The 72089-nt window shown below is 38.4% G+C and overlaps 2 protein-coding genes and 1 pseudogene across 2 annotated transcripts; 2 read left to right on the top strand and 1 right to left on the bottom strand.

Annotated features, from left to right (window-relative positions):
* Positions 1 to 931: 931 nt before the first annotated feature.
* Positions 932 to 1876, bottom strand: LOC122748419 (vomeronasal type-1 receptor 4-like). The gene has a single exon (XM_043994056.1). The coding sequence runs from the start codon at positions 1874 to 1876 to the stop codon at positions 932 to 934; it is 945 nt and encodes a 314-aa protein (XP_043849991.1).
* Positions 1877 to 45463: 43587 nt separating this feature from the next.
* LOC122748418 (vomeronasal type-1 receptor 1-like) lies at positions 45464 to 46426 on the top strand. The gene has a single exon (XM_043994055.1). The coding sequence runs from the start codon at positions 45464 to 45466 to the stop codon at positions 46424 to 46426; it is 963 nt and encodes a 320-aa protein (XP_043849990.1).
* Positions 46427 to 46547: 121 nt separating this feature from the next.
* On the top strand, positions 46548 to 47490 carry LOC122748417 (annotated as a pseudogene).
* Positions 47491 to 72089: the final 24599 nt, after the last annotated feature.

Raw genomic sequence — 72089 nt, 5'->3', positions numbered from 1 at the left:
AATTCTTACTCACTCTAGGACCAGTGATAAGTGCAAATCTTTTTATTGGGATTAAACTATTAAGCCAAATCACCAAGAGAAAATTGGAATTGGAATCAATCCCACTTTAGAATCAACTGCAGGAATGCAGGAAGTTTACCCTTGGCAACAGAAGGTTTAGGGAAATGGGCAAATTCTAAAATTCTTGAAGAGAATTTTCATATGGAAGGAAATTAAGCTTTTCTTTAGCCTCAAAAGGCAACATTGAGAGAAATAGGCACATGTTACAGTGAAAGCAAGAGAGATATGATCTGGGAACAAATAAAGACAAAAGAAAGCCAAACATGTTCATCACATTCATATCTGTCCCAAAGTAGAATGTATCAGTGGATTCCCAGCCCTGGAAATATATTTTTTTTAATTTTTAATTTTTTTTTGGTGAGGCAATTGGGGTTAAGTGACTTGCCTAGGGTCACACAGCTAGTAAGTGTTAAGTGTCTGAGGCCGGATTTGAACTCAGGCCCTCCTGACTCCAGGGCCGGTGCTCTATCCACTGCACCACCTAGCTGCCCCCAGCCCTGGAAATCTTAAGGAGAGGTTGGCTGATTTTTTTTTTTCAGGTGTGTTACGGAAAGAACTTCTCAAGAATGTATAGGAATGGACCCCTTCTTAGGTTCCTACACCTCTCCTGTTCTGTGATATTGGCATTGCCATGCAGAACAAGAAATATGAGAACCATCCCCCTGAGTTCAATCACAAAAGTTATTTGCAAAGACCTCTATATATCTCCACTTATCCTTCACAATGGGAAATGAATTCTTGGATTGATATCCTCAAAGGGAAGCTGTGACAAATTCATACAGAAGAAATACTGCAATAGGGACCTGATCAATTATTCAAGCAATCAGGAGTTTATTAATTGATTAATATGGGCCAGACTCTCTGCTGATCACTATAGATAGAGAGAAGGGCCCCCAAAATGTAGCTTGTTCCTTCCCCAGAGAGCAGAATAGTACTTTAGAACTTGAGAGTCAGCGCTGATAAGCACAAATGGGCTAAAAGTTGGGAAACAAGTGGACAGGAAGGTAGAGCTGTGCACCAACCAGGGTCCTGCCTTTCTGAAATGTGCATATGCTGCCAAAATGGAATTGAGTGAGTAAAAGGCCACAAAGGTGCTCGCGAGAAGCAGGATGGACTGGGTGGCTCTGCTCTCAGGGGAGGCTCTGGCGGAGAGGCTGGTCATGTGGATATGCTGTATTTGCTGGTGGTGCTTGCACAGAAGCAACACCATGTAGCCACTGGTAAAGACCATCAGACCCACACACACAACATCAGGGAGGGAGACCATGACTACAAAGAGCGAAGCATTTACTGTGGTGGCCACTGGAGTAGAACAATATCCGTAAGGCAGGATGTTTGAGATGTTTCCAGCCATCCTTGGTCCTTCAATTTTCTCAAGAACAAGGATGTTTAGGAGGAGATGGAAGATCCAGCAGAGGGAACAGGTGGGGATGAGGTGCTCTGGGGCTCTGCCTTTAAGTTCTGCCCACCTGGAGTTTCTGGGACTGATGGTGATAGCCTGAAAACTACTCAGGAGGCAGGTCATGCTTAAGGAAAGACCACGAGACACCCTGGGAAGGTAGAAGAAAAATTTACAGCCATGATCATTCAGGAAAATCTTCAGGTTCACAGCTGCCATTGTCTGTGGGATGCTCTTGGAGATAATCATTAAGAAGTTGGCCCAGGCCAGCTGGACAAGAATCCTATCTATGATCCTCATTCTCTGTCCAGTGAAGATCATGATGGTGAAGAGATAAATTAGGAACGAGTTCCCCAGGGCCCCAATTGCAATCTGAGTGCCAAAGACAATAGTCAGAATTATTTCATAGGGACTCATGTTCTTAGTATCTTGGGAGATGACTTGTATTCAGAGCCTTTAGGATCTGATAAAGGATCTGAATGTTGTTGGTTGTCCTTTGTTTTCAAAGAAGAGCAATGAGCTCATGATGTTGGGGTCAGGGTAAGGTGTGTTTAACTGTGGCTCATCTGTCCAGTTAGACCATTTAGGGTGGAGGTGGCTCTGTATTTGCACAGCTCATGTTTCCTTTGTGCTTCTATAATTCTACTTTGCTCATGGAGTACAGTACATTCTTTGACATGGGCTCACCATACTGGATGGCCCAGTGTCACTGTTTCCCATGTCTCATAATCAACACTAAAGTTCTTCAGAGATAACTTGAGAGTCTCCTTATACAACTTCTGACCTCCATATGAATGCTTACCTGAAGAGAAATACAATGGATTCATGATATTCCTGCACATGTCCTACTCATTCACATTCCAAAGGACATTTCTACATTTAGTATTGCCCTTTTGTGATAGGGTAAGACCTTTTGTTGTTATACAATTAGATCTTTTCTTGTTTGAAATAGGCTTTGGCAAATATGCACATTTATCCTAAAAATTGAGTCACTGACAATGAAAAAGTCTAGTTGAGACTGATTGCCTTCTTAGGGAAACACAGAAGGAAGTTATCTGGTAGATGTCAAGATTATGAAGCTCACCCCAAAAGAGCATCAAAAACATTTGAAGTATCTTTTCTAAGCTTATATCTGAAGCCTTAGCCTGTGACTCTACAATAGAATTGACCAGTTTATCTCAATTTTGTTCTCAGGCTCACCTAGAGGGTAAGGATGACAGGGGTCCCATCTTCAGTGACAATGCAAATGAAATGAACATGCAGCAGAGAGAAAAAATAAAACAGATTGTTTTTGGTTTTGTTCAGTCATGTCCAACTCTTTACAACCCTATTTGGGGTGTGAAGTAATAATTATGAATAGTTAATTTCTTGGGGGGCAGCTAGGTGGCGCAGTGGACAGCTAGATGGTGCAGTGGATAAACCACCGGCCCTGGATTCAGGAGGACCTGAGTTCAAATTTGGCCTCAGACACTTGGCACTTATTAGCTGTGTGACCCTGGGCAAGTCACTTAACACTCACTTCCCCACCCAAAAAAAAGAAAAAGATTTCTTGGGGGACCCAGAGATGACTTTCTCATTCCTTTCTCCCTCCTACCCCAACTCCAGAAAGTCCAGTTCTCCTTGAGAAACTTCATCAAATCTCATATGGGACAAACCCAAGGAAACAAAAGGAATGGAGATAGAGTCTTTTGTCTAGATAGGTGAAGGACTGATGGGATTAAACCACACCTAAGTATGGACTTTGCCTTGAGCACCTTGAGTGGAAGGGTCTTTTGCATTCCTTTCTCTGATGCCATCTTTAGAATTCATTTTAATGTAGACCACCTTCAAATCATATCAACCAATGGAGTTGAATGATGCTAACCAATTAGCTTTGATCAATGTATAATGACCATCTCAATCAAAAGAGAATAAAAACCCTAGGAAAACACCATGTGAAGGCTTCCAGAGCCTCTTCAGGGCTTCTCTTGACCCTTGAGGAACATGTGGTCTCTGTCTCTCTCACTGTCTCTCTTGTGTCTCTTTGAGACCATGTGCTGTCTCTCTGGGAAACAGCATGGGTCTTTTGGGGGTTTTCTCCTGCTCAAGCTAACTGACATGCTTCCTGCCTCCACTACCATGCTGCCTGGAATCATGAGAAATTAGGGAGATATGGTTAATCCTTTACTGGTATAATATTGATAAATTGATACATGCTTACCCTGAACTGGTGCCAATAATAATTAATTTTTTAAAAAGTACATGGCTTTGGTGCAGCTAGGTGGCACAGTGGATAAAGCACTGGCTCTGGATTCAGGAGGACCAGAGTTCAAATCTGGCCTCAGACACTTGATAATTACTAGCTCTGTGCCCCTGGGCAAGTCACTTAACCCTCATTGCCCCGCCAAAAAAAATAAACAAATAAATGGGTTTTCTTGGAAAAGGTAATGGAGTGATTTCCCATTTCCTTCTCCAGCTCATTTTACAGATAAGGAAACTAAGGCAAACAAGGTTAACTGATTTGCTCAGGGTCACACAGCTAGTAAGTATGAGACTGGATTTGAACTCAGGTCTTTCGGACTCCAGGACTGGCACTCTATTCACTGTACCACCTAGCTGCCAGGAGTAGCAGCAATTCACAAATGTATCAATGATCACATGTACTTCCAGATAAAGTATCCATTATAACAGTGAGCATTTGCAGTATCGGTGCTGCCCATCACTATTATAATATCTTCTTCTGAGATATTATAAGTCAGTCTGGTCACTGGTTAGAGAACACTTACTTCTCTGTGACCTAGTGACCTACCTGCCCCAGACCAGTGCTACTTTATGATTTGGCTGATCAGAATGCTAATCTTCAACACTATAGCCCTGCCTCCCTAGATGAGCTTGTAAAGGGACCAGGCCCTCAACAGTGTTCTCAGTTCCTGAGGTACAGAATGCAAGGTCTTATTTATTAAAATAATGCTAATGAGCTACTCGGTGGATCAGATAGACTTTATGTGACTGACAGGCAGTCTAGGTGGCTTAGAATCTGTTGAAATGAATAAATGTTCATCATTCTCAATGTTCTCAACGGGGAGTCCAAATAACTCATTTATTGATAATACATGATTATAGTGGATTATCTTTGTATATTACTATTGTTTATTATTTTTATGGCTACCTTTGGATGTAGTTGTAGTTTGGTAGTAATCTTCCTTTACCTTCTCCTTCAGCTGAGAAATATAGGCATGGTGGGTGCCTGGGGTAGAGACCAATTTCCCTAATGAATATGGATGCAAAATATGGATGCAAAAATTTTAAGTAAAACACTAACAAAAAGATTACAGCAATACATCACAAGGATCATACATTATGACTAGATAGGATTTATACCAAGAATGCAGGGCTAGTTCAAAATTAGAAAAACTAGGGACAGCTAGATGGCACAGTGGATAAACCACTGGCCCTGAATTCAGGAGGACCTGAGTTCAAATCCGGCCTCAGACACTTGACACTTACTAGCTGTGTTACCCTGGGCAAGTCACTTAACCCTCATTGCCCTGCCCCCCCAAAATTTAAGAAAACTATCAGCATAATTGAGCATATCAATAACAAAACCAACAAAAATCATAAGATTATCTCAATAGATGCAGAAAAAGCCTTAGACAAAATATAGTACTCATTCCTATTAAAAAAACAAAAACAAAACACTAGAGAACATAGGAAGAAATGGAGCTTACCTTAAAATGAAAGGGAATACTTGTCTAAAACCATCAGTGAGCATTATCTGTAATGAGGATAAGGTAGAAGCCTTCCCAATACAATACAATCAGGTGAAGCAAGGATGTCCATTATCACCTCTATAATGTAGTGGTGTACTGGAAATGTTAGCTATAGTAATAAGAGAAGAAAAAAATTAAAGGAATTAGAATAGGCAATGAGGAAACAAAACTATCACTCTTTGCAGATGATATGATGTTATAGTTAGAAAATCCTACAGAATCAACTAAAAAACTACTTGAAATTATTAAGAACTTTAGAAAAAGTTGAAGGATAAAAAATAAACCCACACATAGCATTAGCATATGTTACCCACAAAGTCCAACCCTAGACCAAAGAAGATATAAAGAGCATTGCAAAATGTAAAATAGATAATTTTGATTATATAAAAATAAAAAGCTTTTGGACAAACAAAACCAATGCAACTAAAATTATAATGAAAGAAGAAAACTGGGAAAGTATTTTTGTAACAAGTAACACTGATAAAGGCCTCATGTCTCAAATATATAGAGAATTGAGTCAAATTTATAAAAGTACAAATAATTCCCCAATTGATAAATTGCCAAAGGATATGAACAGGTGGTTTTCAGATAAAGATATCAAAACTATCCACAGTCATATAAAAATGCTCTAAATCACTATGGATCAGAGAAATTAAAAGTAAAACAAATTTGAGGTACCACCTCACACCTAGCAGAGTGACAAATATAACAAAAAAAGGAAAATGTTGGATATTGGATTTTTTTGGTTTGTTTTTTTTTTTAACTGGGACACTAATCCACTGTTGGTGAAGCTGTGAAAAGATCCAACCATTATGGAAAGTAATTTGAAACTATGCCCAAAAGCTTATAAAACTGTGCATCCATTTTCATCCAGCAGCACCATAACTGGGTTTATATCCCAAAGACATCTCCAAAAAGTGAAAAAGACCTGTTTGTACAAAAATATTTATAGCAGCTCTTTTTGTTGTGGCTAAGAATTGGAAATCTTTTTTTTTTTTTTTTTTTTTTAGTGAGGCAATTGGGGTTAAGTGACTTGCCCAGGGTCACACAGCTAGTAAGTGTTAAGTGTCTGAGGCCGGCTTTGAACTCAGGTACTCCTGACTCCAGGGCCAGTGCTCTATCCACTGCACCACCTAGCTGCCCCTAAGAATTGGAAATCAAAGGAATACCCATCCATTGGGGAATAGGTAAACAAGCTGTGGTATATGATAATGTTGGGATATTATTCTGCTATTAGAAATGACAAGCAGTATGTTTTCAAAAAGGCCTGGAAAGACTTATATGAACTGATATATAGTGAAGTGAACAGAACCAAGAGAACATTGTACACAGTGACAACAATATTGTTTGATGAAGAACTGTGAATGATTTAACTATTCTCAGCAATACAATGATGCGAGAGAATCCCAAAGGACTAATGATGAAGCATACTTTCCACTTCCAAAGAAAGAACTAATATTGATTGAACACAGACTGAAGCATACTATTTTTCACTTTATTTCTTCCATTTTTTCCTTTTATTCAAGTTTTCTAATACAAAATTACTAATATGGTAATGTTTTTTACATAATTGCACATGTATAACCTATATCTCATTGCTTATTGCCTTGGGGAAGTGAGAGGAGGGAGGGAAGGTAAAATAGAATTTGGAACTCAAAACTTTAAATAAAAATGTTTATTAAAATAAAATTTCAAAAAGTCTTATAAGGAGAGATGATACATTTAGTCCCTCAGAACTCTATCATTATTGGAGATCACTGAGGGAGATGAATTAGGCAAAAGACCTGGGAATACCTGTTATGTATTGATGATCTCAAAAGAAGAATGTAAATCATAGGGTAGAGGAACCCCCTGGGAGAGGGAAGAAAGGAGAGGAAAAAGTGGTGACAAATATCTCACATAAATGGGGTGTGAAAAGATTTTTACCAAAAAAAAAAAAAAAAAAGAGGAAGCAGTGGGAACAGCAGGAAATACTTGGACATCACTTTCACATGGCCTAATTAAAAGAAAAAGAATACACATAGTTAGATTGAAAAATACGTGTTACCTGATAGAGAAATAATCAGGAAATGGATTAAGGGAAAGTAGGAAAATAAGAGGGAGAGTAGATTAAGGAAGGCATTAATCACAAGCAAAACATACTATGGAGGGGGGGGTAGAATGTGAGGAGTGAAAGAAAACATAAGAGAAAAGAATGGAGGAAAATACATAGAAAATAATTTAATGTAATAACTTAATGTAAAAGGGATTCACTCACCCATGAAATAGAAGAAAAAATGTATTAGAAAGCAGAATCAATAAATATATTCCATACAAGAAATACTCTTGAGAAAGAAAGAAACATATAGAGTTTAAATAAAGGGCTGGAGCAGAATCTATTCAGCCTCAGCTGAAGAAGAAAAAAATGGAAGGGGATAGCAATCATGATCTCAGACAAAGCAAAATTTAAAAATAGACATAACGAGCAAACTTGGAAACTACAATTTTGCTAAAAGGAAGAAAAAGGTACCATAGACAATGGATTAATTTGAATACTACAAATATGTACATCAAATGACATCTAAATTTGTAAAAGAAAAATTAAATGTTATCAAAAGAAATATATAGTAAAACTATAAAATGGAGGAACTAAAGTTACCCCCTGACAGCTAGGTTGAGCTAGCCAAAAAATAAACAAGTTAAGAACCTGAACAGAACTTTAGAAAAATTACATATGATAGACTTCTGGAGAATATAGAATGGGAACAGAAAGTAGTAGAGCAATTTCTCAGCTGGGCATAAATTTATAAAATTAACCATGTATTAAGTAATAAAAACTTCAAAAACAAATGTAAAAAATACAAACATTAAATAAATCATTTGCAGATCACAATGCAATAAAATATATCCTTCTTCTTTTTTTAGTGAGGCAATTGGGGTTAAGTGACTTGCCCAGGGTCACACAGCTAGTAAGTGTTAAGTGTCTGAGGCTGGATTTGAACTCAGGTACTCTTGACTCCAGGGCTGGTACTCTATCCACTGTGCCACCTAGCTGCCCCAATAAAATATACTCAATAAAGAATCTTTGAAGCAAAGATAAAAAGATAATTGGAAAACAAGTAACTAATTCCTAAAGAATGGGTGGATCAAAGAACAAATTGTAGAAACAATTAGTATTTCATTAAAGATAATGACCACAGTAAGACAACTGCGATGAAATAATGGGATTTAGCAGATACTCAAAGACCCACCTGGAGATTAATCTATACAGATTGAATCAAGTGAGAGTGATTGACTGCTGATTAAGCCTACTTCAAGGTAATTGGATTGTAATCACACCTGGCTATCCCTTAAGAAGGTATTGTTCTCAGAAACTAGACTGTGAACTCCACTTGAGAACACCTTCAAAGGCAATGGATTTGGATGACGCCAACCAATCACCTTGAAGCAGTGTGTAAGGACCCCCTCTGTTCCAGATCTATAAAAAAGCTTCCACAAACAGCTTGCAAGGGTGTTCCTGATTAAAGCAGGCTCATGGAGGAGGACTTCAGGAAGAACCCAACCAGGCTGGAACTCTAGGCTAGACTGGAGCTGAAGCTTCTGATTTAAGGCAACCAGAATTTAGATTTTAAACATCACACAACATTTCAAAATTTTGTGAGCTGCAGCTGAAATAGTACTTGGAGGAAAAGTCTATCTATATTCTTTCATCAGTAAAAGGGAGAACATCAGATCAACACATTGGGCATGTAATTAATATAACTAGAAAACCAACTAATTAAGATGAAAAAGATGAAATGATAATCAACAAAGGAGAAATAAAAGCTATCATTAGAAGACATTTCACCCAACTATAAACTAATAAAACTGACAATCTAGATGAAATGGGTAAATATTTATGAAAACAAATTGCTCAAATTGACAGAATAAAAAATAGAACACTTAAATAACTCAATCACAGGAAAACAAATAGAACAATGAACTGAAAGCGAATTTGGGTTTTGAGACAGCCTTTGATAGAGCCAGGGAGATTATCCATTTTCCTTTTCTCTATTTCCTTGTCATTGACTTTATTAATTTCACCTTTGCTGTGTATTTTATTCCCATTAAATAAAACCTGATTTGTTTGTGGAAAAGAGGCTGTTAAGCTGCTTTCTTATCAGCCTGGGAGAAATAACTAAAAAGGGCAGTTCAGAGGGGAGGAAACTTTGGATCTAGAGGTCCCTCATTATTTTCTGAACCCCAATATTATGGCAAGCCACCCAACTGACTCTCCCCATATTAAATTTGGCCCCTACAACAACATGTACCTGAAGTCCCAAAGGAAAAAGGAAAGGAAAAGATAGATTAAAAAGTGAATTCCATAAAACATTTAAGGAACAATTATTTCTAATGGTAGGTAAACTAGTTGGAAAAATATATTGTGAAAAGGTTTAAAAAGGTGGTTCTACCAAATTTCTTCTATGATGCTGTGAGATTTGAAATTGGATACTAGAGCATTAATCTCCCCTTTTTAACCTTTCCCTTCTTTATCTCCCAGACTAGTAAATGGAAGAAACCTCTGGTCTCCAGTTAGAGCTTTTATTGTTTGGAAATTACAAGGTGATGTTGATTAGAGGGATAGGAAAGTAGAAATACAAAACAAATAGTCTTAAGTCTAAGCTTAGTCTATATTCCGTATAAAACTCACCAAAAACCCAAGGCCACATTTGGGAGGGAGAGCTGTGTCAAGCACGTGCTGTTACGGTGAGCCGGCCGAGTCCAACCTCCATCAGCGTCTCTGTGTGTGCAGCGCAGTCATTGGACCAGGAGAGCAGGAAAAAAGACTCACTTCTGTTCTCTCCTTGCCTTTTAAGCTTGCACCCCAGAAGTGGAGTGCCTAGCAGGCAGAGGTGGAGTACACGGCATAGTCTCCTCCCTGAAAGGGTGGTCCTTCAAAAACTGGCGTCTTTCCATATTCCCTAACCAACTGTTAAAAACTTTTTTTTACCACAATGCAAATATAAGTATTGATACCTAAACCAGGGAGAAACAAAACAGGAAGAAAACTATTTTTAAAAATCTCTTTAATAAATACTGAAAAATAAATAAATAAAATATCAGTAAAGATACTACAGGTTTTCTATCATAAAAAATCATTCATTACAACTACATTGAATTTGTTTCAAGAATGCAAGCCTGAACAATATTTTAAAATATACAAATATAATTAAAAAGAATAAGAACAGCTAACATTTACATAGTGTTTACAATGTTGCAAGAACTATGTGAGCACTTTTTAATTATTATCTAATTTGGACCTCATAACAATCCTGGGAGGTAAGTGCTAGTATTATCCCGATTTTACAGATAAGGAAGCTGGGGCAAATGGGTTAAATGACTTGCCAAGGGTCACACAGCTAGTAAGTATCCATACTATTTTTTTTTTGCAGGGCAAAGGGGTTTAAGTGATTTGCCCAGGGTCACACAGCTAGTAAGTGTCTGAGGCTGGGTTTGAATTCAGGTCCTCCTGAATCCAATGCTGGTGCCTTATTCATTGCTCCACCTAGCTGCCCCCCATACTATTTTTTAAAAAGCAACAAATATTGGATAAAGCACCAGCCCTGGATTCAGGAGGACCTGAGAAAGCCAGCCTCAGACTCTTTACACTTACTGGCTGAGTGACCCTGGGCAAGTCACTTTAACCCTCATTGCCCCAGAAAAAAAAGCAATAAATATAATATGATTATTTTCAATTGATGCAGAAAAGTCCTTATGGGGATAGAAAGGATTATACCTTTTTCTCAGTGGTACATGTACATAAAACCTACACAAAAAGTGTAGTGACCATGTATGAGGGCATAAAAACATCACAGTCAAATGCAGAAAGGCACAAATAGTAGATGTATCCTTTTCAGATCATGATGCAATACAAATTACATGTAATAAAGAGTCATGCAAAGATAGACTAAAATTTAATTAGAAACTAAATGATATCATCCTAAAGAATGGGTGGGTCGGGGCAGCTAGATGGCGCAGTGGATAGAGCACTGGCCCTGGAGTCAGCAGTACTTGAGTTCAAATCCGGCCTCAGACATTTAACACTTACTAGCTGTGTGACCCTGGGCAAGTCACTTAACCCCAACTGCCTCACTAAAAAAAAAAAAAAAAATGGGTGGGTCAAATAAATCATACAAACAATCAATAATTTCAGCAATAATGAGACAACACAGCAAAACTTATGGGATACAGCCAAAGCAATCCTTAGGGGAAGTTTTATATCTCTAAATACCTACATAAATAACATAGAGAAAAAGGAGGTCAATGAATTGGGCATGCAACTAAAAAAGCTCGAAAAGAACAAATTAAAAATCAGTTAAATATGAAATTAGAAAATCTGGAAATCAAAGGAGAAATTAATAAAATTGAAAATAAGAAAATTAACAAATAAAATTAAGAGTTGATTCTTTGAAAAAACAATAAAATAAATAAACCTTTTGTTAATTTGATTTTAAGAAAAGAAAAAAGAAAACCAAATTACAAGTATCAAAAATGAAAAGAGTGAATTCACCACCAATGAAGAGGAAAATTAAAGCAAATTTTGCCTAACTATATTCCAATAAATCTGACAATCTAAATGAAAAGGATGAATATTTATAAAAAGTAAATTGCTCAGATTAACAGGAGGGGAAATAAAATACATAAATGAGCCCATTCTAGAAAAAGAAATTGAGCAAGCCATCAATGAGCTAGCTAAGAAAAAATCTCCAGGGCCAGATAGATTTACAAGTGAATTCTACCTAACATTTAAAGAACAATTAATTCCAATGCTATATAAACTATTTGGAAAAATGGGTGAAGGAGCCCTACCAAATTCCTTTTATGAGACAAATATTGTCCTGATACCTAAACCAGGAAGAGAAAAAACAGAAAAAGAAAATTATAAACCAATCTTCCCAATAAATCTTGATGCAAAAATTCTAAATAAAATATCAGCAGAGATTATAACAATTTATCACCAGGGTAATACACTATGACCAGGTGGGATTTATAGCAGAAAGGCATGGCTGGTTCAATATTAGGAAATCTATCATCATAATGAATAAGTGCAGAGAAAGATTTTTACAAAATACAGTACCCATTCCTATTAAAAAACACTAGGGAGTATAAGAATAATAAGATGATAAGCAATAACTATTTCAAACCATCAGCAAGCATTATATCTAATGTAGATAAGTTTGAAGTGTGTTGTTTAAAATCTAATGTGGGGGGCAGCTAGATGGCAAAGTGGATAGAGCACCGGCCCTGGATTCAGGAATACCTGAGTTCGAATCCAGCCTCAGACATTTAACACTAGCTGTGTGACCCTGGGCAAGGCACTTAACCCCAGTTACCTCACCAAAAAACCAAACAAACAAACAAACAAAAAATCTAATGTGGGTCCCAATCTGCCTCCTCAGGTTTTTGGGAGAAACTGGCTAAGATTAAATTCAGAGTTTAGACTTTTAAAGATTTAAAGAGTAAGACAACATATGGGATCCCATAACACCAGAAAAGTCTATCTACTTTCTATCTACTTTCCTTTCTTTCTCTGTCCACCTTTTCTCTGTTTCCCACAAAGCCAAAGTCCCAAATGAAAAGAGGGACCCTCCTTTTCTTCGTCTCCCACCACATGCTGGTTTCTGAATGAAAAGAGGAAGATCAAGTGAGCCAACCTCTGCTTCCTAGTTCCCCTTTCCCTCCCTGAAAGGGGAGGTCCTTCAAGCTGATTGGTTTTGGCAGTTAGTTTTGGCAGTTGGTTTTGGGAGTTGGTGGTGGGAACCTTGTTGGGGTTGGCAGCTGAACCAGGAGTGGTTGAGGTAGTTTGGGTTTTCCCATTGTTTCAGAGACACTTGTTCTCTCTGTGTTAATCTCTAATATATTTTAATAAATGTTTAATACCTAAACTGTTAAACTGTTGTCTTAGTTAGCTTTCCCCATACAGGAGACAGGTAGGGTGACCACACACATTTAGTTTTACCCATTAACAGTTTTGGTAAGCCAGCCAGGAGCCGAACCCACAATCTTTGGATGTTCATGTTGGGTAAGAAATTTTCTCCTATTTCCATGTGCCTGTCCCTTTCAATTTTCCAATGGCTCTCTTCAAACTCCTAAGTACTCTAGTCTCTTTAATCAGACAAGCTGAGGTTAAGATCATGTTTAAACTTGATCGGTTTGAATTTGAATATTTTATTTTTATTTTTACCTTTTTTTGTTTTGTGGTAAGGAAAGTTTTGAATATCAAGGAGAGGATTAGAAATAGCATACCCCAGGACTCCCCAGGAAGATACCAAAGCCCAATATAGTCTGACAGACAGCTATGTCAGTACCCCTTAGCAGGGATGACAAATAGCTATGTTGGTACCCTTCAGCAGGGGGCCTCTGGTAATAATAATATCTTCACAACCCTGAAGCTTTGGACAGTGCACCCTCTACCCTGGAAATAGTGCCCCACTTTAACAAAGAGTTAAAAGTCAAGAAATAGTTTGGGATAATGAGAAAACAGAAAAAATGTTGACCATAGAAAGTCTCTATGGAGACAAGGAAGATCAAAATACACCCTCAGAAGAAAATAATAAAGTCAAAACTCCTATATCCAAAGTTTCCAAGAAAAAACATGAATTGGTCTCAGGCCATAGAAGGGCTCAAAAAGGACTATGAAAATAAAGTAAGAGAGTTTGAAGGGGAAATGGAAAGAGAAATGAGAATGATGCAAGAAAATCATGAAAAAAAAAGTCAACAGCTTGGTAAAGGAAACACACACACACACACACACACACACACACACACACAAATACTGAAGAAAATAATACCTTAAAAAACAGACTAGGCCAAATGGTTTAAAAAAAAATGGTATGGAAAGCCAATGAGGAAAAGAATGCCTTGAAAAACAGAATTGACCGAGGCAGCTAGGTGGCGCAGTAGATAGAGTACTGGCCCTAGATTCAGGAGGACCTGAGTTCAAATCCAGACTCAGACACTTGACACTTACTAGCTGCGTGGCCCTGGGCAAGTCACTTAACTCCAATTGCCTCACCAAAAACAAAAACAAAAACAAACAACCCCTCCCCAGAATTGACCAAATGAAAAAGGGGGTACAAAAGCTCTCTGAAGAAAATAATTCCTTAAAAATTAGGACTGAGCAAATGAAAGCTAATGAGTTTATGAGAAACCAAGACACAATAAAGAAAAACCAAAAGAATGAAAAAATAGAAGGCAATGTGAAATATCTCATTGGAAAAACAACTGACTTGGAAAATAGATCTAGGAAAAATAATTTTCAAATTATTCTACTACCAGAAAGCTGTGATTTAAAAAAAAAAAACAGCCTAGACATCATTTTCTAAGAAATTGCCATGGAAAATTGCCCTGATATTCTAGGACCAGAAGGTAAAATAGAAATTGAAAGAATCCACTGATCACCTCCTAAAAGAGATCTTAACACAAAGAGAGAGAGAGAGAGAGAGAGAGATCCCAAAATGAATACTCCCAGGAATATTCTAGCTGAATCCAGAGCTCCCAGGTCAAGGAGAAAATATTGCAAGCATCCAGAAAGAAACAATTCAAGTATTGTGAAGTCACAGTCAGGATAACAAAAGATTTAACGGCTTCTACATTAAAGGATTAGAAGGCTTGGAATATGATATTCCACAACCAAGATTCACCTACCCAGCAAAACTGTGTATAATCATTCAGGGGAAAATATGGGAATTCAGTGAAAGAGAGGACTTTCAGGCATTCTTGATGAAAAGACCTGAGTTGAATAGAAAATCTGACTTTTAAATACAAGATTCTTTAGAAGCATAGAAATGTAAACAGGACAAATAAATCATATGGGGTATTAAAGGGTTAAACTGTTTATAATCCTACATGGGAAGATGATACTTGGAACTCATAAGAACTTTTTCATTATTAGGGCAGGTGGATGGAGTATCTTTATTGTTAAGGACTAAAATTCTAGCTAGTCTCTCTAAAATATTTAATGAGTGGTTGCCAATAAATTATAAGCTTTAGCAAGAGTTAGGCTTTTAAGCATTTATTAAGGAGAATAAGAATTTGGTGAAGAGAAAAAGGCCTACATTCACCGATCTATTAAAGGGAGAGCACGTTTCTAGCTCCCTTCTCCACCAGCGTCCCCAGGAAAAGAGAGCGAGACAGAGCACCCGGCTCCCCCTTCCTCCTCCCAACAGCAAACGTCACTTCCTGACGCCAAAGAACAGCCACATGGCCTTGCCCTCAAAGACCTTCCTTTCATGGTGGAGCTTTTCTACAGTAAGTCTCCAGCAGGTGGTATCATTCCAATCACTACAGTATACAGAGTGCACAGGTGTGAGTTGAATATGAAGGAATGATAGCTTTTAAAAAAATAAAATTAAGGAGTGAGTAAATGATGCATTTGGAGAAAGGGAAAGGGAGAGATGGAATAAGGTAAAGTATCTCACATAAGAAAAGCAAGAAAAAGCTTATACAGTGGAGGGGAAGAAGGGGGAGATGCTTGGAGAGTGAGTGAACCTTACTCTCATGAGAATTGGCTCAAAGACGGAATAACATGCATATTTAATTGGGTCTACTAATCTGTCTTACCCTGCAGGAAAGTATGAGGGTAAGGGTGGGGAGGTGATAGAAGGGAGGGAAGACTGGGCGGCAGTCAGATGCAAAACACCTTTGAGGAGGGAAAGGGTAAAAGGAGATAGAGAATAGAGTAAATTCATGGGGAGAGAGTAGGATGGATGGAAATTCAGTTAGCAATAATAACTGAGAAAAATTTGAAGCAATTTTGTCTGATAAAGGCATCATTTCTCAAACACATAGAGAACTGAGTCAAAGTTATTAAAATAAGGGCCATTCCCCAATTGATAAATGATCAAAATATATGAACAGTTTTCAGATGAAATAATCAAAGCTGTCTCTAGCCTTATTTTTTTAAAGTGTTCTAACTCACTATTGATTAGAGAGAAGCAAATCAAAACAATTCTGGGGCACTACCTCATACCCATTGGATTGGATTATAGTATAGCAGAGGAAAATGACAGATGTTGTAGGAGATATGGGGAAAATGGGACATTGATGCACTATTGGCGGAGTTGTAAACTGATTCAAACATTCTGTAGAGTAACTTGTAACTATGACCAAAAGGCTGTAAAACCATGCATATTCTTTGACCTACCAATACCACTACTAGGTCAGTATCCAAAAGAGATTAAAAAAAAAAGGATATGTACAAAAAAAATTATGGCAGCCCTTTTCTGGTGCAAAGGATTCCAAATTGAGGAGATGCTCATCAATTGGGGAATGACTAAACTATGGGAAGAAATTATGATGGAACACTATCGTGCTGTAAGAAATGATGAGCGGGATGCTCTCAGAAAAACCTGGAAAGTCTTACATGAGCTGATGCAAAATAAGATGTACTGTATACAGAGTAACAGCAATATTGTAAGATGATCAGCTGTGAATGACTTGGCTATTCTCAGCAGTGCAATTATCCAAGACAACTCTGAAGGACTTATGAAAAATGCGATCCATCTCCAGAGGAAGAACTAATGGTGACTGAATACAGATCGAGGCATATATTTTGGTTTCTTTTTCTTAAGTTTTTTTTTTCTCTGTTTTATTTCACAACCTAATGTGGAACTGTTTTGCATGACTCTACATGTATAACTAATATTGAATTGCTTGCATTCTTAAGGGGGGAGGGAAGGAGGGAGGAAGTGAATTTAGAACACAATTTTTAAAATGGACATTAAAATTGTTTTTATACATAAATTGGGTGGAAAATAAAATTCTAAATAAAACTATTTTTAAAATCCCAAAAGCCAATATAATTTATAATGAAGAAAAATTAGATAAGGAGTAAAGGAAAACTATCTATTATCACAATTTCTAATCAGTATGGTACTAAAATGCTAATTATGGCAATAAGACAAGAAAAAGAAACTAAAGGAATAACCATGGGAAAGGAAGAAATGAAAGTATCATCTTTTGGTGCAGATAGGTGGTAAAGTTAGGAAGTAGTAAAGGAAATCAGAAATCAGAGTGGAAGAGGAAGAGAATTATAAGCATGGGGGACAGCCATAGAAAATGCCCACAGCCAAGATATGGAGGGTTTTCTTTGTGGAACAACCAGGCTAGTATCACTGCATTGAAGAGAAGGGTCCTCAGCCAGAAACTAAGGAGAGTAGGGAAGAGATGGAGGCACAAAAGTAATGTTAAGAACATAAAAATTATTATGAGCAGCTCAGAGAAGGAAAAAAAGATAAGGAATACCATGGAAGGATGAGGGTAGATGGTAGAGGAATGTAGCAATAGATTATGGTGACTAATAAGAAGCAAAGGGGAAAGAGGAATCCCTAGAGGGATACAGAGCATTTAAGAGAGAAAAGACCACAGAGAACTTCAAAGAGAGAGGGGGGTGTGATTTCAGAAAATTGTTTATATTCATTTTTCTGTGGCCCTTCATCTATTCCATGTGTGACTTAATATTTGTCATATTCACCTTGGTTCATCCTAAATATATTTAAATTCTAAATAAAAGTAAAGGGTATGGGGGTAGCTAGGTGGCACTGTGGATAAAGCACTAGCCCTGGATTCAGAAGGACCTAAGTTCAAATCCGACCTCAGATGCTTGACACTTACTAGCTGTGTGACACTGGGTAAGTCACTTAACCCTCATTGCCGCACCTCCCCCTCCCCCCCAAAAAAAGTAAAGGGTATGCATCAAAATACATTCCTGTAGGATCCACCTGATTTATGGAGATTGGTTACTCAATGTTCTACACCTGAGTAAGGAGAAGAGTTGGTGAGAGCTTGGAAATAGGGTTAGAGATTCTGTTCTTCTGGCTTCTAGCTTCAGGACAGAACCTACATGGTTCTAAACCCTTCAGGTTCAGGAAAGGAAAGCAAGACTGGGAGGAAGCTGAGATATAGAGGAGCTGTCACCTGAAGTATGTCCCTATGCCCAGCTTATTAGCCTAGAGACTTTGGGGAGTTTTCCCATGGATGAAAACTTGAAGACTTCCTCCTAGATAATCTGAGGTTTCTCCTCCAAATGAGAGTTCCTTTGCACTGCATATTGTCAGATACATAATCATATGGATGCTTTCTCTGACTTCTGTTTGCTTTTGCTTAGGATGAATGGATTTTCCCCTATTTGTTTAACTGTAGAACTAGGATTTGGTGAGGAGCCATGCCTTGTATATATAGCTTGGGGGTACTTCCCCATTAAAAGATCATGATAAAAAACTGAGCATTCCCTGTATTAACAGTGTTTAGGGGAGAGGTAGTGTAACGATTGGAATGACGCCACCTGCTGGAGACTTACTGTAGAAGAATTCTGCCCATGAAGCGAAGGTCTTTGAGGGCAAGACCAGGAGTCAGGAAGTGACGCGGGCTAGTGGGAGGAGGAAGGAAGAGACTGGCACTCAGTCTGGGGCTCTTTCCTGAGGACGCTGGCGGAGAAGGGAGCTAGAAATGTGCTCTCCCTTTAATAGATAGGAATCTAGGCCTTTCTCTTTCTCTTTACCAAATTCTTATTCTCCTTAATAAATGCTTAAAAGTCTAACTCTTGCTAAAGCTTATAATTGATTGGCGACCACTCATTAGATATTTTAGACAGTTTAGCTAGAATTTTAGCCCTTAACAGATGGCTGACCACGAAGAGGAAAGCTAAACCTCAGTCTTCTTCTGATCTTCTGGTTGGGTAAGAAATTTCCCCTCCCTCTCCCTTTAACTGCTAAGTACTGGCGTACTGGCTGTGTTTCCCCTTTAAATTTTTTCAATTGGACCTTTTAAACTCCCTAATTACCCTATTTTTGATTTTAGTCTGTTTAACCAGACAAATGGGGGATAAGATCATGTTAATGCTTTGTTTTTGTGGATTTTCTATTTTCCTTTTTATTTTTGTTAAAAGAGCCAGCAACTTACTCACACAAGGAAATATCCCTCCCTCTCCCAACCATGCTTTTTCAGAGAAACCTGAAGAGATTCCCGCAGCTTTTCCCAGTTCTAACACTAATTGTTGCTTTAATTTTGCATGCCTGGAGGCAATGACCCACCCTCTAGAAGCTTTTAATCCCCTAGCACCTGGAGGCAAAGTGGGGGAAGAGGAATCCAGGCCTGAGTTCAAAATCAAGTCTGATTCAAATTGTGCTGGTCCCTCCCCTCCTCTCCAGACCCCACCCTCTACTCCTCCCATGGCCAAGCCCATTGCTTCCCCTGCCTGGGAAGTCCAGAGATCTGAGTGTTGAATTTGGCCTTGACACCTGTTACCAATTATATTAGATTTTTAAATTTCTCATAATGGCATGAGGATAATTAGGCAGATGATGCAAAAAGTGATAAAACAAAGATAAAAATTATTTTTAATAATTAATATCGCAGCAATTGTCTTCTCAATTACCCTCCATAAGGGGGGGGACTATAGTAATATTATAATTTTAAAGAATGGTTCAATTTTTGTTTTATTATATGTTTCATGTGTAACAACTAAGATTCTGAATTCCCTTAGACATGTTTTTGAGAACTTTCATTGTTTGATTTGATTATTGACAAAGCTATTTTAAAGTTGTGTTAAGCTCAATTTTGTAGGAAATTTTCCTGGCTGATTACCAGCATCCACACATCAACCCCTGAAAAGACTTCCATTCCACGACTACACCTAGAGGACATCTGAGAAAAGACTTTCAGAGACTTTAAATGAACAGTTTTGATTTGTTGTTTTTGTTGTTTTTTTCTCTTTCTGTTATAATATACACCATCTGTAACATGTATTCTCTGCAGAGGCCCTCCCTTTGCAAGACTAATGTCAAAGCGTCGGTTCATGAGGACAAAAAAAAAAATCGCCCCTCTGGACAAAACTTTCCTCTCTTCCTTTTCTATATTGTTGTTCACATATTATTAGTTAGCAATAGTTATTATATTGTTTTTACTGTTCCGTCAAGGAAACATTTTGTTTCTTGAGGAACAACAGGGGGGACTGTAACGATTGGAATGACGCCACCTGCTGGAGACTTACTGTAGAAGAATTCTGCCCATGAAGCGAAGGTCTTTGAGGGCAAGACCAGGAGTCAGGAAGTGACGCGGGCTAGTGGGAGGAGGAAGGAAGAGACTGGCGCTCAGTCTGGGGCTCTTTCCTGAGGACGCTGGCAGAGAAGGGAGCTAGAAATGTGCTCTCCCTTTAATAGATAGGAATCTAGGCCTTTCTCTCTCTCTTTACCAAATTCTTATTCTCCTTAATAAATGCTTAAAAGTCTAACTCTTGCTAAAGCTTGTAATTGATTGGCGACCACTCATTAGATATTTTAGACAGTTTAGCTAGAATTTTAGCCCTTAACAGTAGATATAATTCCAGCCTTATACCCGCCTCGCTCTGAAGAAGGCAGAGTGGTTAGCCTCTATATCCAACCTCCTGCATCTCCTCTTGTCAAGAATCCAAGTTTCCCTTAGAGAAGTTGGGACTGTGGGGCAGAGGAGAACCTAGAACCATCCATCTATTCCTGCTTGCCTGTGAGCCACATCTAGACAGACATATATGGGGGGATAAAAGCTATGTGGATATGGTTCACACAAGACCTTATACCATAACAACAGTACACCTGGAATCTGTACGGAAATGGACAGTCAAGGGAAGCCAGGATCTGCTGGACTGAAGCCCTTCCTCTAGAACTGTACAGGAACCTTTTGGCTTAGTGAGGAGGGACATGGGCCCTGATTCAGCATGTAAGGATATGTTTATCCAATGACTCCTGGTCAATATTCACTAATCATGTCTAACATTAATATAGAACACATATTATATCATTTGAAGCTCCAAACATTACTGTGATGTGGGTAATATTAACATTATTACCACATTACAAATGAGAAACCTGAGGCTCATGCTGGTGTGACATTTAAAAAGCTCAAGTGACATAGTTTCTGGATAATTAATCATTTGATTAATAAGACTAACATTTGATTAATAAAAGAGATCAGGGGCAGCTAGGTGGCACCATGGATAGAGCACCAGCCCTGGAGTCAGGAGGGCCTGAGTTCAAATCCAGCCTCAGACACTTGACACTTACTAGCTGTGTGACCCTGGGCAAGTCACTTAACCCCAATTACCTCACCAAAAGAAAAATCAATGATACTATCAAATGGCAAAGCTCCTTCATGGTGGTGAGCTCACAGTTTATATGCCTTTGAAGAGTTGGTGTTCCTGAGGGTGGCAATTAACTCTGATCAGTTAACAGGTAATGAGACATAATAAATATTCCAATGAGTGTCTTGGGGTGATATTGAGCACCCAAATCTTGGTCAAAGAAACATCAATGTTCATGTCACTTGTCTGACAAAAGAGAGAATCCACATTTCCCAGACCTTTCTGAGTAAACACAATGAGCAGGAATCCACCCATTCACAGAAACTTAAAATTTCTTCACTGTCTTCAATTAGATCTTACCCTGGGGAAGTCTTTGCCCAAGATTCTCTGCACTGTGTGATTTCTGGAAAGGGACATATTCAATAATTAGTAATCATTTCCCTCAATGAGTTTGGTTTGTATTATATGTGTGTATATGATACATAAGTATGTTATATAAATATATGTAATCTTTCCTACTCGATATGTAAATGGTATAATTTAATGTAAAAAACCAAGACCAGTACAAAAGAGAAACAAATTCAAAATAATAGAAAAAATTGAAGGAGGGAAGACAATGGAAGCATGGATAATAGGGAAAAAACCCAAGAACTTCATGAGAAACCCATCTAAATGTAAAATAAATGAAGAATGAAAATGGGAGTCTTAAGCAAAATTTATGATCCATTTAGGAAGCTCGAAGTCGCAGTACACAGAGTACCAGGCCTGGAATCAGGAAAAGCTAAGTTAGTCCTTTAACCTGCCTCAATTTCCTCAACTGCAAAATGGGCATAATAATAGCACCTATCTTGCAGAGTTGTGAGAATTAAATAGCATAATATATGTAAAGCTCTTAGCACAGTGCCTGGCAAATTGTAGATGCCTAATAAATGGGTTTGGTTTTTTCCTTCTTTTCTTCCTTTGGCTCATTCCCATAAAACAGAGTTATCAGACAAAGGAAAGATAAAACAATTTACATCAAGAGAGAAAAGCAGGAAATGTACATTCTTCTCCAAGGTGCTATAGTGAGTAAAGCAATAAAATGTATGTACACTGGATATCATGATATCTAAATTCATAAGGAAAAAGAAAAATGCCTGAGGGTTTAGAAGAGAAGAGCCTGAGGTGTCAGAGCAGTGAGAGGAAGAGACACAAATGGGCTTCAGAGGAGCCATAGGAGAGCACACAGGGCTAACTGCCCTTCTTAGGTTCTAGAATGACTAGGATGGTTCTAGAGCCTGTTACATGGCCACTTGTCTGCTTCCCAGATTCCCCAGCAAACAGCCAACTGGAACTAAGTTCTTTATCCTCTTTCATCTCCTGGAATACACTCTCTATGAGAAGACAGCTTCAATGCCTGACACTGAAACACAGAGGGAAACTTACCAGACTCATGTCTCTGACTGGGATAGGAGGACTTGGCTGAGGCCATCAGACTGGATATTCATGTGTATTGCTTGTGAGGGCCCTAGTTATAGAGATCAGCTTTCTGAAATGATTGTCCCCAGAGCTGTGATTATCATATCACCTAAGGAAGACAGCACACTGTCTGCCAAGGGAGCCAAGGATGCCCCAGAAGAAGTCAACTGTTTTTGCCCCATGTGCAAATCACTCTCAGTAATTTCTCCTGCTTAATGAGAACAGCCAAACAAGTAGACACATGAAGATATGAGAGGAAACCTCCCTGGGAGGGGAATGTATGAATGTGAGACAGAGTCACAGAGGGAGGGAGAAAGCTCCTCTATCCATATCTTGTAGGAGACTTTTTGTATTCCTTTCAGTGACCTCAGTTCCAGGAGCATTCCTCATATCTGAAAACCCAACACATCCATTTCCTATAGTCCCTTGTGCTGCTCTCCTTTTCTAGACTATAGTGACATCAACCATGGTGGGTACTATCATTGCGGAAGACCTCCAGTATGCCCCAAACCACTAGTTAAATATTTTCTGATGGGTGACCTGGCTAAATAGAGGAGAAGCTCAATACTAGTGAGCTGGGTACTAGGGGAAGACTTCCATCATGGCATTGTTTCAAGGTCAACACAACTCATTAAGAAAAGATAAGTCAACATTGGCTTGGAGAAGTGTCTTCAATTAAAAAAATATATTAAACCCTATAGTTGGCAAAAAAGAAATTGGAGGCACAGTGGATAAAGCACCGGACCTGGATCCAGGAGGACCTAAGTTCAAATCCAGCCTCAGACACTTGACCCTTACCAGCTGTGTGACCCTGGGCAAGTCACTTAACCCCCATTGCCCCGCAAAAAAAAAAAGAAATTGGAGCATTTCCATATATAATGAATGATATCGGGGCAGCTAGGTGGCACAGTGGATAGAGCACTGGCCATGGAGTCAGGAGGACTTGAGTTCAAATCTGGCCTCAGACACTTAACATTTATAGCTAACCCCAATTGCCTCACCAAAAAAAAGAAGGAAAGAAAGAAGGAAAGAAAGAAAGAAAGAAAGAAAGAAAGAAAGAAAGAAAGAAAGAAAGAAAGAAAGAAAGAAAGAAAGAAAAAAAGAAAGAAAGAAAGAAAGAAAGGAAATGAGGAGTCAAGAAAGACACTTCTTTGTGACTTTGGGTGAGGAGGATGGTATTACCCTCAAAATTAATCAGAAAATTAAGGAAAAGGTTGAGTTTGGGTGGATATATAATTAATTCATGTAATCAAAAGTATGGGGGCAGCTAGGTGGCACAGTAGATAGAGCACGGGCCCTGGAGTCAGGAAGACCTGAGTTCAAATCTGACCTCAGACACTTGACACTTACTAGCCATGTGACCCTGGGCAAGTTACAACCCCAATTGCCTCACACACACACACAAAAGTATGTTCTCAAAGACATAAAAGAAAAATGAGAGGAAAAAGCCAGCATAAATGATCAATATTGATGGAATAGCTATGTGGAAAGGGGAAAGAAAAAAAAGCTACTGGTAACTAAGGTGGTATAAATAAATGAAATATCAGAAGACATCAGTGAAAAGTTTGGGTTTTTCTTTTTATAAAAAGAAGCTCTAAGGGGCAGCTAGGTGGCACAGTGGATAGAGCACCAGCCCAGGAGTCAGGAGGACCTGAGTTCAAAGCCTGCCTCAGACACTTAACACTTACTAACTGTGTGACCTTGGTCAAGTCGCTTAACCCCAATTGCCTCACCAAAAAAAAAAAAGAAGAAGGACAAGAAGCTCTAGGGGCAGCTAGGTGGTACAGTGGATAAAGCACTGGCCCTGGATTCATGAGGACCCGAGTTCAAATCTGGGTGCAGACACTTAACACTTACTAGCTGTGTGGCCCTGGGTGAGTCACTTAACCCTCATTGCCCTGCCTATCCCCCAAAAAAAAGAAAAGGAAAAAAAAGAAGCTATATAATGAGTTCAGTTTTAAATATTTTGTGATTAGGATGTTTACAGGACATTTATTTCCAGATGTCTAATGGGCATTTGGAGGTAAGGGACTGTAGACTAGGACAAAGATTAAGGTGCTACAGGTAGTTTGGGTGTAAAAGTGGGGGGTGTTCAAGAGGAACCTCAGGTGTGAGGGCCTGCTAAGGCCCTTTCAGGGCTGCTCATTCACCTTTGGTATCCACCTGATTCACTTAAATCTCCTCTGTGACTCCAGGAAGCTGAACCGTGTAGCAGCCACACTCTAGTAAACCATATTGGCAGGTGGGTTAAACCAAGTTGAGAGTAACTGACAGGCCTCACACCCATCAGTGAGTTAAGGGGATGTCTACCCCATTTATGTGAAGATATCCCCACTGAAATGGGCATATGGGGATGGTTGTCCCAACAGCCATGAAAGTGGCTGAAGGACACACTCTGGAGTTCTCAAAGCTTGGGCAGACATCAAGGATGCCAGTCATCCACTGCACCCTGGTCCATTGCTAGGACTTTTGTCTTGCCACTGGACTTTGATGATTCAAGAAGAAAGAGTGAGGCAGATGACTGCAACTCTGCCTCACTTTAATCCAATGCACAAGTCAAGATGTCACCCATGAGATCATTGGACCTCTTTGAAAACAAAAGCCAAAAAACAACCGCCCAAGGAGATTTAAGAATCATCAGCATAGAGATGGTAATTAAATATATGAAGCCTGATGAGATCATTAAGTGAAATAACTTAGAGGGAGAAGAGAAGAGAACCCAGAACAAAGCCTTCAAGGACACCCATGGTTAACAGATGTGACTTGGATGAAGACCCAGCAAAGAAGACAGAGGAGTGGTCAGACAAGTAGATGGAGAACTAGGAGAGAACAGCATCACCAAAAAACACTAAAGAGAAGAAAGTGTGAAGAAGAGGATGATAGCCAGTGTCAAAGGCTAAATTGAGGTGAAGAAGGCTGAAGATTTAGAAAAGGCCATTATATCTGTTAATTAAGAGGAGAATAGATTGAGCATAATAATGAGATCAGAAATTTGACTGGAGAGAGTTAAGGAGAGAGAGAGGGAAGAGAAATTAGAGACACATATTACAGTGTTCTCAATGAGATTATCCATAAAGATCTGAAGAGATATGAGGCCACAATTATTAAGAATGGAAGGATCAAGTGAATGTTTTTTAAGGGATTGGGTTGTATTGTGAAAGAAGATCTTAAATTATTCTGATGATATAAACAATTTCTTAAAAATTGTTGTTCTTTAATCATGTTTGATTCTTCATAACTCTATGTGGGGTTTTTTTGGCAAAGATACTAGAGTGGTTTGCTGTTTCCTTCTCTGCCTCATTTTACAGATGAGGAAAATGAGGGAAACAGAGTTAAGTGATTTGCCCAGGGTCACACAGCTAGTAAGTGTCTGAGATCAGATTGGAACTGAGGTCATCCTGACTCCAGGCCCAGTGCTCTATACACTGGACCACCTTACTGCCCCAATAAACAGTTTTTGAGTGCCAAATGAACATTCTCTCCTCCAGATCAATCATCTCCAGTTCCTTCAACCCCTATTCATATGGCATGGATTCATCTGGGCTGTCCTCCTCTAGATAGGTTTTAGTTTGTCAATGTCTTTCCTAGACCTAGACACAAGATGTGATATAAGCAGGTCACAGATCCTGAAGTCACAAGCTTTTCCTCTGAATTTTTGTTTTACAGTCATTCCAATTCTTCTTGAGTTGGAGTGGTTTGCAAATAAGGAAACTGAAGCAAACAGGATTCAGTGACTTGCCCCGGGTCACAACTCAGTAAGGATACCAGGCTCGATTTGAACTCAGAAAGATGAGTGTCTCCTAATTCTCTACACTCACTCCTTTGGTGATGGAAAGTTGAAGAATAAATACCCTGAGTCAGGCAACTTAGTTTCTAGGTCCAGCTCTAACAATGCAGCTATAAGAACTGGCAATATACTGCTTCTTTTATCTGGGACTTCATTTCCTTATCCGTATAATGAAAATAGTAATGGTTCTGATTGGCTGTAATAGTCTAGAGGGCTCCTGTCACAACAACCATATGAATTCGGCCAATTCAATATTGCTATAATGAAATTGAATCTCACAGAATGTCAGTGATTTAATAATAGGTACAGTGATAATGTCAGAAGTTAACTTTGAACGGAAGTCTTTGGATTTTATGGACTGTGCTACCTTTGTTAGTGTCGGTATGATTGATCTCAAAGGTTCATTTGTGAAAAACATTTTTGTAAACTGTCAAATGTTATGTAAATGGGAGGGGGAAATCTCTCCTCCATTTTTTTACAAGCACACAGGGACTTGAACTTTTTAGTCACTTGCCTCCATTAGTAGAGCTCCTCCCATAACCTGATATTCCACTGAAACAAGTTCTTCCATGGTTAATATGCACATAGTCCATCTCCCTCCCCTCATGTATCCAATACCTTCCCACAGCTTCCCTCTCTGATCCCTATTGACATGTCCAAGTCTCCTCCATCATTAAACAGCCCTCACTTGATCCTACCAACCCCACTATCAGCTTGTATCTCCCCTCCTCTTAGCTGGATTTCTAGAAAAAGTCACCTACACTTAATGCCTTCACTTCCTATCTTTTCTCTCTTTTGCAGAATCTTGGCTTCTGACCTCATTATTTGACTGAAACTGCTGCTTCTATGACCTCCTAATTGACAAATCTAATGACCTCTGGCAACATTTCGCCTTAGTACCCCATTCTCCTCCTGGATACCCCTTCTTCTCTGGACTGTTCTCTCTTCATTCTCCTCCTGTCTGACCACTCTGCAGTTGTTTTTGATGGAACTCCATCCATATCACACTCATGAACCATGAATGTAATCTGCAGGAAAATTATCTCTACCTCTTCAGAGAGTCACATCTGTCAGGAGGTGGGGTCCAATGATTGCGGGTCAAAGATAGAAGGCCAAAAGTAAAGACATTTATTAGTGTACTAATGAATCTACTTTTACTAATTGCAAATTCTGAATCCTGGTGTACATCTTTTATTTTTGAAAGTTTTCAGCCCTGCTTAGACTATACATAGAGGAATTCTGTAACAGTTTAATATAGAAAAGTAAAGCATTCATTTCATAAGAAAGGGGTGGGTACAGAAAGAAGGGGTCGATCAAAGGAGAAAATTGTAGTATTTTTAAAGCAACACCATAATGTAAGAACGAATACAAGAAAAATACACCAAACTTCTGAACACAGAAAACAAGGTTCCACTCAAAACAATCTCTATCGTTCATCTCCTGAAGGTGAGAGAGGGAGCTGCAAACTTCAATACACACAGTTGTTAAATCTAACAATTACATTGAGAAAGAATAATTTCTGTAAACAACCAGGAGAGACACTTTCAGATGTAGGAAAATTCAAGTTCAAAAGGAATACTATAGGGGCAGCTAGGTGGCACAGTGGATAGAGCACAGGCCCTGGATTCAGGAGGACCTGAGTTCAAATCTGGCCTCAGACACTTAACACTTACTAGCTGTGTGACCCTTGGCAAGTCACTTAACACCAATTGCCTCACTGAAAAAAAAACAAACCAAAAAAAAAAGGAATACTATAAAACAGTGTCCAGCATAAAACAAAGAAAGAACTGGAATAACATGTTGTGAGAAAAAATTAAATTCAATAAGCACCCCAAGGTGACAACTTGAAAATCTCAGCCTAATCACAAATAAAAAAAAAAAAGATGGATGTTCAGGCATAAGAGGATGTTTAAAGCATTCCAAGAAAGAAAATCAGAGTTAAAGAGATTATTTATTTCTCAAAAACCGCAGACAATAGAAGTATAAGAACAGTAAACAAGTATAACAACTAAGAACAATGATAATAACAAAATAGTTAAGAAGACCATTAAAAGACTTCTTTCTCAATGTAAAAAATGAGAAAAAGGTAAAAACACAAGTAAAATGGAAATTTTGATCAAGGACAGGCCTAAAGCATCACGGACTAACCATCATTTAAAGAACTACCCTGCTTTTCTTTGGTTCTTTTTAAAGTTTCGTCTGATTTTTTTCTCTACACTTCTTTCTTTCCTCCCTCTCTCCCCACCCCACAGTAGAGAAGGCTTCAATTAGACACAGATATGTGTGTGTGTTTATTTTTATGTGCGTGTTAGAGAGAGTGTGTGCAGGTGTATATATGTAAAAATTATGCCATATATACTTCTTTTTATTAGTTCTTTCTCTAAATGTGTATGGCATCTTCTTTCATAGGTCCTTTATAGTTAATTTGAATATTTGTAATACTCAAGATAATTTAGTAGTCACTCATGTGTTTTCGCCAAATAATATTGCTGTAATTCTGTAAAACATTTCCTTGGTTCTTTTCATTTCACTCTGAATTATTTCATGCAAATATTTCCATGTTTTTCTAAAATCAACCAGCTCATCATTTATTTCACAGTAGTATCCCATCACAATGATATGCCACAATTTTTGTTTAGCCATGCCCCAGCTAACAGTTATTCCCTTGATTTTCTTTTCTTTTCTTCCTTTTTTTTTTTGGTGGGGCAATGAGGGTTAAGTGACTTGCCCAGGGTCACACAGCTAGTAAGTGTCAAGTGTCTGAGGCCGGATTTGAACTCAGGTCCTCCTGAATCCAGGGCCAGTGCTCTATCCACTGTGCCACCTAGCTGCCCTCTATCCCCTTGATTTTCATTTATTTACCATCACAAAGAGAGCTGCTATAAATATTTTAGAATGTATAGGTTCTTTTCCTTTTTCTCTGATCACTTTGGGAAAGGGATTTAATAGTGGCATTCCTAGATCAAGAGGTATAGGAAGTCTTATAACGCTCTGGAAAGAAATCTACATCACTCTCCAAAATGGTTGAATCAGTTCACAGTTCAATGAACAATGTATTAGTGTCCCAATTTTTTAAAATAATAAACATTTTTATTTATAGTTTTGGATTCCAATTTTTATCCCTCCTTCCCTCCCTCCCCTACCCCCTCCCTGAGGCAGCAAACAATCCTGTCTGGGATATACATGTATGATTATGTAAAACATGACCATATTTGTTATTTTGTACAAAAAACTTGATTGAAAGAAAAATGTGAAAGAAAGTGAAAAATAGAATGCTTCAGCCTGTTCCATTTATAGCAGTTATTTCTCTGAAGGTGGATAATATGTTTCATCAATAGTCCTTTAGGATTGTCTTGGATCATTGTATTGTTGAGAATAATCAGGTCATTCACAGATTTTCAGCAAACAATATTGCTGTCTCTGTGTACAATATTCTCTTGGTTCTGCTCACTTCACAATACATCAATTCATACAAGTATTTTCAGGTCTTTTTGAAGTCATCCTGCTTGTCATTTCTTATTGTACAATAATATTCCATCACTATCATATACCACAGTTTGTTTAGCCATTTCCCAATTGATGAGCATTCTTTTTATTTCCAATTCTTAACCACCACAAAAAAGAGCTGCTATAAATATTTTTGTACAAATAGGTCTTTTTCTCTTTTGAGGGATATCTTTGGGATATAAATGTTGCTGTGGTATTGCTGGATCAAAGAGAATGCATAGTTCTATAGCCCTTTGGGCATAGTTCTAAATTGCTCTCCAGAATGGTTGGGTCTTTGCACAACTTCACCAATAGTAGATTAGCATCCCAGTTTTCCCACATCCCCTCCAACATCCAATATTTTATGTTTGTGTTATATTTGCCACTCTGATAGGTGTGAATTGATACCAATAATGATCCCCTCCAACATTTGTCACTTTCCCCTTCTATCATCTTGCCCACTCTGATAATTATGAGATGGTAGCTCAAAGTTGTTCTAATTTGCATTTCTCACATCAATAATGATTTTGAGCATTTTATATGACTATATATAGCTTTGATTTTTCCTTCCAAAAGCTGCCTGTTCATATCCTTTGTCCATTTATCAGTTGGAGGATGATAAGAATCCTTCTATAAAGTAATATCCTCTCCCTCACCTGAACAAATTTGTATTTCTAACAATGAAGCATAATAGAAAATTGGGAATTAGGGGACAAAATCTTTAAGGTAATACTTGAAATCCAATATAGGTACCTCAAAAGTTTTAATTACATGAAGAATACAAATGATAAAGAAGGATAAAAGAAGTATAAAGGCCCTGGATCAAAAAATAGGAGTCTAGAATAGAAAAGAATGGAAGATAAATAATGAAGATATAGAGGAAAAGAATTCCTTTCCCCAATAATAAACACAAAATGGAAGAAAATTAATGAACAAAACAAACCAAATAGGGAAACTGAAAGGATGAACCTACATAGCTATATAAAGGAGAATAAAGATTAAATGATCAAAAAAGCAAGAAAGAAGAAGGTACTATTAAGGAAAACTCTGACAAAAACAATGACAATAACAAAGTACTTAAGGATAATCATCAAATATATTTGTTGAAACCTAATCTCTTTCAAAAAACCTAGAATTTCCAAATGTCTATTTGACATCTTGAACAGTAGGGAACACAGGAATCTTAATCTCAATATGTCCAAAACTGAACTGATCTGCCTTGCATTTCCAACTGTATTTTAACCAACAGGAGGGAGAGGTAGCTTCAATATCAAGGAAAAAGTGGGAATAGGGCCATCTTAAAAACATTAAAATAATTTGAGAGACATTATTGTGTTTGCAGTAGGAAAGGGGGAAAATAATAATTTGGCCAAATAAAACCAGTATTGGAGACAAATAATTAAAATGTAAGCCTAACAAATGAGAAAGCATTAAATAATCCAATAAAATGAAAAAGAGTGGTGAATGGAATAAGAAAACAAATCTACACAATCTGTTGCAAATTTAGGTAAAAAAACATAAACACCTGAAAAGAAAAGATATGTACAAATAAAATGAGGAAATAGAAAATAATTTACTATACATCAAGTGAATCAAAAAATTCAGGAGTTACAATCATGCTGTCAAAGAAATTAAAAACAAACATTCAAAACATAAAATGGGATAAACTAGGAAACTACATTTTGCTGAATGGAACCATGGACAACAAACTCCTATCGTTATTAAATGTACATGGAACAAATATCTTAGCATCGAAATCCATAAAGAAACATTAACTAAACAACAATAAAACATAGAGAGTAACATAATCATGAAAAGAGATTTCACTATTTTCTCTCTTTTGGATATTTCTATCAGAAAGATAAATAAAATTTAACTTTAAAATGAATAAATTTATGGAGAAATAAAAGCTAAAAACATTGTGGTGTCTTCTAAAGAACCTTTGTAAAAATCAATCATGCATTAGGGCACAGAGTTTTGAAATAATATAAAAAATGAGAAATAGTAAGTGCAATCCTATATTCCATTGGATGGTTATATTCCTTGAGAAGGTTATTTGAAATTGATGCTCCCACTTTCTTTCCTTTTAGACTCTTTCGAACTCTTTGCTCTCTGGTTTTGGATCTCATTATTTACCCAAAACTCCTCTTTCCAAAGTTACCAATGATATCGTAATTGACAAATCTAATGGTCTTTTCTCAGTTCTCATCCTTGTACTCTCTATAGCTTTTGAAAAAGTTAATCATACTCTTTTCCTGTATACACTCTTCTTTCTAGGCATTTGAAACACTAACATCTAGTTCTCCTCCCAACTATCTGACCGCTCCATTTTGCTCTCATTTTCTGTATCGTAGATCAGGTCATACCCTGGAATGATTGGCTATCCTTCAGGTTTCTGCCTAAGTACTCTGTGTTATGGTAGAAATTAAGGTAAACTGAGAGACAAAATTCTGAGCATGATCGATTTATTAGGTAGGCTATTAGAAACCAATAAATTGGGTCAATGGCCTCCCTCAAAAACCAACTTGAATTTGAGGTAAGTGGGTAGTTGGTGAGCTTACAAAAGTAGAGAATGCAAGGGTGGAGTTTCACTTCACAATAGGAGTGATTGAGTGGAAATAATTACAAGACAAAAGGTTGGCCTTTATACAAGTTTCATCATAATGTAGGTGAAGAGTGGAGTTACAAAGGTAAGAAGTTTGGACTTACACAGGTGTGGGAGAGTACTAAACCCATACCAGCTTGATTAAGTCTTTTTCTTTTTTTTGGCCTGGCAATTACGGTTAAGTGACTTGCTCAGGGTCACACAGCTAGTAAGTGTCAAGTGTCTGAGGCTGGATTTGAACTCAGATCCTCCTGAACCTAGGGCCAGTGCTTTATCCACTGCATCACCTAGCTGCCCCTAATTACCTTAAAAAATAGAATTAAATCAATGTTCATTTTTAAATCTTGCCTTCTATTTTGTTTGGTAACCACATTAACTTTCATGGACTTATTTATCACCTCTTTGCTGATTATCATTAAATATATTTGTCCAAACCTAATATCTTTCCAAACCTCTAGCCTTAATTTCCAACTGTCCATTTGACATTTTGAATTGTAGGGACCTCAACATGTCCAAAACTGAACTGACCTCCTGCCTTACATTTCCAACTGTATTTCAGACATCTCAGATGGGATGTCCAGTAGATATCTTTTTATTTATTTTTTATTTATTTATTTATTTTTCTTTTTTTAGTGAGGCAATTGGGGTTAAGTGACTTGCCCAGGGTCACACAGCTAGTAAATGTTTGTTTGGTTTGTTTTTTTTAGTGAGGCAGTTGGGGTTAAGTGACTTGCCCAGGGTCACACAGCTAGTAAGTGTTATGTGTCTGAGGCCGGATTTGAACTCAGGTATTCCTGACTCCAGAGCCAGTGCTCTATCCACTGTGCCACCTAGCTGCCCCTACACAGCTAGTAAATGTTAAGTGTCTGAGGCCGGATTTGAACTCAGGTACTCCTGACTCCAGGGCTGGTGCTCTATCCACTGCGCCACCTAGCTGCCTCCAGTAGATATCTTAAACTCAAAAAGTCTAAAATTGAATACATTCTCTCACGCCTAACCTGACTGTCTCTGAACTCTCTTATTGTTGTTAGTGAAATCATCTTCCCAGGGCCCCAGGCTCAAAAGCTGCATGTCACCCAGGACTCCTCAGAGGCTCACCTACATTTTTTTTTACTTTTCATTCTTTAATGGGTTAACAATGCCAAGTGGCTAGCTGCTGGGGATGAACTTCTGCTTTATTCCGCCAGGTGGGCCATGAGAAATCACATCCAGTCAGTGGCCTGGATCATATTCAAGGCCTTCCATCAAGCACCCTCCTGCCTTGATGGTGCTGTTTCATTGGGAAGGGCATCATGGATGCTGGGAATTTGGGGAAAGGATTCATTGTGTAGTGAATGTAAGGAAGCTTCTTGCGCTTGAGGTCACTGAAAGGGATACATAATGTTGAATATAATAATGGATATGAGAGCTTCCATCCTCCTTCTGTGACTGTCTGATCTGCAAACACTCCATTCCTGGGAGTCCTCCGAGGTTTCTCTTCCAGCTGCATGCACTGATGTGTTTGTACTCATTAATTAGAATTAATTACTGATACTGATTTGCAACAAATAAAAAAGTTCATTTCTCCTGGGATATCTCTTGCTTTCCTTGCAGACATCATCCGTGTCATCTGTAGGTGACATGAAAATCACATCTCTGGAGCCATTCATATCTCTATAACTACAACCCTGGCTGTATACACAAAATCAGAAAGGCATACACACATACCTACTCTGATGGCCTGAACTAAGCAGATCCCAATGGAAGACACCAACCTGGTAAGCATTAATTCTCTTCAGAAATGTCTTCTCAGAGGGAGAGACTATAAGCCAGGGAATGAAAAAGGATAAAGACTTTTTTTTTAAGGCGTCTGTATGCCAAGATCAGTATAGTGGCCATGTAAAAGGCTCTACAATACATCTAATATGTTGTCAGATAATATAAGCAATAGTTTCCTTGATAAGATCTTCTTTGTCTTCTCTGTAACATCTTATTGTCTTCTCTCACTAAACAGACATCTTTGACCTCCCTTCTCTTTTTTCTTATACCATTTCATCCATTTTTCCCTTTCTGAATTTAGGAAAAATGACAGTCAGTGCATATATATTTAGTGATTATACTACTTCATTGTCTGTGGTATCTGAGCATAATGGTTTCCTGTTTCTCTCAAACTTTTTTTTTTTTGATAAGATGATTGAAGCTCTTGCTTTTGGGAATCACACAATGAATCATGAATTTTGTTCTACTTCCCATTTTTATTCTTTAGGCTTTTTAATTTTAGGTGATTTTTGTATGCTACAAATGGTCTGGTTTTCTTTTCTTATACATGCTCCCATCCTCTTCCTCCTCTACAATTTTCTATTATTTTGCATTGTTGTTTCTCCTTTATACTGGTCTTGCATTTTGTCTATAAATCCATGCTTGTTTTATACGCACATATATTATAGGAAAAATAAAGAAATCTATTCAACAAAATGATTTTATAAAGTGAGGTGATCAGATAATAAACCAAACTAATCAGGGGGTCCTCTTTGATCTTCTGCATTGTTTTTTTTTAATTTATAAATTGATGATAATAATGCAGAATTGTTTTGAGGGTCATATGACATAATGTATTTTAAGAGATTTGTAAACATTAAAGCACTCTACAAAGTCCAGCTATAATTATGGGAGATTTGCCAAGAACCACTGAGAATGGACATATCATTCCACACTGAGTCATGTCACCAGTCCATTTCCACTGAGCCAGGATTTTCCCGCATAGTTCCATTAGAAAACCCCCGGTCCAATAGAACAATTTCTCCCCCTCATTACCCAACTACTTAGAAATCTCAGATCCATTCTTGTTACTGTATTTTGAACAAAAATATGTTTCATTTAAAACAAGGTGAATATCCCACAACATTAATCTATATACTAAGTAGATGACAGGCCAGAGAAATATAACTTTTTAAGAAATCTTCAAAGATCTTACTCTTCTCCTTGTTTTTCAACCATCTCTAGTCTCTTCTCCTTTTAAATATTTTATATCCCTCCAAAGGGTTGTCTTTCTTCTCTGCTATGAAACTCCAATGTCTATCTGAGCAAAACTAGGAGGACAATTTATTCATCAACAACAATATTGTAAAGACTAACCACTTTGAGGACTCTGATCAACACAATGATCAGCAACAATTCCAGAAAGCACACGAGCAAACATGCTGCCTGCCTCTTGACAGAGAAATGATAGACTCAGAATATGAATTGAGATGTATTTTTATAAAGTAAATGCAGGAATTTGTTTTGTTTAACTATACATGTTTATCACTGGGCTTTTGGGTTTTGAGCTTTTCTCCTTGGTGAGAAGAGGAAGTTGAGAGGGAGAGAAGGCAGATCTGAAAAGAAAGTTTTGAAAATCAGTATCTGCCTTTATCCTCTCCCTATCTTTAGCCCCTACTTGGTTTTCTCTACCTATTTCTCCTTATCTGAACTGTATAAGATCATCTCTATATTCCCAACATTTCTTTACTGTTGCTGTCTCTAGACTTCATTGGTACCTGGCCAAGGATCCTTGTCTTCTTTCTTTACTTGTACTGGATGGAAGCGCTTTAGGTCTTCCTGAGTTGTGAGGCTCTGATGTTCTCTCCTCACAAAGGACTCAGGACTAGGCTACTGCCTAGCTTATGAACCTTTTCTTCTCCTCCTGGGCACTTGGAGAACATCTCAAACACCTTGCCTCTGAGACCCAGCAAGGATTTGAAATGCTTGAGTTCTACTGTGTTCATTTACCGTGAAAGGAGGAAGTAGCAGAGTTCAACTTAGTGTAAGACTCTGGTCAGGGTTTGGGGAAAAGACAGTATATGAAATCCTGGGTTCTGATTCCAGATTCATTATAAATCCCCATGACTTCTCTCCTGTTCATCCATGTCACAAAGATTAAGAGATAAACTAGAAGCATCCCACAGAAGAGACATGTTATGGTGGCATGCTCTAACTGCTAAGATTGAGCTGTAGGGTGATAAAGGCAAGGGGACTCTCTTCTCTTTGAGGCCCAAGGTCAGAGCTTCTTACAAGGGAAGTGATGATCCCTTGTTGTAAACAGGTTATCTCGAATCCTTTTCAGTAATTCATCATCATCATCCCCCTTCTCCTCTTCTTCCTCCTTCTCCTCCTCCTTCTTCACAGTCCATCAATACACATTTATTAAGCACTTACTATGTTCCAGGCACTGGAATGTGAGCTACATATATACAATTCTCCACTTCTAATCAGAGGAAGGAAGGGGCTCCAGGAATAGAGGCTATCACTGAGCCAAGCCTTCCAGGGCTGGAATGCTTTTGCATAGGGCACCGATGTGGTGTGACACCTAGACACCCATTACAGGACCTCTCCTTAACATGTCTATTGAGGGAGAACCCACTACTCTACTAAGCAGCCTACTGCCGCACAGCTCTACTTGGGAAGAAGGTGCTTCTGACAGCCATCCAAAGCTGGCCTATTTGAAAATTCTACTCATGGTTCCTAGTGTTCTTCTCTCTGGGTCAAGACTAGTATAATCTCTCTTCCACATTGCAACCCTTAAGATCATTAAAGACAATACTGTGGGGATCATGGACAATTTCAAGATGACTTCTGAACTATGTCCTGTGGGAAGCTCAGAACTGAGGGGCAGAAATCAGGAAGAGATTGTAGGAACAGAAATGGTACAAACACATGAAAATGGGATAAAAGTTGTAGAGGGTTTAAAATACCAAGATGGGCCATGATCATTTTATCTTAGTGTAAGGGGCTAAAATTCTAGCTATCCTGTCTAAAATATCTAATGAGGGGTCGCCAATAAATTATAAGCTTTAGCAAGAGTTAGGCTTTTAAGCATTTATTAAGGAGAATAAGAATTTGGTAAAGAGAGAGAGAAAGGCCTGATTCATCTATCTATTAAAAGGAGAGAGCATTCCTAGCTCTGCTCTCTGCCAGAATCCACACAAAAGAGAGCAAGTCAGAGCGCCAGCCTCCCCCTTCTTCCTCCCACAAGCAAACATCACTTCCTGATGCCAAAGAAAAGATGCATGGTCTTGCCCTCAGAGATCTTCACCTCATGGTGGAGCTTTTCTACAGTAAGTCTCCAGCAGGTGGCATCATTCCAATCATTACATTAGAAACTATAAGGAACTACTGAAGGATTTTGTGAAAGAGTAACGATATTGGATCTCTCACTACCATGGCCCAGTAACAAAACCTAACCCAGAAATGCATCACTTCAAGCCTGAATTATTCTATCTAGTTTGCTCTGCTCTAATCTCTCCTACTCCAGTTCAAGGTACACATATTAACAGAATAATTTTCTTAAAGTAATTTTCTTTTTTAAAAAATAATAAATTGTTATTTATAGTTTTGAGTTCCAATGTTTATCCCTCATTCTCTCCTTCCCCTTTCCTCTCCCTGAGGTAGTAAGCAATCAAATATGGGTTATACATGTGCAATTATGTAAAACATTACCATATTAGTCATTTTGTACAAAAAAAAAACTTGAATTAAAGAAAAAAATTAAAGAAAGTGAAAAATATGCTTCAGTTTGTGTTCAATCAATATCAGTTACTTCTTTGGAGGTGGATAGTACATTTCATCAATGGTCCAGAATTGTCTTGGATCATTGCATTCCTGAGAATAGTCAAATCATTCACAGTTCATCAAACAATATTGCTGTCTTTGTGCACAATGTTCTCTTCGTTCTGCTCACTTCACTATACATCAGTTCATACAAGTCTTTCCAGGCCTTTATTGTCATTTCTTATAGTACAATAATATTCCATCACCATCATATATCACAGCCTGTTCAGCCATTCCTCAATTGATGGACATTCCTTTGGTTTCCAATTCTTAGCCACCACAAAAAGAGCTGCTCTAAATATTTTTGTATAAATAGGGCTTTCTCTTTTTGGGGATGTCTCGGGATATAAACCTAGCAGTGGTATTGCTGGGCCAAAGGGTATTATACACTTCTATAGCCCTTAGGGCTTAGTTCAAAATTGCTCTCCAGAATGGTTGGATCCTAAAGTAATTTTCTTGTTAGATTTATTATTATTATTATTATTGCTGTTGTTATTATTATCATTATCATTATCATGTGTATACCTGAGGCTTTGTATATTTCACAATGAAGTATATTTTTCAGTTTGTTTTATTATATCATGTTCATTATGTTATTCCATGGGTGAATAAAACTTTCAATTGGTTCCCACTGAGTCACAGAATATGAAGTGAACTGATAGGCCACATGGTCAAACCCATATATTAATGTGAGTCCAATGGAAAATATACATGAGAAATGTTCCTAAAGCATTTGTGGCCTAGGAAAATAATATCTTTATCCTTTCTGTTGTAGAAAGGGTCCTTATTTAGATAATTCTTGGCTGTCATCTCACTTCATGAGTTCTCAATTCTATCTCAGGAGTAGTATGTGTCTTTCCTACCAGTTTCCTAAAATTAACATGTTTCAAAGTATTCTACTATTCTGTCAGAACAGCTAAGTGGCACAGTGGATGGAGCACTGGCCCTGACATTGGGAGGACCTGAGTTCAAATCTGAGCTCAAGACATTTATGAACCGTGTGACCCCAGGCAAGTCACTTAACCCCAATTGCCTTAAACATTAGGGGCCATCTCCAGTTGTTCTGACATATACATCTAGATACACATAGATACACACATATATGTGTGTATCTTGCCACTGCACCCAGATGGCTCTGGAGGAGAGAGTGAGGTTGGTGACTTTGCACAGCCCTCCCTCACTTAAATCCAATTCACTGCAAGTCACGACATCACCTTGATGTCATGGGCCTCTTTGAGGATGAAGGACAAGCAACAACAACAATAACAATATTCTGTCAGAATGATGTTGTGAAAGCTGGAGGTGAGGAGAAAATCTGAGCTTTATATAGAAATGTCTTGGGATCCTGTTGGTCTTATTTTCCCATCTAGTAAAAGTTAAAGGATAGCATGACATTTGTCACATAGGAGACACTTAACAAGTGCTTGTTTATTGATAGACTTTGATACCTTATAGGAAGAAAATAAAATATTTGAAAAATAAAGAAGAACTAAGCAATGACTGTGAGAATTTCAGCATCAAAATCCTTTGCTGATGTCTTCAGTGCCATCTTCTCCAGGTAACCATCAATTCTATCACTTTCTTCCCTACACAAGATTATCTGCCTTCTCTTTTCTCAGCATTGTCTTCCAATGTCTCTGAGATTGGGTTTTGGGGATGGCCAGGAACACAGCTAGGCATAGGTAGGTGGCATAATGGATAGAGCAACTGGGCCTGGAATCTGGAAGATTTATATTCAGATCTGACCTAATATTTGTCCTACCTCCTCACCCTGAACAAGTCACTCACTGCACCTCTGTTGCTCTCACTTTCCTCACATGTAAAATGGAAATAATAATAGCACCTATCTCCCAGGATTGTTGTGAGGATCAAGAAAGATAATGTAGGGGCAGCTAGGTGGCACAGTGGATAGAGCACCAGCCTTAGATTCAGGAGGACCTAAGTTCAAATCCAGCCTCAGACACTTAACACTTACCAGCCATGTGACCCTGGGCAAGTCACTTAACCCTCATTGCCCCACAAAATGAAAAAACACACACACACACACACAAAAGAAAGATAATGTAAAGCATTTGGCATAGGGCCTGCCACATAGTAAATGCTATAGAAATGTTAGTCGCTTTAATATTATTATCATGATCATGGCCATCACTGTACCTGAAGCTTGATTGAAGCATGTTTTCCTGTATGCTTGTTCTTTTTATGCTGAGTAAGTCTGTTTGTTTAGTTATGAGATACACACAAAGAAATTTTGGGTGTTGTAGACTCTATATCGAGAGGACAGTTGTTTTCTTCACTAAGTCAGTGAAGATCTGTGCATGGTTCTGTGTCGACATATGAGGGTAAATATGGGACAAAGAACTCAGTAGTAGCTCAAACAGACTAACTGCAAACATTGCATAGACATGTCAAAGTTCTTTTTCTCCCCAGGATCATAAGGGAGACTAGATGTCGGCTCCAAGTTCATGTCCTAATTGTGATGGCTTTGGCCATTCAATTCTTTTTTTCCCCTTCCCCATTCTTCTTTGCCCTTTTCCATGCAGAAATATTCACATACATACAAATGCAAAGCTCTTTCTTTTGTTCACCCATCAAAAACTGTACCTAATAGGGGTACAATATGGGAGGTATGTGATAAGGGACATGATGAAGAAATGGAAATGACCACTAGTAGAAAGGAATAGATGGGCTAACCTACATACCCAGCCATGCACACACACATAATCACTACATGAACAAGCACCTGTGCTGAAGGAAACAGAAGGGCATTGCTACTCACTGATGACCTTAGCCCCTTTACAATTCATTATCTTTATGATCTAAAACACTTTGTATTTGATTAAATCAAGGAACTGAGTGTGAACAGGGCCTATATACCCTCTTTAATTAGTCAGTCATAGTGTAAGAGAATTAGTCACGTCCTATGTGATATGACCATTCCCTAAGAAACTTGTGTTAGAAGCTATCTCAGAACCAGAGATCCCAGGGGTACTAGAAGCTAAGAAGTAGGAGGGCATCATACAGAGCTGAGCCTAAAGGGAATCAGGGAAAAGAGACTGAGAAGGAAGGACTGAGCTGTGGCAGAGAAAGATGATTTTGAATCAAGCTATTCCATGAGTCTGAATCTCAACTACAGCTGGATTGATATCTAAAGGAAGCTCCTTGCTGCATTGGTGCTCAATTGACTTGCTTTTCAGACCACAACAGTTTCTAGTCCTAAAACGCCTGGTGGCTTGCTTCCATGACCTTCTACAATTTACAAGGTCATAGCTATCTCTAAACTCCCTCACCTAAAAACAGGGAGATAGGGACACAACAGAGAAGGAAGCCACAGCAGGGTCACATCTTCACAGGTTCGTGTAAAATCTGGGTGACAGAGAACACAAGAACTCTCTCACCCCTGGAACTCTCAGCAGCTTGTGCTCCTCCAGTGCCCAAAAATCTGCCAAGAGCCTTTACCAAGAGATCATTCCGGGTGATTTGTGCTTTTCAAAATGGGCCCTGGTCCTGATGACTCAGTTATTCAAAATGCTTCTCGTCACCACATAGTAAACAGACTCAAAGCAGTTATAGAATGGCCGCACACATACTAAATCTCAGCAAGGTACTTGCTTCCATCACCCATCATCGTGCCTTCCAGGGTCAGACTCCCAACCTCTTCTATGTGTAGTACTGCTTCCATACCCACTGATTTGCATTTGGGAGCCTCTAAAAATAAGCCAGACACCCCAAATCAATATTAAATGTACATACTTCTCAGCTGAGAAAAAAGGATAAAGCTTATCACACAGCTCCAATTTCATTCCAGAATTACCTAAAAGAAAGAAACTTGTGCAACACTTGAGCTTGTTGTTAAAACCTTCATCAGTGACAGCATTCTACCACCAAATCTTGGTGTTCTTATGATGCAGAGGAGATTGAATGCAAAAGATCTCACATTTACACCACTTCCCATCTGAACATCTACTTGGTTTCAACTCCTTGGAACAAGATGCCCACACACCAGGTACCCCCTAGTGTCATCTCCCCTTCTGTGTTATCTTCCCCCATTAGATTGTAAACTCTTTGAGGGCAGGGACTATCTTTTCTTATTTGTGTGCCCAGCAACTAGTATAGTACCTGGCACATACTAGGCACCCAATGTTTATTGAATGGAATTGAATCAAAGTAGTGGAGAGGTCGGCCAACCCATCTATTTACAAAACAGTCCCCGAGACCAGAGGACACCCTGCAAAGATAATGCACTACAATCATTTCTTGAGATAGATGAAATATTTAGATTCTCTGATAAGTAAGCCGAGATTGATAAATATTCATTTTGGTAGACTAAACCAATTAAATAATCTGCCCATCATACAAATTCTGCCTGACCCAGACAGCAACTCATAAACACATATTTTAAATGAAGACCTTGCATAATATACCTCAAGAACTAATAACATCCTGAGGTTGCCTAGACCCTATATAAGCACAGGGCTAGGAAGGCAGACTGAAATTCTGATGAGATCGACTAGCACTGATATAGGGGCAAGTGGGGCAGCAGGTCACAGAGGAAAAAGAGATTTTGGCTGAATGACCAAACTGGCTGACAATATCCCACAAAGAGGCAAGGAAACCCTCACACATGTATCCCTAGCAGAGAGCAGATGCTTACTCGCTTTTATTGGCATTTGGGATCAGATAACTCTCACCCTTACCCTGTGGGTGGACCTGAGAGGCCTGAATTGGGCTTAATTGACCAAGATTAGTGTGGAGCCACAAGTTCATGGTTCAGACATACATAGGTTTAGAAAAGAAGCTTCAAACCATGTTGCAGTTGTGGTTGTGAACCTTAATGTCTTCCACAGAACCACCCACTGTCCTTAGCCAATAAGTCAATCTGTCCCCCATCAACTTCTTCTATGTCAGCTAATGGTTTTGAGGGATCATATCGTCCCAGTCACCAGGTTCTAAACCTGGTTCCATCTTTAATTCTTCATTCTCATGCCCCTCCATATGCAATATGCGGCTAAGGGTTGTCAATTTTACCTTTGTAAACATACCTCAAATGCCACCTCCTCTCTTCTAACTCTGCTGGCCCCCTGATGCAGGCTTTTATCCCTTCGTGCTTGGACTATCCCAGTCACTTCTAGTGGGGCTCCCTGCTCCCTCCACACTCCAGTCTATCTTCTACTTGGCCATTGAAGCAATCTCCCAAAGCATGAATACAACTATGTCACCACTCGTCCCTACCTCACCCATCACCCCTTCCCCCAAACTGGCTCAATAAACTCCAGGAACTCTCCATCACCTCCAGGAGTGATTATAAAATCTCCTGTTACACTATTAGAGCTGTTTAAAATTCCCGCCCCCCATATTTGGACCTGTGAGATTACTTGAACCTGAATAAAGTCAGTAGCATAGCCCTGCCTTTGCCTAAAGAGAATATTGTGCAGGGACAGCTTCAATCCACTCCTTAGACCTGGATCATGGCAGGCTGTTGCATTTTGCTCCAGACAGCCTGTAACTTGTGTGCAGAGAACTTGCTGTGTGAGTTACTGTAACCCTAATGAGTGCTGGGTTTTGTCAGTTATGTTATAAACACCTTTAGTAATTATAGAAATGTGGTTTGAAGTCAGTTTTGCTTTAGGGAGACAGTGTAACCAATACTGAGAAGGGAATTATTGCTAGGCAGGAGTCCAGGGTGGAGCAGGGGGCATAGGCTTAAGTGAGAAAGAAGCAGGGAGTACAAGCTCTTGGCTTGCTTAAATAGTTTGGCTTAAAGTCTCTAACCTTTTCATTGTACTCTAGTGTTTGAGCAGCCCATGAGGCTTTTAGGAAAACACCATGCACAGGTACCTGACTCTGCAAAGTAATGGTCTTACTTGTGCCACTGACTCTTTCCCTACTCCCACCTCTATTCCTCAGGGGCTGAAGAAAAGCAAGTTATCTCACTTGCTTCCTCCTCCTGTCCCATAAGCTTAGGGCAGTGAGGATTTATTTGTACAACTGCCTTTGTGGGCTGTGGTAAGGCCCCCCCCTCCAGCTTGCCTTCTCCTGACCAGTGATACTGGTTTGGCAGATAATAAACAGAAGTTATCCTTGGAGTACTGAGAGGGTCTAGACTGAGTTTCATGTACAAATGTGTCTAAGTTATCCCTTATGAAAAAAAGACCTATGATTTTAACAAACTTCCCCAATATATAAGGTCTTTGTCTCTATCACATGGCTTTTCATTTAATAATTAAACTTAAAACTTTCAAAGATGTACCAGGTGTCCCAAAGGTCTTAGCTAAGGCTATCAATGGCATTAAGACTTTGGGGACACGCTGTGGCTTATACCACGCCCCTAGGTAACAGTCCAAATGATTTTGGAAAAAAACCTTTTTTTTAAAAAGGTTATATATACACCAGACCTACTTCAGCGTTCTTGGTTTTAGAACAGATTTTAACACAGTATGTGGATTTAGAAGAATGAAAATAGGTGAGAGAGTTCTGAAGTATTTAATAAACAAATACCTTGGCTCCCTTTCATTTTGGTACAAAGCCGTGAACTCCATGAAACTTTGTAAAGGAAGAAATAAAGCAAATATTGAGAGGAAAATAAAACTTAAATACTTTTTAAAAAATAAAATAAAATCCTTCCCCACAAACGCATTTCCAGTCCTTTGTTAACCTTACACTCCTCAAATACTCTTTCACTTATTGATACTGGCCTTCTTGCTCTTGGTCCCACAAGATATTCTATCTCCTGAATTTTCACTGGCTGGAATTCCCTTGTTCCTCAAATCCTGCTTCTGGATTCTCTGAATTCCTGCAAGTTCAAACTAAAATCCTTCATTTGACAAGAAGCCTTTCTTGATACTCCTTGAATATAGTGCATGCCCTCCGTCAAATATCTCCAATTTGTCCTGTGTGTATCTATGTGTAGCTACTTCCATTTTCCTCCCCCCTTATTCTATAAGATCCTTGAGGGTAGAGGCTGTTTTTCCTTTCTTCATATCATCAATGCTTAGTACATTGCCTGGCCCATAGTAGATACTTCATAAATGTTTATTGATTGACTGACATTACAACAAATAGTAGCTGCACCTAGAAAAGGACATTAGAGAAACACACCTCCCATCCCACAAGAGCACCACTGATTGTAGTAATGTTATATGTCCACATTCACAGGCCACATTCTCAGTGGTTCCTTTAGAATATGAGTTGGAAATGTACCAGAATGTCATGAATTCTTTTCATTTTTGTTCAGTTACTTAGGCTCTGAATGCAAGTTATCTTCCAACACATTGAGATCATGAGTCCAGTTGAAATCATGCTCAGTTTTGTCTTCTCCTCTCAGACTGCCATTGGGCTTCTGGGAAATTCCTTCCTTGTGTTTCTCTTCACGTTCATATTCCTAACTGCACATAAACTGAGGCCCATAGATACAATACTCATACAGCTGGCTTGGGCCAACTCCTTGATGCTCCTCTTCAAGGGTATCCCTCAGACGATTGCAGCTTTGGGCCTAAAGAACTTCCTGGATAACTTTGGCTGTAAAATTGTCTTATACCTTTACAGAGTAGCTCGTGCTGTTTCCCTGAACATGACCTGCCTCCTGAGCATCTTTCAGGCCCTCACTATTACTCCTAGGACTTCCAGATGGCTAAGGCTTGAAAGCAGAACCACAAAGTACATCATCCTCTGCAGCCTTCTCTGCTGGATATCACATTTGATGATAAATATCACTGTTCTTGTGAGAATTAAAGGGCCAGTGGTCTTCAGAAACATCTCAAACCTACTGGATTATGGGTACTGTTATACTTCCATGATCCCTATAATTAATGCTGCACTGATCGCAATTCTGATCTGTCTTCCTGATGTTGCCTGTGTAGGGTTCATGGTCTTTGCTAGTGGCTACATGATGTTTTTCCTGAAAAGGCACCACAAAAGGGTACAACGCATCCATATGTCTAGTCTTTCTCCAGCCTCCCCTGAGATCAGAGCCACTCAGTCAATCCTGCTGCTGGTCAATACCTTTGTTGGCTTTTCCTCATTCAGCTCTATTTTGGTAACTTATATGCATTTTAAAACCCCACCACCTTGGTTGTTACACAGCTCAAACTTTCTGGCTGCCTGTTTCCCAATTATAAGTCCATTTGTGCTCATCAACACTGACTCTCAAGTTCTAAGGTACTGGCATGCTCTCTGGGGAACCCCACTTCTTTCATCTTTCTTGGTGTCCCCAGTGCTTAGCAAAGAACCTAGCTCATTGTAAGCACTTATTAAATACTTGTTGGTTGAATGATTAACAACAGATCTTTATCCCCAGGGCTATCTGGGTCCAATTATTTTCCCTTACTTTCTCTGTCATTGTTTCTGCTTAAGGATATAGTCCCATGACCCATTCCCTAGCTGTGTATTTCTTTCCATGCTCCTCCTCCATTTATCCTGGGGTTATTGAAGTTGCCACCCCACCCTGTTCTCTACCCTACCCCTTGGTTCGTTCTCACCACGTGCTGTGCAAGTCTAGAAATAGGCATCATAGGAAGATTGGCTGAAGACAGAAAAAGCGACCAGAAATAATGTTCAGGTGCAACACCTTGAGTCCTTTCATGAAAAGCCTCCTCCTGGACTTATCAAGGAAGATGAAACCAAGTCAAAAGACTGTATACCAGATGTACTGGGCAATGAACATGCTAGAGAAGTTCTGGCTTATGCTCCAACTAAAGGATTTGGCATGCCCCTGGGGAAAGAAATCAAGGTTGTGCAATGCTGGTGTTGTAAGTGATATGGACACAGAACAGGTGACAAAGAATGCCCATTCTTTTTTTTTTTAATTAATAAAGTATTTCATTTTTTTCCGTTAAAATGGTGACTCACTACTTGTTTTTTTTTTTTGCAGGCAATGGGGGTTAAGTGACTTGCCCAGGGTCACACAGCTAGTAAGTGTCAAGTGTCTCAGGCCGGATTTGAACTCAGGTACTCCTGAATTCAGGGCCGGTGCTTTAACCACTGCGCCATCTACCTGCCCCACAGAATGCCCATTCTTTATCAAAAGCAATCAGAATTGGAACAATTCAGAGTAGTGCATGAAGATCCCATGTAAGATATCATAAGGAAGAATAAGCATCATGAAAAAGATGTGAGGATACAATAGTTAAAGAACCTACCAGAGGATTCTACCTAAGATGAAGACAAAAGTACTTCAAGCTCCTCAGAATGTAAAAAGCATAAGAGAAAGAAAAAGAAGAAACATGAGGGAAAAGGAGAGGGAGGAGGAGGAAGAGGAGGAGGAAGAACAAGAAGCACAAACCTCTGTCAAATGAGAGTTCAGACTGACTAAAAATTAGTTTTCTTTTAATCCATCTCAATACTCCAGAATAAAAGCTGAATATCAGAGGTACCAAAGCAGATGTAGTCACAAAAAGGCCTCAGTTGACAGAGAAAAAGGAAACAAGAAATGGGTGAAGTTATCATCATTTCTGTGGCATTTTGCTCTTACTGGCAACAGTGTTGAACTCAACATGATGTTGAGTTGCTTATATGTCATACTGCATGATTCTCATTGTCATCTTCCCTGATGGCTGTAGTTTGTGATAAATGTTTTGAAGAAAATCAAGCATGAGATATGAAGACATTCTAGACATTTCCAAAAGAGATTCCCCCATGGAAGCAGAGGGTTGGTGGGGCTGTAGGTCGACTTACTTTCTTGAAAAGTCTAGTTCTTCAGCAGTTGCTAGTGAGTGATATCAGGCATTAAATAATAAAACTCAGTTAGCTCAGACTTAAAAGTGAACATACTTGTTGCAGATAAGAAACTTGTTTGAAATATAATGGTGAGGGCAGCTAAGTAGCACAGTGGATAAAGCACTGGCCCTGGATTCAGAAGGATGTGAGTTCAAATCTGACCTTGGACCCTTGACACTTACTAGCTGTGTGACCTGGGCAAGTCACTTAACCCTCATTGCCCTGCAAAAAAAAAAAGAAGAAGAAGAAAGAAATATAATGGTGATACATAGGGAAAGGAGGCAGGTATATGAAATATCTCATGTCCATTGTAATAATTTTGTTTTAGAATTTGACATTGCTCCAAAGTAACAGCTTCACATAGGTATTTAGGAAATTTTTTTTTCAATCAGCAAAAAATCCTTCCCTTCTCCCTCCCACCTAAACCTACAGCCCAATACAGAACAGAAGAAAAACAAACTCCATTAAAACATGTACTTAAGCAAAACAAATTTCTTCTTTGGCCATTTTTATACATATATACCCCTAAAAAACCCTATCTTGTACTGGCTAAGAAATAGAAAGGCAGATCAATGGAATAGTACAGACACCCAATTTATAGCAGCAAATAGACATGATAACCTTATATTGGACAAGGGTAAAGACTTAAAATTTTGAGATAAGAATTCATTATTTGACAAAAAAAAATTGTTGGGAAAATTGGAAAGTAGTATTGAAGAAACTGGGCATAGACCAATGTCTTACACCATTCACCAAGATATGGTCAAAATGGATACATGACCAAGATATAAGGAAAGATTTTACAGGAAAATTAGAAGAGCATGAGACATATTATTTATCAGACTTATGAATAGGCAAACAATACATGAATAAAGAAGAGATAGAGAACAAAGTTCGGTGTAAAATGGATAGTTTTGATTACATTAAATTTAAAAGATTATTTTAAACAAATAAATGTAGTCAAGATCAGAAGGAAAGCAGAAAATTGGGGGAAATTTTTATAGATCATTTCTAAGAAAAGGGTCTCATATCTAAAATATATAAAGAATTTTGTCAAATCTATAAGAATATTAGTCATTCCCCAATTGATATGTGGTCAAAGGATAAGAATAGGCAGTTTTAAAATGAAGGAATCAAAACAATTTGTAATCATATAAAAATGCTCTAAATAATTACTGATTAGAAAATAAAAATTAAAACAACCTTGAGATGTCATTTTACACCTATCAGATTTGCTTAAATGATTGAAGGAGAAAGAGACAAATGTTAAGAGGGAATGTGGAAAAAATTGGGACACTACTTCACTGTTGGTGAAACTGTGAATTGATTCAAGCATTTTGGAGAGCAATCTGGAATTATGTACAGAGAATTACTAAACTGCCTTTACTCTTTGACCCAGCAATATTAACAGTAGGTCTGTTTCCCAAAATGATTAATTAAAAAGAAAAATAACAAAGATGATCTGAATTATTTATGGCAGCTCTCTTTGTGGTGGCAAAGAATGGGAAATTGTGGGGTTGCCTGTCAATTGGGAAATGGGTGAACAAGGTGTAGTATATGATTGTGGTGGAATACTACTGCGCTATATGAAATGATGACCTAAGTGATCTTAGAAAAACATGGATAGACTTAGATGAAATAATTAAGAGTGAAAAGAGAAAACCAAGAGAACATTGTATGCAATAACAGCAATACTTCATGAAGAATTTTGACTAAGTCATTTTGACTGTTATAAATACTCAAATTAACTACAAAGTTCCTATGAAGGAAGATGCTATGCTCACCCAGAGAAAAAAATGATAAATAGAGGTATGTATATCATGATTTTACACATATATGTTTCTATTATAGCCATCTCTAGGGTTGTGGGAGGAAATACAAAGAAAGTTACATCACAACTTTATTAAAACAATAGCAAATTGTACATAACAGATTTGCAGTTTCATGCACAATCATGTTCTTATTCTATTATGTTATAGAAATGCTTATTTCATTTCTTCAGTTCTGAATAAAATAAAAAATAAAATAAATAAAAACAAAAGTCCTTTTGTACCAATTAGGGAACCAACTGCTAAACCTGGATCCACAGATTGTTTATGTGTCATATATAGCAAAACAGCAAATCAGAAACAAACTGAGTTAATCATTGTTCCTCAAAAAATCAGCTTTCAGTAATGCCATATAATAAATGGTATTTGGGGCAGCTAAATATCACAATAGATAAATTACCAGGCCTGGAGTCAGAAACTCTTCACGAGTTCAAATCTGGCCTCAGACACTTCCTAGCTGTGTGACCCTGAGCAAGTCACTAAACCCTGTTTGCCTCAGTTTCCTCATCTGTAAAATGAAGTAAAGAAGGAAACAGCCAACCACTTCAGCATCTTTACCAAGAAAACTCCAAATGGGGTCATGAAGAGCGAGACACGACTTAAGTGACTGAACGAAAACAATTTTCAAGACAACAGAAATGTAAAAATCAACATAACTGATCAATATATTGCAAAAATCTGAAAATATGTGTAATGTACCCCATTTGTGGAACTCTCACCTTTGAAAAGGCATGGGATGGGGCAGCTGGGTGGTGCAGTGGATAAAGCACCGGCCCTGGATTCAGGAGTACCTGAGTTCAAATCTGGCCTCAGACACTTGACACTTACTAGCTGTGTGACTTTGGGCAAGTCACTTAACCCTCACTGCCCTGCAAAAAAATAAATAAATAAAATTAAAAGAAAAAAAAGAAAATGTATGGGATGAGAATGTCTCCTCAAATCCATTCTTTCAGGCCATGTTCATTTTCCATAATTTTATCATTTTTCTTTGGATTTTTTTCCTGTATATTGTTGTTCTTTGAATTCACATTGTAATCATTGTTTATATTGTTGTCTGGGCCCTTCTTAATTTACTGTGCATTAGTTCATGTAAGTCTTTCCAAGCTTTTCTGAATTTGTTATATTTTTCATGTCCTACAGCACAGTAATATTCCTCTGCATTCATGGACCACAATTTATTTAGCCATTCCCAAATAAATAAGCAGCTATTTATTTCCAATTCTTTCTCATCAAAAAAAGGTTTCTATAAATATTTGGGGCACATAGGATCCATCATCTTACCAATGGCTTTCTTGTAGTATATACTCAATTATGAAAATCTCTGGGTAAAAGAATGTGATCATGTTTGTAATTCTATTTGCATAATTCCAAATTGCTTTCCAAAGTGCCTGCACTGATTCACAGCTTTACCAGCAATACACAGATATTCCTATCCTTCCAAAATCTCTCAAACATTGTCTATTGCCAATATTTTGTGTATCATCTTTGCCAATTTGCAATGTGAGAGATGAAACCTGAGATATGTTTTGATTCCCATTTATTTTATTATTATTAATTTGAGTGTTCTTCCATATGGTTGTTAATATTTTTCTATTTTTTGGAAGTCATTTGTTCATATCTTTTCATCATTTATCTATTCAGGAGTAGCTATTGGTCACATATATGTAGATATACATATATTATTAATCATATAACTTGAATACCAAACACTTATCAGAGAATACTGACATAAATATTTTCCCATTTAACCACTTCCCTTCTTAATCTAGGTGAATTGATTTTGTCTGTGCAGAAGTTTTCAGTTTTATTTATTTTTATTTATCTATTTTTTGTTTTGTAAATTTCTCTATCCCTTCTTTGGTTAAGAATACTTGCCATGCCCAAAACTGTGAGAGGTATATAATCTGCTTCTCTTCTAAGTATATTATAGTATTTTTAATATTAAGACCATGTATACACATTTTGTGAAATGTGGTTAAATGTGTTTATCTAAATTTGATTTCTGCAAGACAGCTTTCCAATTTTTCTGTTAGCTTTTATCAAATGTGGAATTCTTTCCTAAGTAATTTGTATTTCCCACAGTATTTGTAAAGCAATGGGTTATTAGGTTATATTGTTTCTGATTCTCTCTCATATTGTCTGTTCCATTGATAAGCCTTTCTATTTTTAACCAATATCATATTGTTTTGATAAATATTGCTTTTCAACATCATCTGAAGTCTAGGAGTATTTTACCCTTCTTATTCCTTCCTGCTTTAATCATGTCCTATCATATTCTAGATATTTGGGGTTTTTAAATGAATTTTATTATCAAATTCTGTAAAGAATCTCTTTGATAATTGGTTTGATATAATACTAAAAGTTTAAAATGCATTTTGTGTTATTGTCATTTTTATGAAATTGGCCTGGCCTAGCCATAAACACTGAATATTCCTCCTGCTATTTAATTCATTCATTAGTTCTTTTAGGTCTTTGCTATTGAAATTATCAAAGTCTTTTGTAAGCTTTGGTAAATTGATTCCCAAATACTTTATATATTTTGTAATTATGCCAAGTGAGATTTCGCTTTCTTCTATTGCCACTTGGATTTTGTTATTATTATTATTGTATACAGTTGATTTTTAGTTTGTTTTTTTTTTTGGTGGGGCAATGGGGGTTAGTAAGTGTTAAGTGTCTGAGGCCGGATTTGAACTCAGGAACTCCTGAATCCAGGGCCAGTGCTTTATCCACTGCGCCACCTAGCTGCCCCAATACAGTTGATTTTTAAGGGTTCATTTTGTAACCTGCAACTTGGTTGAAATGATTGTCTCAGTATCATGGATGATTCCCTGAGATTTTCCAAGACTGCCATCGTATCATCTACAAAGAAGGATAGTTTAATTCCATTTGCCTGTCTTTTCAACTTTAAATTCTAGCTCTTGTTTTATTAGTTACTAGCATTTCCAGGACTATATCCAGTAATAGTGAGGGAAATGGGCATCCTTGCTTTAATAAAATATTTATTTAAAGATGTTTGTACATCCTCATTACATATCTTTTTCTTTTTATTATTGATGCTTTTCATAATATTTAAAAGGTCATAATAGTTCATGATATTAAAAAGGTCTGTGATTATACTTTGTATTGTATAAACCTAATTTGGTCTGATGGATGTTTTCTTGCTTAAGTATCTACAGTCTTTTGAACAGGATTTTATCTAAAAAATTTTAATACATATTTATAAAAATATACATTAATTATATTGGTTTATATTTCTTCACCTGGGTTTCATCCTTCCCTATACTTATACTATATTTGTCTCATGACATGATTCTAGTAGGATGCTGTCCCCCCCCCCTTTTTTTTGAGAATAACACGTACTATGAGTATTAGTTCTAGTTGTTTCTTATTTTTTTCTTTTTTTTTTGTGAGACCATCAGAGTTAAGTGACTTGCCCAGGGTCACACAGCTAGTGTCAAGTGTTTGAGGCCAGATTTGAACTCAGGGCCACCTGACTTCAGGGCCACCACTCTATCCACTGTACTACCTAGCTGCCCCTGGTAGTTGCTTTAAAAATTTGGTAGAATTCTACTGTGAATCCAATAAGATCAGGAGATAATTTTCCATTAGCAACACCTTTACAGCATTATAGGATTTTTTTTCTGTGATTAGATTATCCAGAAAGGGTTCTGCCAATTGACATGTTTTATGTATTTGAAGTTATTTCTCTTTTTTGTGTTCTCAGTTTTGTTAAAACACAACTGTGTTTAATAGGTTATGGTTATTCTGGGGCAGCTAGGTGGCGCAGTGGATAGAGCACTGGCCCTGGAGTCAGGAGTACCTGATTTCAAATCCAGCCTCAGACACTTAACACTTATTAGCTGTGTGACCCTGGGCAAGTCACTTAACCCCAATTGCCTCACTAAAAAAGAAAAAAATAGGTTATGGTTATTCTTATTATTTTGATGTTGTTGTGATTTCACCTTGCTCATTTGCTATTTTCTTGACTTTTTACCTTCCTCTTTTTAATCAGATTAGATAAAGCTTTATCAATTTTATAAGTCTTTTCAAAGAACCAGGTTTTCATTTTATTTATATTTGTTTTCAGTTTATCTATTTCTTCTCTGATTTTTAACATCTCCTCCTTTGTGCTCGTTTGTTTCTTTGTTGGCTTTCTAATTGTTAAATACATATTCAGTTTATTAAACTTTTTTCTATTTTTCTAATTTATTTTTGTATAAATGTTTTTGTGCTGAGGACATCTTGAGTTGCATGCCAGAAATCTTGCCATGTTATTGCATTATTACTTTCTTTCACATCATTATTTTTTCCTATGATTTGGTCTTTGACCCACTTGTTATTTATCATTTCATTGTTAAGTCTCCATTTGGTTCTGTCTTTAATTTGTCAACCTCACACCAATGAATATTTTTGTTATATTTTTAAAGGGTGTATTTATTATTCATGTTCTTTTGTAATTTTTGGAGTATCTCTGTTCCCCATTACATGATAAATTTTTTGTCAAAGTTCAATGTGCAGGGGCAGCTAGGTGGCGCAGGGGATAAAGCGCTGGTCCTGGATTCAGGAGTACCTGAGTTCAAATCCGACCTCAGACACTTGACACTTACCAGCTGTGTGACCCTGGGCAAGTCACTTAACCCTCATTGCCCTGCAAAAAAAAAAGAAAGAAAGAAAAGAAAGAAAGTTCAATGTGCAGTCAAGATATATGTATATTCTTTAGCAGTTCCATTTAGAAGATGTCTTAAGTTTTAGATCTAATTTACCTCATAATTATTTCCCCCCTATATTTTCTCTACTGCTTATCTGTTATATTTATCTAAATTGAGAATAGGATACTGAAATCTCCTGCCTCTATTATCTCACTTTCTATGACTTCTTATTGGTCAATTAATGTTTCCTTTATGAATTTAGGTGGTAAGCATTTAGAGCACATGTTTAATATTAATATCAGTTTGCTGTCTAAGGTTCTCAGCATAATATAATTTCTTTGTCTTACTTCTTTATATTTCAAATAGGTTTGGTTTTGTTTTGTCTGATAGTATGATGACAATTTCTGGTGTGTTTTTTAATTCTCTGTCTACACAGCAAATTTTTTAGTCTCTTATTTTATTCTGTGCATGTCTTTGTTTATTAAATGTGGTTCTGGGAAGTGATAGATGACAGCCTTTTGTTTTCTTATCCATTCAGCCACTCTATCTTGTTTTATTGGCTTATTTAATTATTCACATTTAAAGTTATCAAAGTTAGGTTTATGTTTTTTCTAATTATATCTAATTTTTTCCAGATTAGGATTTTTCACCTCTTCCACTCTAAATACTGTATTCTCTCTCCAGCTATTCCTATCACCTCTCTTTCCATCACCCTCAACCCCTGCCATTTCTATTCCTTTCCTTAATTTCTCATTCCCATCCTTCTCATCTTTAACCCTAGGAATCTCTAACCTGTCTAACTGGTACCTGATTTGGTAGCTTATGTCCCTGGAGAAATTCATGTATTACTGATGATTTTATGCAACATATATTTGTGGTGCATGATCTTAGTGGCATTATTACTTGGTCACTGCTTAGCCATCTTTCTGTCTCACTCTTGTGGACAGCCCTATCTCATGTGGTTGAACTCTAATGCTTTATTGTACCATGAGAATGATATTGGTTTCTTGAAGGCTCTGCTGAGTACAATGGCATGCTCTACTGTGCTTCTGATGATTTGATTCCAATCCCAGGAATTGACTGAATGTTTACTGATGCATTGTTGGTGCAACTGTGCTATGGTCACTCTGGAAAGCAATTTAGAATCATACTCCAGTCACTAAACTATGCATGCCTTTGACCCAGCAATACCACACTACTAGTCCTATATTCCAAATTGAAAAAAAGTCATAAAAGATGCATATATACAAAAATATTCACTTTGCTTTTTGTAGCAAAGAACTGGAAGCTCAGGGGATATTTCTAAATTGGGACATGGATAAACATATTGTGATATATGAATAAAATGTAATCTCATTGAGCCATAAAAACTGGTTTGGGGGGGCAGCTAGGTGGCACAGTGGATAAAGCACCGGCTCTGGATTCAGGAGGACCTGAGTTCAAATCCAGCTTCAGACACTTGACACTTACTAGCTGTGTGACCCTGGGCAAATCACTTAACCCCAATTGCCTCACCAAAGAGAAAGAAAGAAAGAAAGGAAGAAAGAAAGGAAGGAAGGAAGGAAGAAAGAAAGAAAGAAAGAAAGAAAGAAAGAAAGAAAGAAAGAAAGAAAGAAAGAAAGAAAGAAAGAAAGAAAGAAAGAAAGAAAGAAAGAAAGAAAGAAAGAAAGGAAGGAAGGAAGGAAGGAAGGAAGGAAGGAAGGAAGGAAGGAAGGAAGGAAGGAAGGAAGGAAGGAAGGAAGGAAGGAAGGAAGGAAGGAAGGAAGGAAGGAAGGAAGGAAGGAAGAGAAAAACTGGTTTAAGGGGTGGTTTCAGAGAAACCTGTAAAAAATTAAATAAACTGATGCAAGGTGAAGTGAGTAGAAACAGGAGAATAGTTTATTAAAAACATTGTAAATATAAAAAACTTTGAAAAAATGTAAGAACTCTGATCATTGCAATCACCAAATCTAATTCCAGAGAATCAAAGATAGAACATGCTCTGCACATCCCAAAAGAAATTATTATTATAGAAATTATTTCTATAAGGTATGTTTAGATGTATATATGTATATATATATAGCTATATATTCATATGTTACAATTGGACAGAATATTCAATGCAAGAATTTGTTTTAGTTTATTATGCATATTTGTTAACAATTTCTCCATTCCATGGGGCTGTAATGATTGGAATGACGCCACCTACTGGAGACTTGCTGTGGAGAGCTCCACCATGAGGAAAATGCCTCAGAGGCATTGTGGCTTTTCCTTGGCGTCAGGAAATGACGCTTGCTCATGGGTGCTGTCTATCAAGTCTACCAGCCAATCAACTGGAGGAGCCTCCTATGGTCTGGGAGGAGACAGGAAGGAGGAAAGGGAGCCTGCGCAGAGAGCGCGGGCCCTTTTGGCTTCCGGACTTGATGGTGGTGGCGGCAGAGGACTTCACAGGAGATTTGAGGAAAGATAGGAATGCCAGACTGTTAGAATTCTGTTCTCAATCTTTTTCTTTCTATTTTCCAATAAACCCTTAAAAACCTAAACTCGTTTTATCAGTGATTTTTAGTCAGTTTCCCCCAAACTGGGGGAACACATTAGAATCCACATTTAGAATCTTAAATTACACAGTTTGGCTGACCACGAAGAGGAAAACCGAACGTTCATCTTCTGATCTTCTGATTGGGTAAGATTTCCCCTCCCTTGTCCCCTTAAATTGGAAAGAACTACCAAGTATAGGCTATTTTAAATTTCAAATGGATCTTTTAAACACCCTAAGTACCCCTTTTCTAGCTTTACCTTCACTAATCAAAGATGTTGGCCAGCTTGAACTTGAATATATTTTTATTACTCTTTGTGGTTTTGTGGGGCTTTTTGGTGTGGTATGGAGAATTTGGCATGTCCTAGATAATGTTAGAATAAAGATGATTCCCTGGGATTCCCCATTAGGAAAGCTACTTATGGATTGGAATGAGGGAAAACTTAGACTAAATACAACCATGACCAGAGGAGAGCTTATCAGACGGTGTTTTATGTGGCATGAGGAATTACAGGAAGAATGGCCCAAATATGGGTCATTTGATCCCCAAACATTGAGGCATTTGCAAAGAACCCTAAGTAGATGCCCACCTGAACATTTACGTTATTGGAAAATCTGGGCCAGAGCAAGTGAAAATTATCATACTAAAAATATAAAACGAGGAAAATCCAGGCCCCAGTTTACATCTGAGTCTGCCACCCAAACTGAAACGATAGACTGGCAGACAGACATGGCCTGCCTAACCGAAATGCCCAACAGAACAACTAAATCCAAGGCCATTCAGACTGAAATTCCAAATGACCCAACTCTTATTCCCTCACCCTCTACTTCCTCCATGCCAAACAAACAAATAAAGAAAGAAAGAAATGATTCCCCTGTAGAGGAGACAGAGAAAGTAAGAATTTTTCCCCTTCAAGAGATCCTCGCCCATGGTCAAAAAGGTACTATACGTAAGCTCAGACAATACACACCTTTTACACCCAAGGATTTGGCTTTATGGGGACAAAGCACTCCTAAATTTGATGAAGATCCCACAGCAGTTATCAGGCAGTTTAGAGCAATTTTTAGAGCATATCAGCCCACTTGGAATGATGTTACTGACCTTATGGAAATAATATTGTCCCCAGGAGAAAGAGCAGATATAGTAGCTGCAGCAAACAGCCTGGAAGCCACGGGAAAGGTTGATATTGGGTGGCCTATTCAAGACCCTGACTGGGACCCCAATAACCCTGAGCATTTTGATATGTTGAAAGATGCAAGGGAAACATTGCTGAAGGCAATGGAATCCTGTATTAGAAAGACTGATAACTGGCAAAAATTTATAGATATAGTTCAGGGACCTGATGAGAGACCTAATAGATTTTATGACAGGCTGTGTAAGTATGCCAGGCAATATGCTAGACTAGACCCATTAGACAGTAGAGACGCCCATATTATCTGCTCTCATTTTGTAAACCAGTCATTACCAGAAATTCGGAAATATTTTAAAAAGCAATGTCCTGGGTGGAATAGTTTGAGTCCTGACAGACTTAAAGAAATAGCAACATATATTTACGAAGGAAATGAGAGAGAAGAAAGGAACAGACAGGACATTTTAGCTCCAGTACAGGAAACAACAGGGCAGAGAAACTGGAAAATTGAAAATCGTTATCAACCCCCTAAATTTTGTGAGTACTGCAAAAAACAAGGACACTTCTTGAGGGAATGTAGAACTAGAAAACAAGACCTTAAGAGGACAATGACTGAGAGCCTTGAGGAATTCTTTGGGGGAAATCGAAATAATTTTGGAAACTTTTATCAGAAAGGAAACAACCGGAGTAATTATAACCCTTATTACAGGCAGAATCAAAATGGATATAAATCTTTTCAGGGGGATACAAAGAGACAGTATCAGGATAACCATAGACCCTATCAGGGAGGAACAGAAGGACAGAACCAGAATCAGGGTAACCATGGACTCCCTCAAAGGGGGGCACAGGATTGACAAGAGGAAGGGGAGGAATGGAACAAAGATAATGAAAGCAACATATTCCCAGATCTGGATTTTTTGAATGTGCTTGTGCCAGTTCATTCACCTCCCCAGAGTAATGAACCTCATGGGACCCTCAAAGTAGGGGACACGTATTATGACTGTTTACTAGACACAGGAGCTTCTAAATCAGTATTAATAAGCAAACCAGATGCTGGGTGTAGACCTGTAGGATTTTTGAATGTAGTAGGAGTCTCAGGAAAGAGCCAGAGAGTGGCAAAATTGAATCCTCGCATGGTATCTATGGGGCCCTTAACAGTAGAACATTCATTTTTACTCATGCCTGATGCCCCTGTAAATTTATTAGGTCGTGATCTCCTTTGTAAGCTTAGAGCAACCATATCTTGTGCTCCAGATGGGGCTGTCTCCCTACAATTGCCAGAGGATACTGTTCATTTATTACCAATTTTACTTACAGAAGCTCAAGGAACAGCAGGGGAGGTATCCAAAATCCCCTCTGACATTCCTGAGTCTTTATGGGCCTCATCCCCTAATGAGGTGGGGCTCCTTAAGTCTGCCATACCTGTTACCTTTAAAGTTAAGGGGGGACCACCCCCCTCCATTCCACAGTATCCATTGTCTAGGGAAGCAATAGAAGGGATCACACCTATAATTGAGGCTTTGAAAAGCCAGGGTATTATTATTCCATGTCATCACTCTCCATGCAATACTCCCATTTTGCCAGTTAAAAAACCCAAGCCTGGGCCAGATGGTAAACCTGTTTATCGTTTTGTGCAAGATCTTAGAGCAATTAATAATTATGTTATCCCTAGACATGCTATATTGGCTTCCCCTTCTACCATACTTTCTTCCATTCCCTATGAATCTACATGTTTCACAGTGGTAGACCTCTGCTCTGCCTTTTTCTCCATGCCAGTACATGAGGACTTCCAATATTTATTTGCTTTTACCTGGAAAAATAGACAGTGGACCTGGACTAGACTCCCACAGGGATTTGTAGACAGTCCTACATTATTTTCCCAAATTTTATAGCAGGACCTGGCCTCTATTACCTTTAAAGGCTCCACACTAGTACAATATGTAGATGACTTACTTTTGGCCTCTCCTAATGCTGAAATTTGTCAGGAAGATAGCCGTCACTTACTGCTGGAGCTGCACAAGAGAGGACACAAGGTTTCCAAGACAAAGGTACAATGGTGTTTGCCCCAGGTAGAATATTTAGGATTTATTTTGGCTGCTGGAACTCGCTCTGTCTCTTCTAAGAGAGTCCAGGCCATTCAACAACTTTCTGCCCCCTCTACTAAGAAGCAATTAAGAGCCATTCTGGGAGCAGCTGGGTACTGTAGACAATGGATACCCTCTTTTGGTGAAATTACTAAACCTCTCATAGCTCTTACAAAAAGTTCTGTTCCAGACATTTTACAGTTGGATCCCCAGCATCTCTCAGCCATAAAAGAATTAAAACGGCCTTGTTATCAGCACCTGCCCTGGGACTACCAGATTATAGTAAGCCTTTCACTCTCTTTGTGCATGAACAAAGGGGGGTGGCTTCTGGAGTCCTGACTCAGTCACTGGGGCCTAACCAACGCCCTATAGCCTACTATTCAATTCAGCTGGACCCTGTAGCGGCTGGAGTGCCACCTTGCCTTAGAGCAGTGGCGGCCACAGCCCTTTTGATAGAAAAAGCCTCTGATTTGGTCCTAGGTAACCCTCTAACTGTGCAATGCCCTCACGAAGTGGAGGCTCTCTTACTACGTCACAGGACACAAGCCTTTTCAGATCAAAGGCTGGCTAAGTATGAAATAACCCTGTTAGGTAATGAGAATATCACTTTAAAACGCTGCACAGTTCTTAATCCAGCAACACTACTCCCTAATTTACCATTCTCAGGGGAACCGTTGCATGACTGTGCTTCTTTAGTTGATATGGCTGAAAAACCCCGTGATGATCTTTTTGATACACCTTTAGAAAATCCTGATCTTGTCCTCTATACAGATGGTTCCTCATTTATGAGAGAGGGAACCCGTTTTACTGGAGCTGCTGTAGTTTCTGATTATGACACCCTCTGGGCAGCTTCTCTGCCTTGCCATTTTAGTGCACAGGCTGCTGAACTTGTGGCTCTTACACAGGCCTGTAATATAGCCAAAGGTAAGAGTGCCACTATTTTTACTGACTCGAAATATGGCTTTGGCATATGCCACTTTATTGGTATGATTTGGCGTCAACGAGGCTTTCTAACATCCTCGGGCAAGGCTATTGCCAATGGGGACCTTATCAAGGACCTCTTAGATGCCCTGAAACTGCCCTCTTCCCTAGCCGTTGTACATTGCCCTGCCCACACAGGGAATAGTGATCCTGTTTCAAAGGGAAATGCACGAGCCGATTCTGCAGCCAAGCCTGCTGCATTAGAAGCTCCTGAACATGTATTTAACCTTTCACCTTCTGAGGATATTCCTTCCAACCTAACCTATGACGATTCTGAAGTAGAAAAGTGGAAAAAGAAATTTAAGGCGAAACAGATCAATGGCATCTGGGTGTCTCCGGAAGGTAAGCCATTTCTTCCCCGGAAATTCTACCACCAGGTATGCCTCTCTGTTCACAGAAAAGGCCATTTTGGTACACAAGGCATTGTAGACTCTATTAAGAGAACCTGGATAGCACCAGGTGTAACTAATACAGCATCTCGAATCTGCTCGGGCTGTTCCACATGTCAGTCTTATAATCAGTATGCTTTTAAGGCCAAAGCTTATGGAGGGCATCCTCTAGCATATACACCTTTTGAGCACTTACAAATTTATTATATTACTATGCCAAAAGCAGGACATTATAAATTTTGCCTTGTTATAGTTGATCAGCTCACTCGGTGGGTAGAGGCCTTTCCCAGCCCCCAAGCCACAGCTGCCTTTGTTGCCAAAATTCTTCTTAAAGAGATAGTACCTCATTTTGGCCCACCAGCCCGCATCGATTCTGACAAAGGCACACATTTCACTGATTCGATTTTATCCCAAATCTACTCTTTCTTGGGAGTGACTCCAAAATTCCACACGCCCTACCATCCACAAAGTTCAGGCCAAGTCGAACGTATGAATAAAGAGCTTAAGAGCATGATTGGCAAATTATGTACTGAAACCCATTTGAAATGGCCTGATGTTCTACCATTGGCATTATTCTATCTACGAAGTAGACCAAGGGGAGAACTTCATATATCTCCTTATGAAATGCTTTTTGGTCACCCTCCTATCCAAGCTAAAACTTTTTCCCCAGTTTATACATCACTGGTGGGAGGTGATACTTCTGTTGCCTCCTATATACAGGAATTACAGACCAGGCTACGTGAACTCCATGAGGCAGGAGCTGTGGTCCAGGCAGGACCATTAGACTTTTCATTGCATAACTTCAACCCAGGAGATAAAATATATGTAAAGAATTTTCAGAGAACCAGTGGAACCCAACCTGCCTGGGAAGGACCTTTTCAGGTATTATTGACAACTCCTACTGCCATTAAAATTGGTGAAAAAGACTCATGGATTCATTGCTCTCATGTAAAGCCTGCACCATTCATAGGTGAAGAGATTTCAGATAGACCTGAGGTAGATGCTAAAGAGCTAAAAACCCTAACGATAGCAACTGTTAAAGAGCAAAGAGAGTTCAGAGGAAATAGGCAGTTCCCATTTGATAATCCCACTGATCAGTTAAATGCTTTGGGACTCAGTCTTCGTAAAGTATCAGGAGACAGAAATTGCCTTTTTAGGGCTTTAGCAGACCAGCTAGAAGGTCACTGTAGAAATCATCTCAGACACAGACAAGAAGCTGCTTCTTATATGATTAACCATAGACAAGAGTTTGAGTCTTTTATAGTAAATGACTCCCCTTTTGAAGAATATGTTGATGAATTAAAGAAATTTGGAAAGTGGGGAGGAAATGATACAATTGTAGCATTTGCTAAGCAGCATCAGCTGAATGTTGTGGTTCATCAATTAAATCAGCCTTTTTTGAAAATCAGTGGCACAGACAAAACTGATGCTAGAGAACTCCACATTTTCTACCATAAAGAACATTATGACAGCATTAGAAAGATCAATGACAATTCAGAAACCCCTGCCACTTTGGCTTGCAGAGAATTGGGGAACCAGTTAAAACAATGTGGCATACCCCAAACTCTAGCAGCTTAAATACCTTATAATTTAACAAGCATTTCCTTCTACAGGCAAAAGCACTGAAGCACATGGCCTAGTTTTCTGGCCCACCTCAACTATTTTTTAAAAATTCTTTTGTTTTGACTTTTGAAAGGCACTAAAAAAACCTGGAATTCACCACACCTTTAAGTTCTTTAAAAGCACAAAAGGGTGCTTAGCGAATCTTTTGTTTTTTATTTTTATTTTTGGTTTTGCTTTGTTTCTTGACTTTTGTTTCTTTTGCTTTTCTTTAAAACTAAATTTTATAAACTAAGTGATTATTCAAAGACATTTTAAGTATATGCTGTGGGTGAGGCTATCGGGCCTCAGAAGCTACCAGAATTCTTTTTTTTACTCTTTCTTTTTGAGAGAACCATGAGTTCTAATGAGTTTTGTTTTATTTATTTATTTTTTCTCCTTTCTCTTTTATGTTGTTCTGTTTAACTAAAAAAGACCAGAAAGGGTTATTGAACCCTATTGCTTGATACCTCACTGAAAACATTGAATATTGAAATCTTATTTCTTTTTGAAAAATTAATCACCACTTTAAGTATCTGCTACTGTTATACTAGAGAATTCATGTATAAGATGATGTGGTTTACTAGCTAAAAGAAGATTATGTGATAATGTCTAATGTAATCAGCTATTTACATTCGTTTATTATTTATATGTCATCATACTCTGGGTATGGTTTGGAATTATTGTATATATCACTAATATATTCTCAGTTATGCAGCATAGCACGCATTTTTACCATCATACTGTCTTTGGTGAAATTAATGAGATTTTGGAAGTATGGAAACTTATCATTTCAGAGACTAATTTGCTGTGAACTCTGATGCAGGCCCTGTAGAGAATATATGTGCAACAAAAGGAGAGACAGGTATATGTAAGTCCATGGTTTGCTTATGATGGTGACTATGTAGAGCACAATTACTAGGCACAGTCCAGTATTCATCCTCTCTCCCTCCTAATTTAACCTAATTTAACTGAACTTAATTATCTTTTTATCTCACTCAGTTGAACTCACCTGTGGCCTAGCACAATCACTGGCTGTCTCGGAACCATGAGATATGGTATGATAACCTTTCCATAACATTTTCAGGTGTCATGAACACATACTAAATTTGGCTTTGATCCAGACACATGGTGGTAAAAAGTGTTACACATTGCATAACTACCTCAACCCTCTATTACAAGTCTAACCATATAAAGGAAGGAATGTAATGGAATTTATTAATTTGATCATTGACAATGCTATGCTAAGGTTTAGTAAAAATACAGCAATTCAAACAGTTAAAGAAGAGAATCCAGCTTTCCAGACCAGAGTCCAGTTTCCTCCTGATGACATCTTACCACTTCAAGAAGACAAGAGAACTCAGAGACTTTATATGAACTGTTTTGCTTTGTTAGTTTTTACTATCTCCTTTCTGTTATAATATACATCATCTGTAACATGTACCCTCTGCAGAGGCCCTCCCTTTGCAAGACTAATGTCAAAGCGTCGGTTCATGAGGACAAAAAAAAAAAAATCGCCCCTCTGGACAAAACTTTTCTCTCTTCCTTTTCTATATTATTGTTCACATATTATTAGTTAGCAATAGTTATTATATTCTTTTTACTGTTCCGTCAAGGAAACATTTTGTTTCTTGAGGAACAACAGGGGGGACTGTAATGATTGGAATGACGCCACCTACTGGAGACTTGCTGTGGAGAGCTCCACCATGAGGAAAATGCCTCAGAGGCATTGTGGCTTTTCCTTGGCGTCAGGAAATGACGCTTGCTCATGGGTGCTGTCTATCAAGTCTACCAGCCAATCAACTGGAGGAGCCTCCTATGGTCTGGGAGGAGACAGGAAGGAGGAAAGGGAGCCTGCGCAGAGAGCGCGGGCTCTTTTGGCTTCCGGACTTGATGGTGGTGGCGGCAGAGGACTTCACAGGAGATTTGAGGAAAGATAGGAATGCCAGACTGTTAGAATTCTGTTCTCAATCTTTTTCTTTCTATTTTCCAATAAACCCTTAAAAACCTAAACTCGTTTTATCAGTGATTTTTAGTCAGTTTCCCCCAAACTGGGGGAACACATTAGAATCCACATTTAGAATCTTAAATTACACAGGGCAAAGGAGGAGGGAGGAAAATAAATTTAATTAAACAAAACAAAATTAATTTTGGGGGGGGAAAGGTCCAAAGGAAACACAAACAGGACAGCTTCTAAAGTTCCATGTTAAAATTATCATACACTTAAAAGGAAAAGCTAGAGATACATGATAGATGTTGGTGTTTTCACGTACAATGTTCTTTTGTTCTAGTCAGTTTGTGGTTATGCTCATTTTATTTAACATGTTAAGTTCAGAATATATTAAAAATACAGTGTACTTGATTTTCCACAACCAATTATCCATGTCTGGGATTAAGAATAGAATACTATATATTCTGATCTGATATCAAATCTTTGTGCCTCTACAAAATTTTAGGGGGAAAAATAACTAATTTTTAGCCCCAGGACAATGCAATGTTTCCTAGTATTCATGTTTCCCTCCTCTCCAGCTCTGAGTTTATTCTAGACATATAAGTTGTAAGTACAAGAATAATTACTCTGGATCCATAGTATATTAGGTTACTAACATTTAGTAAGAAATTTGGCTTCTATAATTAACCCTATGCCTCTCTGCAGCTGAGGCAAGTTTCAAATTGTCAGAAACTTTGGAGGAATGAAATGGGTTTATTTTGTAGTATCTGTCAATAGATGAGCACCAGGAGGGAAAGTTGGGCAAAGGCAATCCTTTGGGAGAAATGCCTTCATCTTTTGAATAGGTGACTACAAGTGGTATCAGCCTTAGTCTTCTGCTCTGGGATACCTTTTGGTTGAATGGGCATCCTAGATATTTCACTTCTCTGCATCATTTCAGTCCTACCTTCTGTTTCTCCATTTGCTAATCACTTCTCTTTCCACCAAGGGTATGTATGACCATACTTCTTCCTATCAGTTTGCAGACCATCTTTTTTTTTTTTTCAGCAACAAACATTTATTTTATTTTCCAGTTACATGTAAGGGTAGTCTTCCACATTAATTTTCCAAATTTTTCTCCCTCCCTCCCTCCCTTTCCTCCCCCCTCCACAGGATCGCAATCAGGTTATATATGTCCAATCCACAAGTGTTCTTTTTATCAGTTCTTTCTATAGGGGTGCATAGTAAGCTTCCTCATTAGTTCCTTGGGATTGTCTTGGATCACTTCACTGCTGAGAGTAGTTAAGTCATTCACAATTGCTCATTGAGTAATACTGCTATCACTATGCACAATGTCCTCCCAGCTCTGCTCACTTCACTATCATTGATGTTCATTAGTCTTTCCAGGTTTTTCAGGGATCATCCTGTTTGTCATTTCCTGTAGCAAAAGACCATTCCACTACAATCATATAACACAGCTTTTTCCATCATTCCTCAATTGATGGACATTCCCTTGATTCTCAATTCTTAGCCTCCACCAAGAGTTGCTATAAATATTTTTTGTACAATTTTTCCCCTTTTCTCTTTTTCATGATTACTATTGTTAACTGTTTCCCTTACATCTTATTCCCTTCCCCATGATATTTATTCTATTATCCATCTTCTTTCATCCTATCACTCTTCAAAAGGGATTTGCTTCTGTGCAGACCATTTCTAATATTTATGATTCTGAGATAGCATCTCCATATTATATAGGTTCCTTAGGAGGTGACCAAGTCTTTCTTGCAATACTTTCAATTGATATAAGGAGTTGGGCAGGCTCTTTCAACACTTATTTCTGACTGATTCCATTAAGAAGTGTTCTTACCTAAAAAAAGTAACTGCTTCTGAGGAGGGTAAGATAATCATTGGAGGTCCACCCTTAATGATAGTTGAGATGACATTGAACAGCATGTTGAAGGATTTTTTAGATTGACATAAGGACATTTATTAAGGGAAACGGATATGTTTAATCTGAAGAAAGATGATTTAAGATATAATTCCTACCTTAAAGTGGTTGATGGGTTATATGGGGGGGGGGTTAACCTGTTATGATTATCTCGGAGGAACAATGGTGTAAGATAAAATTTCCTAAAACTTCGAACTATCCCAAATGGGCTGATAATTACCAATCAATGGAATTCTTTGATCAAAGACTAGGTGACCAATTACTAGGCCTGTAGTAGAAACCATTCATACATAAGGAGGAATCTAGCACTGTGGAACCCTGAAAAGCTATTGCCCCTCATACTGAGTCCCTTCTGCATTTCCCTCAGTGATCTCAGGCCCTGGAGTGCCCCTCACATTCAGTGCACATGGCATCCTTTGTCTATAACCCCTGCTTCTACTTTTCTTCCTTGAAGCATTAACCCTGGAAGGGACTATTTGGCTGGAAGAGATTGAAGTGTGATCCAGGCTCCCAAATGATTGTTTTTTGATGATCAGGCTAGGACAAGAGTTCAATGGTAGGCTGACTACTTGATGATGACTTCAAGCATGCCATTGTTTCTTGGCCTCAGCAACCCAGGGAACAAAGTGTCTCTCAGGTTGGGTAACCCTTTTTGCCTACCATTAAAAATATTTTTTTTGTATTTTGCTTAATTTCACAAAAACTTAAATATGAGTATACCCATATAAAAAAGTAGAAAAAGGAAGTGGATAAGAAACTATGAATATTCTTTACAATTCATTTAAAAATATATGCAATGAACAACTGTGATAGACTTGGCTCTTTTCAGCAGTGCAATGATCCAAAACAATTTCAAAGAACTCATGATAAAAAATGTTCTCAACATCCAGAAAAAAAAAGAACTATGGATTATGAATGCAGATTGAACCATAAGGTTTCTACTTTGGGGCTGGGTTTTTTCCCCTTTTTTGAAGTTTTCCCCTTGTACTCTGATTCTTCTTTCACAATATGACTAATGCAGAAATATGTTTAATGTGATTGTACATATATAACCTTTATCAGATTGCTTCCCATCTTGGGGAGGAGGGAAGGGAGAAAAATTTGGAACTAAAAATCCTATCAAAACAAATGTTGAAAATTATTCTAATATGTAACTGGAAAATAATAAAATACTTTTATTTTTTTTAAAGAAATATACAATAAGCTCGATACATAACTTTCAAGTGCTTCCTTCCACACTTCCACATGTTCTATTTTCTGTTTCCATTGTCACTTTTTCTTTTCCTTCAGCATCATTATTGATGACTTCTTATTCTTCCTAAATCTCCCCCACTTTGGGGGCAGTGGGGAGGGGGGAATAGGGAGATTGTAATAAGGAAATAAACATAAGCAAAGGAAACCTATGATGTTGGCTTGGTTTATGCCTGAGCAAATGATGTCTTTATTTAGATCTGCCTTTATTTGTGTAGAGTTATTTGTTATTATGTTCATATGTCTTGGCATGTAAATTTCCAAACATTTTCTACCATATATAGTGATTTTAAATGGAATTTCTATCATTTCCTGTAGAGTTATGTTGGCAATATATAGAAATGCCATGGGTTTATTTTTGAACTGGCAACTTGTCTGCAGTTAATTGTCAATTCACTTGTAATTTTAGCCTGTGTGGCTGCTTTTCCCATGTATATTGCCATAGTCATTGTGCATATTTTTCTTCTGGCATCAGTTTACGTAGCTCTTCTCATGATTCTTTATATTAATCACATTTCTAATTCCTTACAGCACAGTCATATTCTAGTCCATCTCCTGCTGCTTGTCCCCTGAGGGAAGGCTGCTGGAGGTATGCAGCACTACTCCACCTATACCAGCTCAAGACAACTTCCTCATCCTGCTACCAAGCTGATCTCCCCCCAGCATGTGAAGAGCCCCTGGTAGGAAGAGGAGAAAGCCATCCTTTGACCTCAGGCTTTCTAGAATCTGCTGAGCCTGCTCCTTGAGGGAGGAGGAAGAGGAAAGGGAGCAGAGAGTAGAAATGCTATCTCCTGCTATGCTATGTTCTGTCTGATCTCCATCCTCTTTGTGAAAAAGGAACGATTCCTTCCACAGAAGGATAAACATCCCTGTACCTGCTCATGCCCTACAAATTACAGTGATTCTGAACTTCTGCAGGTCAGCATCCAAACCCCATTCTCCCCCCCCCCCGCATCCCCACCACCACTCAATTCCTTACGGTGACTTCCCTTCCCCAAAGCCCCAACCAAATACTACACATCCCTTCCATTCACTCTGCTGTTTGGCAGGCCTATCCCACAGGCAACATACTTTCTCTCATGCTAAATGTTTTCCTGTCCTACTCTTTTCATCTTCTAGCATTCAACAAACCTTGGCTCATACTTAATAACAGATTTCCTTTGAGCATTGTCCCTGGTACTGGTTGCACCTTCAATCATTCTGCTTGGCTCACTAGAAAAGGTGGGGAGGATGGAATGCTCTTTGCTCCCCATTGTCCCTTCCAGGATTGCAGCCTTTCCCCACCACTCAAAAAGCTCTCTTCCTTGAGCCTTTGGAAATAACCCCCACCCCAAAAAAGGCACTAAGGAAGATTCTAATCACCTGAATCTCTGGTTTGAGCACTGATGTTCAGCCTTCAAATGTTTGTTGGGAATTGTCTTCTTTTACCAATAGAGAAGCTCCAGGAGACTGAGTCACTTGGGGAAGAATTTTGAAGAAGCCAAGAAATGTTTGTGTCAGGAGGAGGCAAGCAGCTAATCGCTACCCTGTGAGAAGGAAACCAGGATGATCTGGTCAAGCCTGAACTCAGCCAGGCAATCAATGCACCCTGAACACTGCAGGCTCACTCTTTTCAGGCAAGGATCCAGACAGAGGCTCCAGGCACCACGGTGTGACCTCCTCCGAAATAAACTCTGGACATGCCCAAGACACATTATAAACCAATGAGCACTAAAACATAATCCAAATATTTTCACATTAGCAATAAGCTCTCTGTCAGAGGCAAGAAGATACAAAAAGACCACGTCTGCCTAGAAATCATTAGATTAGTCTGCCAAATAGAAGAATTTATAACATATCTTAATTGAGAGAGAGACCTGCCTGGCAGAAAGGCCATCGAAACTACTACAGATGTCACTCACTGGAAGGAGCCCAGACCCCTGTCATCAACTAATCCTTTCATTTAGACAGACTAAAGCATCTGGAGCACAGGAGGGGACATTTCCATAAGATGGCTGTGATCTTAAGATCTGATTCATAGTAGAGGGGAAACTTCTGGCATGGAGACTCAGGAAAAACGGAGGGAAATGCTTATGGTTAACTGTCTCACCTTTGTCCCTCTGGAGACCTCTCATGGACTGCAATTGGAGGGTTATAGAATATTGCACACTGCACCACTTAAGAATTTCAATGACTGAAAAATTGGGAGAAAGAGCAGAAGTCCAGCACACGCAGAATATGACAGCATTTACTTAAGCTCCGCTTGCTTCAGATTCCTTATCTGTAAAAGGAGGATGACACCAAGCAGCAAGAAATATGAAGAGAAATTTCATTTAAAATAACTGTAGATGGGGCAGCTAGATGGTGCAGTGGATAGAGTGCTGGCCTTGGAGTCAGGAGGACCTGAGTTCAAATCCAGCCTCAGACACTTGACACTTTCTAGCTGTGTGACCTTGGGCAAGTCACTTAACCTTCATTGCCCCACCTAAAATAAAATACCTGTAGATAACATAAAATATTTGGGAGTCTACCTGCCAAGAAAAGCCCAAGAACTATGTGAACACAGTTACAAAACACTGCCCACACAAATTAAGCCAGTTCTAAACAACTGAAAAAAAAAATCCATTCCTCATAGGTAGTAGTAGTAGGCCTCCACCAGTCGTGGACGACCATGGATCAGCGCCTTGAAGAGCCACAGGCCACAGTGTGGCTGTGCAGTCTGATACGGGAGCCGCAGCTCCTGAGTGACTTATAACCGGTAACTGCCACATCCCATGGTTGTATCTACCCCTTGAGGAGTAGCTGGAGTGTCCTCTCCAGGGTGCTGGCCTGGGTGGATCAATATGGAAAACAAGCTGTTGCCCATGCAGCAGGTTTTCCCTCTCTGCGACATTGGTGGATCCAAAGGAGAGGCAGAGCCAATACAGTTTGGCACCAGTGCCGCTTCAGGAGTTGCCAGAGGGATGTGATGTCCAACATCCAACTGCCTAAGGGACTCCGACTCCTGATTTATCCTCGGGATTCACTCCCAAAGCCTTTCCCATATATGGGTATAGCCGCAAGGCAGCAGAGGTTTAAAATCAGGGTTTCCTTCCCCTAGGTGGGTTGCCTGCCAAGGCTAAGGAGCCCCACCTGCCCAAATTCCTCATGGGTAGATTGAGCTAATACAATAAAAATTACAATTGTACCTAAATTAATTTACTTATTCAATGCCATCATCAAACTACCAAAAACTATTTCATAGAGCTAGAAAAAATAATAACAAAATTCATCTGGAAGAACAAAAGTTCAAGTACATCAACAGAATTCATGAAAAAGATTCAAAGGAAGGTGTCCTAGCCATAGCAGAATTAAAACTATATCATAAAGAGGAAATCATCAAAAGTATTTGGTATTAATCCAGCCTCAGACACCTGACACTTACTAGCTGTGTGACCCTGGGCAAGTCACTTAACCCCAATTGCCTCACCAAAAGAAAAAAAAAGTATTTGGTACTGGCTAAAAAATAGACAAGACACTATTAATCTACTATTTGATAAACCCAAAGACTCCAGCTTTTGGAATAAGAACTCCCTATTTGACAAAAACTATTAGGAAAACTGGAAAACAGTGTGGCAGAAACTAGGTATAGAACATCTCACACCATATACTAAGTTAAGGTCAAAATGGGTCCATGATTTAGACATAAATGGTGATATCATAAGCAAATTAGGAGAGGGAAAAAAAAGTTTACCTAGTTTACCTGTCAGATGAATGGAGAAGAGACCAAACAAGAGATAGCATTACGAAATGGAAAATGGAAAATTTTAATTATATTCAATTAAAAAGGGTTTCTACAAACAAAACCAATGCAACCATTGAAGAAAAGCAGAAAATGAGAAATAATTTTTATAGCAAGTTCTCAAAT

The sequence above is a fragment of the Dromiciops gliroides genome, chromosome 3 (genome assembly GCF_019393635.1).
Source record: "Dromiciops gliroides isolate mDroGli1 chromosome 3, mDroGli1.pri, whole genome shotgun sequence".
Taxonomy (NCBI): domain Eukaryota; kingdom Metazoa; phylum Chordata; class Mammalia; order Microbiotheria; family Microbiotheriidae; genus Dromiciops; species Dromiciops gliroides.
This window is presented reverse-complemented; position numbering and strand designations above follow the sequence as displayed.

Excerpts from the sequence above, each read along its gene's own strand:
- LOC122748419 (XM_043994056.1), bottom strand. The coding sequence starts at position 1,876 with ATGAGTCCCTATGAAATAATTCTGACTATTGTCTTTGGCACTCAGATT.
- LOC122748418 (XM_043994055.1), top strand. The coding sequence starts at position 45,464 with ATGAGTCCAGTTGAAATCATGCTCAGTTTTGTCTTCTCCTCTCAGACT.